Source organism: Cloeon dipterum, chromosome 2 (genome assembly GCF_949628265.1).
Source record: "Cloeon dipterum chromosome 2, ieCloDipt1.1, whole genome shotgun sequence".
Lineage (NCBI taxonomy): Eukaryota > Metazoa > Arthropoda > Insecta > Ephemeroptera > Baetidae > Cloeon > Cloeon dipterum.
The window spans coordinates 1458251-1523179 of record NC_088787.1 but is presented as its reverse complement, the minus strand read 5'-3'; the positions used below and the strand labels follow the sequence as shown (position 1 = coordinate 1523179).

Sequence of the window (64929 nt, the reverse complement as noted above, 5' to 3'; positions counted from 1 at the left end):
TCTGGACATCATTTTCAGGTACAAACCCGTGTTGATTTTAGTTGAGTTGTACACCTGGGTTTTATTGTTTAAACTATTAATGTTTCTTAAAATAACCTTTCCTCGACTTTACCAGTCCTATGTGCTCTGCTAGGCATTGAATCATTTTCTGGAACACGGATTTATGCATTAATTTATATTTGTATTTAATTTTTGGTTTCACTTTGGCTGCGTAACTGGTTCTGCTCAAATCGCCAGTGTTCCAAATTTTCTCTGCATCGCCTAAGTTAACACAAAAAGAATTTGAACAGCAAAGAAAGAAAATAAAGAAATACCTTTTTTAACTTTGTTATTTCTCCTGCAATGGTGATAATGCATCTGCGATTTGAAACCGATTCCCATGGGCGCCTTTTTGCAAAAATAAATTAAACCAATCCCATTATTCTAACGCATAATAAACCTCGCAGATGATCTGTTTCTTTTCCGAGCAGTCTGCCAGCGCCAGACTAGGCTCAACTGGATCCCCAAAGTCGATGTAGACGCACGAGTTGTTCGCAAATCTCGGATCGTGGCCCTTTTTCCAAGTCAGGTCATTCTTCAGGTAGTCATTGAGGTAGCCGGTGCACCATCGCAATTTTCCGCGGCAAGACTCGATATCCCGCCCAGCCGTCCAGGCCTCTGTCCGAAAAGGCAGATTTCCTTTCTCATTCGGGTTACTATTTTCTGATTTTGTTTTTTTAATTTTAATTCCTGAAAAAAAACTTTTAAAAAAGCTCAACTGTAAGGATTGCCCAAGCAGTATTGCTTGGCTGGATTGTAGACTGAAAGGAGGTCCATTCCAAGGGAGCAGCATCGCTTGTAGGCCTCGTCCCAAGTGCCCTGGTATCAGATTTAGTTAAATATGATAGTCATTATTGTGAAATCGTTACATATTCATTATGCAACTCAAGGATGTTGTTGTCGCAACATGAATGCCAATTCCCGAAACGCCAGGGTGCTTTTAACTGAATTTAAGTATACGTTTGAAGGATTTGATTCCCAACTCACCAAGCAAGACTTGAAAGGGTTGCTTCAGGAACAATTCATCCTACAGGAAAAAAAATAAATAATTTTTGAGATTATTTCTAGGATTCATAATTGTACCTCCATGACGCAATCAGGTATCCCTGTGCACTCTGGCAGATCGCAGTTGCTAGCTGTGTCATCCTACCAGATATTTTTTAAATCAGTAAAATTATTGTTTTTTGTTACCCTGATTTCGAAAGTCTGTTCCGTTCCTTGGCAGCCCAACAGCAGTTTGGAGGAGCAAAGGGTGATTTTCCCTGCCAGAATCCAGCTATTCCAGTACTGGCCCTGTGGGTTTCTGTTCGAAACGGCCACACAAGAGCCTCCTTGTCGGACTCCATATATGTCCATATCGTACGATTCCGATGCGTTGTGGAGGCAGTTTTCAAAGAAATACGGACATCCCAATCGAGTCATGGCCGACCAGTACACCAGACCCTGCATGGCTGCAAAAGTGGTTTTTAGACAGTGCAAATATCGATACCTGAAGCTGGATTAAATTTAGAAGCCTAAATCACTCATTGTCAGTCGGCGTACCGATAATCGGTTGAGCCGTTCAAAAAGCGTTACAAAGAACGCTGACGAACAACCGCGGGTGCTATACTCTGACCTCTGGCTCTGAAAGGCGTTAAAACTTTTGATGTTACGATCAGGCCAATCAGAGGGCCACTCGCTTATTCTCTGATACGTGCCGACGTTCTTGTGGTGCTAGTGTCAGGGTCAGGAGATTAGGAGATATATCTTCAAAGTAATGTTTTTTTGTTTTCACTCGTATGTTCTGCTAAATAACCAAAATTGACCCTCTGAATTTGTTTTGCGTTGTCAAAAATTAAACTCTAGTGATCAATCTCATATAAAGGAAAGATTTTAAAAGAGCTTTACGGGAATTTGATCTGTCGAAATGAACCGATAGCGAGTTAGTCAGAGCTAAAGGTTTGAGGCCCAGACTGCAGCATGTCATCCAATTTTCCTGCCAGTTCACCTACGGGAATAGGTTTTTTATTTGTTTGAGAAATTTTAGAAAAATACAAATTTTTCTCCAAGGAAATAAAAGCCAGATTCGGTTTGCTCCCACGTTCCGCGGATTTCGTGTTCTGTTTTTAATAAATTAAGAAAGGTTTCTAAAGAAAATTTAAAAGGAACCTTTTTTGAGGTACGTTTTCCCACTAATTACTTCAAATAAGGACTCCTGCCAGAATTTCACTGTTTGCTTAACCATTAAAATCTCAATAATGTTCATTCACGTCTTTATGGCACTCATTCTCTGACGGACACACTGGTCTCGAGCACGCCGACTAAATTCAAGAAGATTATATGTATATATTATTGTTCATTAAAGATGGCCTTATTACCTCGCACTTAAAATGAGATTTTTTTGAGCAATACATCGGTTCGAATTTCTTCGTCTGAATTCTGTAAATAATGCAGTATGGTGGAATAAATTTGCTCAAATTCAACGTGTAGTTTAGTCGAGTTTCCACATTGTTTGGACACCAGGTGACGCTGGAGCACGAATTTGTTGCTTTGTTCAGTGGATCGCTCTTCGAACACGGCTCCGCACTCGTCCACAAGAACTCTATGTCCTCTGAAGCAAGGTTATAATTTTTAATTTATTTATCAGTTTTGAACCTTTGAAATATTGGCCATCGACGAACATCAAGAACTTAGAAAACGAATCATATATTTTGTCGATTGTCAGCAGTTGCATTTTCCGGTACAAACACGCCTCCACTGCTCTGCCGTACTCGACCTATTTGAAGGAAAATTTCGAGTTCATTCTAAGATTTGGCATACAGAATTTACTTTGTCGTTAGTGTCGAAGGTAATTTTGAATCCTCTTAAATTGTATGATCCGATAGGCCAGCCTCGATCGTGAAGAACTTCAGTTATGATGTCTTTGATACAAATTAATCACTGTTTTTAATTTTGATATAAAATATATACTTTGCTTTCCTACGAGGAAATCTTGAATAAGGTATTCAAATTTTAAAATTGTCAAATTAAAGAAAAATGTTGCTTAACCATCACTTAGTGCCGTGTCTTGTACGTTCTGATTAAAAAAACATACTTGACAAGGAATGCTTTAAAACTATGAATCAACCTTTTTTATTCGATTGTATTTTCTGCAAAATTCATATGGACGCTCGGATTTCGGAATGGTGGTCGTTGGCCTGAATTTTATTCTAGTTGTCGATTTGCTGATCTTTTTTTTCAGGGCTCTGGTTGTTGATTTCTGCTTGCTAGTTTTCGCACCCCAAACCTCTAAAGAAAACAGTATGATTCAAGACGTGAATTTGAATTAATAAACAAACCTGCAACAATTACGAGGATTGCGAGCAGAAAGAGGACTCGAAAAAGGAGCCTGTGCACCAGAACCATGTTGCGTTTCGCTCTGTTCAAAGTGACTTTCAACGCCAGCGGCCAGAGAGACGAGAGGGACTGTTTCCTGTCTGCTTGTGCTTTTGCTGAAACGATGATTGCGACAGCAGTTTTAATGGAAGTGCTGCGCTTTCGCTTCGACGCCGTTTTGCACGTACACCATGCACATCCGGCCTCATAAAATCTAGTCCACCACAGAGCAGACTTTTATATGTTAAAAGAGAGCAAAAATGGAAGGAACACGCAAGCACCGCTTTCGTGTGTTAATAAATTTGCAGAGAGACCACAATGTTTTGACGGTACTTAAACAATTGCATATACTTTGTAATGTTATGAGCGGAGAAAATTTTATTACCTGCCTGGATTTAAATTGTCTCGATTTTCATTTTCTAAAAAATGACACTATGCTGGGCTCGAGGATTGAGAGCAAAGAGAATAATTGAAAAATGAGCCCGTTCGCCAGTGTAGGGATCGGTACTCACGCCAAAAACGATATCAAAAATCTGATATTGATATGATATTCTAAATATCTGCGATGATATTGATATTTTACACCAAAATATCAAGATATATCAGATATTTTTCCGAAATATCAGCTGATATTTTCTGATATTCAAAATATCAACGATGATATTGATATGATATTTAAAATATCATATCAAAATTGATATATCAAAGTTGATATACCGAACCCTACGCCAGTGCCGCATATGTTGCGTTTTGCCTCTGTTCACAATGACGTTCAACACCAGAAGCAGACATAATGTTTCCTGTTAGAGCTTGTCATTTTCCTGACATGTTCCCACGGTAGTGCTTCTGCGAAACGTCGTTACCGATGCACGACGCTTCACATCCGGACTCATAAAATCACGTCCACAGCAAAACAAGCTTTCTGTTAAAAAGAGAGCAAAAATATTGGGAACACACGAGCACAGCTTTTGCAGATTTAACAATTTTCAAAATTTTACAATAATTTAAAAGATTTCCTCTTGCTTTCACTATTGTCTTGCAGGTTGATGGTATGTCAGGGTAATCTCAGGATTTTCAGGTTTATTTCTGAAAGCGAGAGAAATGAGAAGAGGTTGAGAAGCTCTTGTTTTCTAAGAAGGTGTAATTATTTCTTTTTCCACAATGTTTTGCGGCAACCAAAAATGCTAGAGTGTCAGAATTAATGATTCCCACAACTGCGATTTTTTGTTTCTGTTCTGAAAAACTGCTGCAGATGGCGCTGTTCCTCGCCTTCCGTTGGGTAAACTAATGGCGCAACGATAAATTATTTGTGAACAAGGTGATGGGAAGCGGGAAATTTTTAAAAAGAGAGTTACACAGATATGATGGTTGCTATTGAACGCCTGCAAAAGTTTAAAACAGGCAATTTGTTCTACGATCATGCTTGGCGCATTGCCTATGTCACAGCCTCAATTTTTCTTGCTCATTTCACTAGTTTCGAAAGCCCATAGGATTCAAAATTCAAACCCCCCAACAGCGGGCATTAATTATAATTATCCCATATTCAGCTCTCCGTGAAGATGACAGCAAAATAATCCCGTTTTTTAATATTGAAACACTTTGTTTCAAATAAGCACCCTTAAAATGTGTTAAATTGTTTTACTTTCTATCTGTAAGATTTACACTTGTGATTATGATTTATTTGACCTATAAAATTAATCGCAACACAATTTTGTGTAACAATGTGGAAAACATTAATACCCTCCTTAGTCCCTTCAATTTATTTTGTGATTTGGGAGGGCCAAAAACGGAATCCTTCTCGCTTTTAGTTGTGGTTTCCTCAAGAGCCGCTGCCGGCATTTCATTAATTTTCCTTCAAGCCATTCAAAGTCTCTGCTCATTGGTTGGCTGCCTCCTCTGACCGAGAATATATTGCTTGTTCGAATTTAAGAAAACGAATTGAGGTAGCGAGCAAGAAATACGTATCAAAATGAGTGAACTCTAGACTAAGCAAAAGTTTATCTTGGAAATGCGCATATATATTGCATTTTTATTAACCTCGAAATATTCTTACAAATGAAAATTATGAAGTTAAAAAAGACAAGCTGTGATATATTTTATTTTTTAATGCAACACATTTTTATAGAATAGAACTTATGCTCAATAAGAGAGTAAAGTTTATTTAATTACAAGTTTCGTCATTGTTAGGTATTAGCTCAAGCAGATTGTCCTCCGAATTCCGCCTAATAAAGGGTTGCATTCTTTTCATCTTCAGGGTCAGCCAAGCAATGACAGTGCCGCTCAAGACCGCGCAAAACACCAGCAACCAAATCAAAATTGTCACCAAAGACTGACTTTTGCGGTAATTCTCTTCCAGACCAGCACATCCTCTGCTTCTTTCGTTCACTTGAGGCGTAGGCAAGGCTGCAAAAAGAACAGTGTTAAAAAGAAAATCATAAAACTCTGTGGGTGGGTTTGGTGTTTTGAATTATATTCATAAACTTTATAATATAAAATCACGATTAGTCTAAATAACAGAAACATGGGGTGATACAGGAAAAACTGTATCGTATTTCTCATTTAATGGAAAGTTAATTGGATTTTATTTACCTGAGGACGAACTGAATAAATATGACCTTGCACCGACTGCAGCCTTGAGTATTTTAAACCTAGTCCCTTCGACACCTGGTGAAGTACTCAAAGTCATCCACAAACTGCCGTTTGTGTCCAAAGCAATATTTAAATACTCCTTATTATCCAGCACTCCTAACTTTTTGATATTGTTAGAATGACGAAGCTTGAATTATAGGGACGTATTACCTCAAGCAACCGCTGCTCACGGAATGGCTCCGAAATATTCCACATGGAGACGAAATTCTTCTGGTAAAAGGTGGCATACAAGACATTGGCATTGTTGAATAACATTCTGGTGGGTTCTTCAGAGCATTGGCCGATAAATTTAATTGTAGCGTTTCCACCTTCATTCCTCAGCTCAGACACAGACAATGAATACAGTTCTTTGGAATTATGTCTTCCAAGGTACAACTGTCTCGCTTCCCTGTTAGGAGAGAGGGCCAAGGAAAACCATTTTCTCCCTGTTGTTCTTACTGACCAGGATTTGTCCGTTTTTCGGCTGTAAACTACAATGTGCTCAGAATAAGAATCAGTGATGTACGCAAGGAAATCGTCTGGGGTTTTGTCGAGTACTATATCGAGCAGCCATCTTTCTCTATAAGTATGAGAGACGACTGTGTCCGGGAACTGGTGAATCAACTCGGTTTTGTCGTTGTTGAGCAGGTCGAATATCCAAATTTTGCTCGAACAATTGATGCTACCTTGATCAAGCACCCACAACCGACCATCAGGGTCCGTTTCCAATCCTCTGGCCCACTGAATAGAATCGCAGTTGTCTTCTTTCTGACGATAGAAATAAAATTATATTTTTTATAATGTAACATAATCGAAAATGTCTTTTTCATTCAGAGACTTACATGTAAATCCCAGGATGGGAAAGCATCAGGCATAGGAGGATCAGTCGACGTTTGATGCCTGTCCTGATGACTTTTTGGTGAATCACATCTATTCAAACCTAAAAAAATTACCAACCCAGTAAATATCCACAGTTTGTCATTTTACTAAACCGCACAGCAATGTTTTAAAACCATAACCTACCGTGGATTAATCCTATAATTGGTGTATGGATTATAACCACAAAAATCCTTGGTAATTGTCTCGACCTACCCCTGACAAGCAAAAGGGTTTAGGGGTATTACCTTCTTCCCCTTAATAAAAAAGGTTTTATAATTCTTGATTATACTCTCTATTAATTAGTAAACCCCAACTACGGGGTCATCTTTTGTTTTTTGGGAATTTTAGGGAGTGGTTTGGTGTTTAAAACCGAAACTGACCTTTAGTTGACGTTCCACTCGTTGGCAGCCACAAGAGTGTGGCGGAAATTCCGCCGTAGATATCTTGACTTAGAAACAGCCTTTCTCCGAAAAAAGCCATGTAATGAAATAGAACAGATGTTGTACAAATGTGTTTTCCAGAACTGTCCTGTGTGACATAAAATTGATCCCACTCGTAGACGGTTGTGAAGTTGACGGCGTTGGCCAGGCACAGACCATGAAATAAGATGGCAGCAAAGAACGCGGACATTGCGTTCGAGCTGAAAAAGCATAAAAAATCTATTGAAATCAGGCTAATGGAAATGTAACAAAATACACGGGAATGATATTATTAGGTCGGCACACCTCTTTTTCGACGCTCTTGATTGGCCGCCATTATTTTGACGCCATACGACTTCTAACCAGCGCGAAAACCAACACAGATCGCAATCCGGCCCCCGGTGGGAATTACGACTGCGCAGAAGGTTTTGATTTGTGTCACGCATGCGCAGTGATGTGTTTTGGCCTCTTCGTGAGCTGAAAAAGCGATCTGAACACACTGCGCATGGTTAAGATGCGCACAAGTTTACTGCGCAGCTTCAAAATGGGCGAATTAATCAAGCTGACTGATATTTTTGTTGTTATTTCTTTGAAAATAGCTGATTATCCCGGTAAATTGCAAATTTACCGTTCAATCATCAAGCTCATCAAGCTTGCGGAAATGTAAAAAAAAAATCGCGGGAGTTAAATTATTAGGTCGGCACGCTTCTTTTTCGGCGCTTCTGATTGACCACTGGAATGTGTCCTGATTTTCGCCGCCATTATTTCGACTTCTGCCCGGCGGGAAGCAACACGGAACCCGGTGCCGCAGATAAAAACCGAATATTACACATGAGAACGAACTCACCCAGAGCGTGCCTCTCGCGCGGCTCCTCTTCTCGTTGTGTGCTCTGTGCTGTTGCTGTGCCGGGCGATGCGGTTGCCTCCGCCTCGCGAATCGGGTCACGCGTTACATGACGCTCAACAGGATAATATTATTCGGCGCACGCAGATTTTTTCAAGGCTCATTTTCGCGTGGCTCATGAAAGAGCGAGCGAGCGATCGCTTTGCTGTTTTTTATCTCTTCTCCGCCGGCGTGCACTCACAATCACAATCAGTTTCGGCGACTCGACCGATCTTAATACACACTAGAACAGAAAACGCGTAAATAAATCTAAAAGCAAATAGTTTACTTGTTTATTCTTGCTTGTTAATACATAAAAATAATTAAGAAAAGATTATGTTTGCTCGCCAGTTTTTATTATTTTGTTTTTCCTGATTTTTACAAAATTATTAAAATTAAATTTCATTGAAAAATAAAGGCTTCTCGGTGTGGCGGCGTTTTCGCCAACGCTGCTTTCTATAGCAAAAACAAACATTGTCAACCCCTCAGTATATTCTTGCTTCGTTAGAAAATTTTTATTGAGAGAATTTTTAACATGACATATAAGTGAAAAAGCAACAGTTTAATTAGGGAAAATGCAATATTTATTTTTATTTGCCACGAAATATTCTTACAAATAAAATGTTATTCTGTTAAAAACATGGAAAACCAAAGCGGTATTGTATTTAATTAACTATTTATATTAATGCAAAAGATGTTATAGTTTCCATTAGTCATATTAGTATAGACATCCGCAAGGTCAGCCACGCAAAGATAGAACTGTCGTCGTTTGCCTGCTTTTCACGACATCCGAAGGATTTCTAAAAACGAAAGACGTTTATTATTTATCGTATACAACCTATAGTAGTGGAATAATAAAGTGAAATTTGATTTTATTTACCTATAGCGACGCGTTAAATTATTGTGATCTTGTGCCGACTGCAGCCTTAATCAGTTTGTGCTTTTTCTCCGAATAGAATCCACTTCTCACCGTCATCCATAAAGTTCCATTCGTGTCCAGAGCAAAAGCAAATGGCCGATCAGCACCCTGATATTCGATCTAAAACAGTGCAGTGATTTGATAAATTGTAAGCCTGACGAATCTTAAATCATACCTCATAAAATCGCTGCTCACGAAAGGGCTCCGAAATATTCCATTTCGAGATGTAATTCTGGCCGTAAAAAGCTGCATACAAGATATTGGCATTGTCGATTAACATTCTGAAAGGTCCTCTAGCAAATTCGCCGATAAATTTGACAGCAGCGCGTCCGCCTCCATTCTTCAGCTCAGAAACAGACACCGAGTACAGGTCTTTGGAACCTATTGATTCAATCAGGTACAACGACTCTCTGCTAGGAGACAGGGCCAAGTATTGCCATTTTCTCTCTGGGGTTTTAACTGACCAGGATTTGTCCATTTTTCGGCTGTAAACTATGAGGTGCTCGGAAAATGAGTCCGTGATGTACGCTAGGTAATCGTCTGACGTCTTGTCGAGCGCTATATCATGCATCCACGCTCCCGTTGAATAAGAGACAATTATATCCGGGAACTTGTGAACGCGCTCTATGGTGTCGTTGTTCAGCAGGTCGAATATCCAAAGTTTGCTGTTACAATTGCCGCTACCGTTGTCAAGCAGCCACAACCGACCCTCAGTGTCCACTTCCATTCCGTAGGCCCTCTGAATTGTGTCGCACTTGTCTAATTTCTGGCAAGAGAAAAAGAAAGCGTAAAAGTTTTTATTCATTCAGAGACTTACGTGTAAGTCCCAGGAAGGGAAAGGAGCAAGCTTCGGAGGAGCAGTCGATGTGATTGGCAGCGACACCAGGGTGACGGGAATTCCAGATTTTATACGAAGGCTTAGAAAAAGTCTTTCTCGAAAAACGGCCATGAATTCAAGAGCAACATCCTCGGGTTTAAAATTTTGCTTAATCCGTTCAATTGAACTGCTTGCTTCTGATGGCCAGACGTAATCAAGTTTATCCCACTGGTAGACAGTTTTGAAGTTGATGGCGTTGGCCACGCTCAAGCCTAACAAAAAGATGGCGGCGAAGAGCGGAGACATTGTGTCTTCGAGCTGAAAGCATAAAAATCAATAAAACTGTTTATGTATTAATTCGTTTCAGGACCGATATTGATTGGCATATCAATTCTCTTTAATTTGTGTAAGGAATTCAAACAAAAATTATTACAAGGTTTGCATGGGTTAACTAGAGTTTTCACAAATTCCGAGTTAAATTTATGATGATTTCCACCGGGTTAATATGTATATTTAAATTTTCAGATTCTCAGTGCGCCGATAAAGCAAAATATTGCTAGAGAGCAAACTCACCTCGTGCGTGCTTCTCGCGCGGCTCCTCTTCTCGTTGTGAGCTGAGTGAGCAGTGCGGTGGCGGTGTGGATGCCTGTGCCTCGCGAATCAAGTCACGTGACGAGTCGCAAAAATAGACAATTCGTGCGGCGACGCATGTTTCCCCTCAAGGCGTTGGTTGCTCAGTTGCTCATGTCAGTCTGAGCAGAAAAAAGATCATACTGCATGCACGTTACGGTCGAATTTTTAATTTCTGCATCGCATTTCAGCAGAGTTGTTCGCACCGTATACACAAGAGCCGAGCTATTTGCATAACCTGAAAAAATATATGCAGCGCCTTAAATTTCAGCTTGCGCACGTTAAAATTCAAAAATTATATCTTTATAATAATTATAAATATTTTTTTTAATTAATGATGGATGTCTGAATCAGAGAATTTATTAACTTTCAGAAGAATTAAAATTTCATTAATTTTTTATTGTTTTATTAAATGATTTCCTGAACCTTCTGCTCAGCACATTCCGTGGAATATAATTCCGTTGCACAATTGTTCTATCTTAAAAACTCGCGGGTTTTCTTACACGAGGGTTGGGGGTAAACTGAACGCACACTGCAAGACACACAGCTCCGCACTTCTCATCCATATAGAAACAGCTGTCGCTTCGAGAAAGGTGAAATTGGACGAGAATTAACAACGAGGTGGGTATATAGCTTTTTAGTTTTCCACGATATTTTTTGTGGATCTCTAGGATATTCCAAGGAAAAGATCCATCTTATTTTTATTAGAGGAAATAATATGCTTCTTATGAAAATAACTATTTTAGTTCGCTTTCCTTGAAATAGAAAATTTACTTCATTCGTTAACTGCAAATGAAACCGAGATATTCCGGGAAATTCTTTAAATTTCTCTGACGGACATTTTTCAAATGTTAGGAGTTCCCTAGATTTTCTCTACTTCCATAATTATTAATAAACTATTTCGAATATTAGGCCATGGCTGGACATAATGATGAGGAGTTTTTGAGGAAATACCAATGCTCTATTTTGGATCGGGCTCAAAAGCTGAAAATAAATTTAAGCACCCTGGAGTTTCTGTCAACTCAAGTCGAAATCGTTAGAAGATCCCGTAAGTCTAATCAATTTTCTGCGAAATATGATCATTTTCCTTGCTTAACCTCATATATGTAGCAGCGAACTGTTTGCTTGAGCTGAAGACGATCAAGTGTCTAAATCCGTACGGAGACTCGATGATCATGCAAAATGTGGTTTTGCAAACCTGCGAAGCGATGACAAGTGGAATCTTTTGTCCTCGTTTGGACTTGGTCGACCTGACCGGCATCATCTCCTTTTGCCATCCTGACCAAAAGTTCCGCATCTTCCAAGTCGTATGTAAAATTTAAACCACTCTTTAAATATAATCTGATTTAACCCGATAAGGTTATGAAAAAAATGTTCCAAGTCGCTCACGAAACGATCGGCAAGGTGCTGCTTCTAAGGCACTTGGACATTGACCTATTCTTCCACCAGAAGGTCGGTTTCTTCGATTTGCTCACGTTGGACATGCTGCACAATATGCAGCGTTTGCGAGAGTTTCGGATCGAGCTGTTCACATTCAAATTGGACGATGTGCTAAACCTGAGTTATTGCTGCCGCTCTTCTCTCGTGTTCGTCAGCGTCAACCTCGACCTGGACGACCCTGGGTCACTTCCACATGCGTGGGAGTTGCAGGACAAACTGGTCAATTTGCGGATTTTCCTCTTCCGCTCGCCGTCCAAGGCGGGAGTCAAGAAGCTGACCCAGCTTTGCGTCAGGAACCTGCCCAAGTTGCAGCTCGTCCAGGAATTTGCCAGTGAATTTTGCACGGGCCAGGGTTTGCCCCTTCCTGATCCTGAAGAATCGAGAAATAAAAATCCACCTGCTTCCAACCTGCTCCATTTAACAATTGATTTGGACACGGATCTGCGCGACGCTAAAGATATTCATGTCAGGTTTCCCAACGTAACCCATTTGAAGGTGTGAAATTTATTGTAATAAGGGGATTTTAATGTAGGAATTTTTCGCAGATGTTTCAGGACGATTTTTTTCCTGTGGAGGTGGTTTTGCACACAGTAGATTATCTGCTCCATTTTTCCAAGGTTGAGCACCTGGACCTCCGCTTGTCCAGGCCGTCGACCTTCAACCAAATCTTGGAGAAGTTCTTTGGAAGGTACAAATACAGGATCAAGACTCTGAGCGTCGTGAGCCTCTCTCCGACGATCAAGACCTGCAGCATCAGCCACATTTTCCAGCAGTGTCCGCATCTGGAAAAGCTCAATTTTGTGTCTCACCAAATGGACGTTGATCAGCTCCAACCCGAAATTTATCACCTGACAGAACTGGAGCTGCTGGTGACTCAGTAAGATCTCTTTTAGGAAATAAATTAGTATCAATCAACAATTTAATTTTGCAGCATTTCAAAGGACAGGAGCGATTTGCTGTCGTTCATTCTGCGTTCTTCCAGTCTGGAGAGGGTCAAGTTGATTGGCCAAACTGAAAACGTGGAGGACGTGGAAAATGTAACCTGCAGCATTCTGGGTATCGAAGGAATCCTGCGCAACCTGAAGTCGCTGGTCATCGACATGGACTGCGCTTCGATCGGACAGGTCAAGAAAGCCACCTTCCAGTCGTACGTCGAGCTGATCTACTGCGTCGACGAGTGCTTAGAAGATGAGAATCTGGAGAACGTCCAGTTTTTTATGAACAGTCTCGACGAGTACTCGACTCTTGTCAGATGCCAGCTTGGAATTAGTGACGAACCGAAAATTCGCTCTGAATTGTTTTTCTCTGGAGTGACTAGAAAAAAGCTCAAGTGGTTCGTCGACACAGACCTCATCTCCATCCTCAACCGGTTTTATATTAACTAATATTTTTACACAAATTATATATATTAAACTTTTATATTTGGAATAGTTTTGCTCCGCATTTTTGGTTTTTCTTTTTTATTCCTTGCGAAACCGTCTTTGCCTCTGAGTGCACCAATCGATTCTTTATTTTATTCTAATTAACAAATTATTGCAATGCAATATATACTCAGTACACAATTGTTTGCGCTGATGTTGTTATGCCCAATAGGAATAAATCATTTAATTTATTTTTGTAATTCTATTTATTATTCATGAGTCCAATACTCTTATTGTTAGAATGAGCAACTCGCCGATTTTGCACTTGCCCTCGCAGCAGCACAATTTTTTTGAAAAATCAAATCGCCTCTCGCCTTTGATTCACATTTGCAGTCTTAAACATCTTGATAAGAATTTAAAAAAATGCCCGTCCACAGGATTAATTAATGGCTATATAGTTTTAGGACGTTTTTTGTGTGAAATAAAATCAGTCAAGTAGCCGCAATTAAGTGTCAATGAGTGCGCGTGCCGCCGGCGCCGGAGAGAAAAAACAGCAGCGATCGCTGCTACTCTTTCATGAGCCACGCGAAAAAGAGCCTTGAAATAATGCTCTGCGCGCCGAATAATTATGCATAGTTAAAGAAACGGGCTCTTGTTGTGTGCGGGCAGCGGCGGGCCAAGAATAAACTCGCAAAACGAGAGTTGCTATTTTTATTTTTATACTCAGTACTCTCGAGAGCAAAAGACACGCCCCGCCTTTTTCGCTCTTTTCTCGCTCCATCAAACCAGTATTTTAAGAAATAGTTAGATAATTTGCAGAAATTTTGCTAAGGTTTTCTGATAGTCAAATTTCATTTTTATTGGGCAATTAAATTAACGAGATGCCTTTAATTAAATCAACGAAATCATGCAGCACGAGTAAAACTACAAAATAGCCAGGGCCAAGAGGATAGCGAAGAATACGATCGAGTCGATGAGAATTCTGCTTTGGGCGACGTTTTCCACAACATTTTCTTTTCCAGGACCTGCAGCATCTAATTCTGAAATTGGCGTGCAAATCGTGAGTGAAATAAATGCTTGCGTGCGTTTGAAATTAAAAATAGAACTCAAATTTTATTTACTAAACTCGTTTAAGTGCCTTTGATTTTTGCAACTGTCCAGCAGAATGCATAAAAATTAAACTGATAATAAAATTTACATATATCTAACTGGAAATTGACGGATTTAGAAATTAAAAAATATAAAATGCCTGCCCACGGGCTGCGAGCCATTTTCATCCATCAATGGCTTCATATAAGAAGATTTTTTTATTATGTTTATGGTATTGAAAGGTTTTCAAGGATCTGCGTGTTCGGAGAAAAATTAATACCTGGTGAAACCTCGAGCTCAAATAATTTTTCTCCGACTCCAGCCTTCAAAAGCCTGAATCTTGGCTTTCTGTCTTTATCAAACACCGTCATCCAAAGGGTCTCATTTTCGTCCAAGGTAAAAGTAAATGGCCAATCATTTTTCAGTCCAGCTACCTAAAACCAAGCAATTTATTATTTAAAATTTTTATCGTTTTTTAAAAATATTCCCCGTGAACTAGGAAAAGATTTAGATCGTGTTTTTCTGCCACTACTTTTTGGTGTGAGTCGAAATGAATCGGTAATTTGGATTAAACTCGATAAAAGAAAAAAACATTTCATATTTTGTTCGGATAAGTAAAATAGTTAATTTGAAATCACAATTTTATTTATTTTGTTTGAAATGCTATTTTAAAATTGTATCCTCTACCTCGTGAAAACGCTGCTCCTGAAATGGCTGAGAAGTGTTCCAAGAGGATAGGAAGTTTTTCCTCGAAAAGGCTGTTAACATGGTGCCCTGGTTGTCCATCAGCATACTATACGAATCAATTTCAGTCCAGTTTCCGACTAGTTCCGGATTTGCAGTTAGATTTCCATTGCGAAGTGCGTCGACAGAAATTGAATATAATTCCGTGGAGTTGTATTTGCCAATGTAGAGCTGTCTCGGTTCCTGATCCTTTTTAGGGGACAGGGCGATGGAATAAACCATGATATCTGGCGTTTCCACAGTCCAAGATTCATTTCTTTCCAAACTAAACACGACAATGTGTTTTTTGACCCACAAGGCGATGTAGGCAAAGGTTCCGTTCAGTGTTTCGTCGAGCACCAAGTCGTGCGTCCATTTTTGAAAAGAAAACTCATGAACGAGTTCGGTTTGATCGTTGTTGGACAAGTCGATTGTCCACAGTTTGGAATTGCAATTTTTGCTACCCCCATCGAGCACCCACAGCCTTCCGACGGAGTCCACTTGCAGCCCTGTTGCTTCTCCGATTTGGCTGCAGTTTTTCTCTCCCTGAAAAAAGAGGAATCGATTTTGCTCATTTAAAACCAAGTCAAACTGGTCAAACTGAAGATTTTCTGGATTTGGACTCGCTAACCAGCGGCTCTCTGCAACAACCCAGCCAGTCAGAAGTCAATATAGCGTCGAAATAATGGAGGCCAATCAGGAGATATTCTTTATTTTTAGTTAAATCAGTCAGCTTGAAAATTTCCCCCATTTTGAAGCTGCGCAGTAAGCTTGTGCGCATCTTAAGCATGCGCAGTGTGTTCAGATCGCTTCTTCATCTCACTGAAAGGCTGAAACTTATCACTGCGCATGCGTGGACCAGATTAAAACCTTCTGCGCAGTCGTAATTCCCACCGGGGCCCAAATTGCGATCTGTGTTGGTTTTCCCGCCGTTTTGAATTCAAAATGGCGTCGAAATTAAAGGAGACAGTCCAGTGGCCAATCAGAAGCGTCGAAAAAGAGGCGTGCCGACCTAATAATTAAATTCTCGCGTATTTTTTACGTTTCCAATAGCCTGACGTGCCATCTAACGGTCAAATCCCCAATTGCCGGGCTAATCAGCTGTTACTAAAAAAATAACAACAAAAAATATTGAACTTTCCCGCCGTACTCTACCAGTCGCGTGAATGCGGGCCACGTTACTATTCTCATTAAATAGGATTTATTTTACTATTCACTTACATTCATCTCCAACGATGGGAATGGAGTGAGCAATGGGGGTGCGGAGGACGCGCTGCTCGTCGGCAAAGACACCAGAGTCGCCGGAATGTATCTATTGTATCTATACAGGCTGAGGAAGATCCTCGATTCGTAGACAGCCATGTAAATAGGATAAAGTTTCGCTGGCTTGAAAGTTACATCTGCCAAGGCCTGTGCCCTGCTTTTCTCGGACGGCCACTCGTAGTCCAATTCCTCAGGCCACTCGTAGACTTGAGTGAAGTTGGCTGCGGTGGCCAGGGAGGAAAGGGGGAGCAGGAAAATGGCGACGAAGAACGGAGTCATCCTTCCAGCCACTTCCAACTACGTTCACAAAAGGCGGGAAATCCAAATTTTAAGAAAATTCGGCGCCAAAGAGTCGAAGAAGGGAGTTAAAAAATCTGGAGATGTTTCGATTATGGGAAATTAACGAAAAGGAAAATACTTTTAAAGTAGTGGAGTTGTCACGTCCTTTTTTAACTATTGGAACGATATTAAAAAATCTAAAGCTTTCGCATGCTTTTGCTTGTCGATTTTTATCTTACCGTTTTCATTCAGTATTTACCAAATTAATTAAATTTAATTTTTATTGAGAAATAATTGCTTGATATGGTTGAGTAAAATTAATTTTTCCAAATAAAAAATGATTTTAGAACCGTATTTTATGTGAGTTTGACTTAACTTTTTAGAAAAAATATCGCAAGAGAGCGAACTCACCCGCATGCTTCTCGCGCGGCTCCGCTTCTCGTTGTGTTGAGCAGTGCGGGGTGTTTGCCTCCGGCTGGCGAGTCGAATCACGTGACGTGACGCAAAATTGACGCGTTTCGTGCGGCGACTCCTTTTGGCCCCCAATGCTTGCTTTCATTCTCATGTCAGTCTGAGCAGCAAAAAGCTCATGTTGCACGTTTCCATATTTTTCGAGTCAATATATTTTCATAAATTAAATTGCCTGATAAAGATGAAATTTGATGTTCGAGAAGAGGCGTTAATTTATTTTCCTAGTCAGAGTTTAGTTTTTGGCTCCGAGGGGACGCTATGAACTTGACCTTATTTGCCTTCAATCAAATTAAAATTAAGATTTATAAGTATTAATTATGTTAACACATACTGACATGAGAGCTGGCTGTCGCATCCTCTTGCGGGGAAAAATGCGTCACTTCCCGAAACGTGAATAATTACGTCACGTCACGTGACTCGATCCACGAAAAGGCAAACACACCGCGCAGCACACAGCACACAACGAAAAGAAAAGCCGCGCGAGAGACACGCCCGGGGTGAGAGTACGCTCTCTTGAGATATTTTGTCTTGAGACTTTTTTTGCAATCTGAAGGTTTCTAAAGTTTTGCAGAAGGCATTTGTTGAGGTCAGTGAGGAGGGCACTGAAGCTACTGCTGCCACAGGTAAATTTAATTTAACAGCTCATGTTTGTATGTCATGCTTTTGCATTTTTATCTCTTTCCTAATTTAAATGCGCTGATTTTATTTCAGTGCAAACTAGAAATCACATAATTTTGAAAACTTATTTTAAAAATCATTTTCTGCCTCAAAAAAAGTGGTGCTGGGTAACGGTATGAGTGGCTTCTTTGATCCGGTGCCAATCGTGAAATGCGACCATCCATTCGTCTTCTACCTCAGTTTCAAGAGCATCCATGTTTTCGGAGGAAGAGTCACAAACCCAGCAAACAATTAGTAAGTTTTTTGATAAAACTGGTTTCTTTTAACAATCATTCGGAATTTTTGTAGGTATACAATTAAAAATGCGACGAGTTGTTCTTTTATCAATACAAGATTCTTTGCGGACCGATCAGTTATATCTTACATCTAATAAATAATATAATTATCTGACGTCTTAAGATATTTTTTTTCCTAATGTATTTCCTCGCAAAAAATCAATATCACAGAGAAAATTGATTTATTTCAGGAAGGATATGGATATTAAAAATCACGATCGAATTGCTGTACACGTTTTTTAATTATTTTAAAAACTATTTAGTTTTTGAATAAAATTAGTTTTTGCGTGAATATATCAGAGATTTAATAAGAGAGTAAGATATTACAAGTTGAACATTAGTGCCGACTTTCGCAAGTACTTGGCAACAGCTCACGATTTTCCTTCGAATTCTGCTTCAAAGAGGTTTGCATTTTTTTCATCCTCAGGGTCAGCCACGCAATGACAGCGCCGCTCAAGACCAAGCAAATGAGGCAGCACACGAGCATCCAAATCAGAATTGTATTCAGAGACTGACTTTTTAGGTGATCTTCTGAAAAATCTGCAACACCGTCGCAAGTTTCGTTTGATTCTAGAGTCGGTGGGGTAGTTCCAGTTTGGCTTTCCGGCGTTTCCGTGCTTTTCTCTCCAGTCACGAAAGTTTGAGACGTAGTTGAGGCTGCGAAAAGAGCTGAAACGAAAGAGTGTGATTTTTTAGACTCTGGTGGATGTTGTTTGGTGAAATTATATTCAGAAACTGTTTATTTTTGAGAAATTAAATAATTTTGCAATTAATCAGAGAGTATATATAAAAAGAATTTTCAGAACAATAAAAATCACATTTCCTTTTTATTAAATAACATTTAGGATCTCGAAAATACGTGGTATAACAAGCACAAGTTTTTACCGTGTAGAATATGTCGTAGATATGATTTATATACCTGTGGAGGGGATGAATTGATATGATCTGGCGCCGACTGCAGCCTTGAGTAGTTTATAATGCCTATTCTTACTCCCAGTTACGTATCGCTCCGTAATCCACAAATTGCCGTCCGTGTCCAAGGCAAAAGTAAATGGCACTGAAGCACCCTGTCTTTTTACCTAAAACAATGCAGGGATTTGATATTGTTAGCCTGACAATATAGATGGGAATATATTTTATACCGTATAAAAGAATAGATACACTTTAAAATTTGTTTTTACGATGATTTTACAGGGAAATATGAAATATATTACCTCATGAAACCGCTGCTCACGAAAGGACTCCGAAATATTCCACGTGAAGACGTAATTCTTGCCGTAATAAGCAGCATACATGACATCAGCATTGTCGAATAACATTCTGTAAGGGTCTTCAGTCCATGTGCAAATGAATTTCACAGCAGCGCTTCCGCCTTCATTCCTCAGCTCAGACACAGACACCGAATAAAGTTCTTTTCTACTATCTCTTGCAAGGTACAACTCTCCCACTTCCCGGCTACGAGAGAGGGCCAAGCTTTGCCATGTTCCCCTTCGTGTTTTGACTGTCCAGGATTTGTCCATTTTTCGGCTGTAAACGACGATGTGCTCAGATCCAATGTCCAAGATGTACGCAAGGTAATCGTCTGGCGTTTTGTCGAGCACGATATCACGCAGGGCCCTGTCCATATTTGACTGAGAGACGACTGTGTCCGGGAAGTGGTGAACGCGCTCGGTTGTGTCGTTGTTTAGAAGGTCGAAAATCCAAAGTTTGCTCCGGCATACGCTGCTACCGTTATCAAGCACCCACAACCGTCCCTCTGTGTCCACTTCCAATCCGTAAGCCCACTGAATAGTGTCGCAGTTGTCTTCTTTCTGGCAAAAGAAATAAAAACAATTGAGAGAATATTATTGCGTTCAAAGTTTGTCATTCAGAGACTTACATGTAAATGCCAGGATGGGAAAGGAGTAAGCTTTGGAGGTGAGGTTGACGTGCCGCTCGTTGGCAGCCACACCAGTGAGGCGGGAACTCCCACATACGAATCAAGGCTTACAAATATTCTTTCTCCGAAAACTGCCATGAACTGTGGTTCAACATTCTCTGGATTAAACTGTTGTTTTATCTGTCCAATTGAAGTGTCCGCTCCTGATGGCCAGACGAAATCAAATTCATTCCACTCGTAAACGTATGTGAAATTGACGGCGTTGGCTAAGCACAGGCTGAGCAAAAAGGTGGCTGCTAAGAACGGAGACATTGCGCTTGAGCTGAAAGTATAAAAAATATAATTGAAAACTCGCTTTAGTGCTGATATTTATGCATTGCAGTTATCTGAAAAATGTTTATTGTTACAAATATAACAATACTAAACAAAACTAAAAAATTAAATGCTTGTTTTTTCTTGTTTTTCAATCGTCAAAAAATAAAAGTAATGCAAGATAAGGATCTAATTTTAACGAAATCTTGAGCATGCGAATTAATTTTTTACATAACCGCAAATAAAAACCAAATATCGCGAGAGAGCGAACTCACCGCAGGGACGTGCTTCTCGCGCGGCTCCTCTTCTCGTTGTGTGCTGCGCTGAGCGGTGTGTTGGGCCAAATGCGTCGCCGCCCGAAAACGTCGATAATTACGTCACGTCACGTGACTCGATTCGCGAGGCGGAGGCCACCATGCACACATCTGATTGCGAGCACACAAGGAGAAGAGAACTGTGACAGTGTGTGTTAACTCAAAATTCAACGGAAACGTACAGCTTGAAACTTACATGAGAATGAACGAAAGCGAGCTATATGGGGCCGAAAGGAGTCGCTGCTAAAAACGTCAAAATTTCGTCACGTCACGTGATTCGATTGAAGAGGAGGAGGCAAGAACTCCGCTCAGCACACCAACAGCACGCACAACGAGAAGAGGAGCCGCGCGAGAGGCATGCGGGTGAGTTCGCTCTCTTAATATATTTTTTCTTTGGTCAAACTCACATAGAACGGTTCTAATATCATTTTTTATTTGACTCAACCATTAGTCAAAACATCTCCAGATTTTTTAATGGCTCAATCTAACTCCCTTCGAATCTTTGATTTACGTCGCTCTGCACCGAATTTTCTCAAAATTTTCATTTCCCGCCTTTTGTGAACGCAGTTGGCTGGAAGGATGACTCCGTTCTTCATCCCAATTTTCTTACTCGGCCTTTCATCCCTGGTCAACGCCGCAAACTTCACTCAAGTCTTCGAGTGGAATAATGAAAAGAATTACAACACGACGAAGGCCTCCTTGGAAGCCGAAATTTTCAATCCCAGGAGAATTATGCCTTTTTTCATGGCTGCCTACGGACCAAGACTCTTCTTCAGCATGTTTAGAGTTTTAAGCACGCCGGTGACTCTGGTGTCTTTGCATACGAGCAGTGCGTCCTCTGCGTCTCCCAAGTTCACTCCATTCCCATCGTTGAACATTCATGTAAGTTGCAAAAGTAAAATGATATGTTCGATTTAAATCTTAATTCGGCCTGAATTTGAAAAGGAAAACATTTGCTGTGTCACAAATAGGGGATATGCATTTTTTAAATTTATATAAATGTTAGAGCAAATCAATTCCTCTTTTCGCAGGGACAAGGGGACTGCGACAAACTTGGAGAAGCAAGTGGGCTGCAAGTGGACTCCGTTGGAAGGCTGTGGGTGCTCGATCAGGGTAGTTTCCGTTGCAGTTCCAAAATATGGACGATCGACTTGAAAAACAACGATCAAACCAAACTAACTCACCGGTTTTCCTTTCAAAATTTGATTCACGACTTTGTGCTCGACGAAACGCCCAACGGAACCTTTGCCTACATCACGGAAATGGGTGCACAACACATTGTCGTGTTTAGTTTGGAAAGAAATGAATCTTGGATTGTGGACACGCCAGGAAAATCCCTTTTGACCATTGCTCTTTCCCCCAAGGTGGAACCGAGAAAGCTCTACCTCAGCGAATACGAATCCAGTAGACTGTATTCAATTTCCATCGCCGCACTCCGCAACGGATCTCGAACTGCAAATCCGGAACTAATCGGAAACTGGACCGCAGAGCCATATAGAATGCTGATGGACAACCAGGGGACCTTGTATGCCGCCTTTTGGGGGAAGAATTACATATCTTCTTGGAACTCTTCCCAGCCATTTGCGGAGCATCGTTTTTATGAGGTACGTCGACATTTAAAAAAATATTAGTTTCCTTCCAGTTTTCCTTTTTTTATCTTCGGGAATCTTTTGTGATCTGAACGTTCAAAAGATAAATATTCTGAGGATGTTTTGAGAAAGCTGGTGGTTTATTGGAACTGGTTATCTGTAATTTTTAATCGTTGAGTTGGTTTCAGGTCGCTGGACTGAATACTGACTATCCGTTTTCTTTTAACTTGGACCAAAGTGGAGCTTTTTGGATGGCGGTGTTTGATGACAAGAGTAACATCCTCACGGTCTTGCTAGGTAAGTTATGTCTGAAAAAAAGTTTTCCCTATTTAACAAACTATTTCCAGAATAGATGATACAAGAGGTGCAGAGCAAAATGTTGCGGAAAATGGCAGCCAAAGAAGAATACTGATCGACTCGAGCGTATTCTTCGTCATCCTCTTGGCCATGGCTATTTTGTAGTTTTTTACTAGCGGGCTAATAATCATTGTTTGTTCAAATAAAGGGAATGCAGTGTTTTGTAGAGAATTGTTTGGTTTCTTGACTATATGCATACTTTAGAAATAATAGTAGAAAGGTCAGTAAAGCGTCAAGGAAAACCCCTTTAGCGTCTACAAATTGAAGAGCTCTCTGGCTAACCTTTAACTAATTCAGTTCGACGTTGGTTACGGCGACTTGACTGATCTTTCTACACACCAGAAAACCTGGTAAAACTGCAGTTGCGATGCGCCGCAGTCCTTTATCCTGTGCAGAGGAATTTTCTGATAATCGTTTCGGAAATAAATTCAAGATTTCAACGAAAGCGTGCAGTATAAGCGCTGTTTCACTGCTGAGACTGACATGAGAACGAACAGCAAAAAGCGAGCCTAGTGGGGATAAAAGGAGTCGCCGCGGCACGAATCGTCTATATTTTTCTGCCTCACGTTACGTGACTCGATTCGCAAGGCCGAGGCAAACACACTGGACACCGCAAACAGCACGGTATACACAAAGAGAAAAGAGAAGCCGCGCGAGAGGCACGCCCGTGGTGAGTTCACTCTCTTGCGATGTTTTGTCTTTTTTGTCTTTATCGGCGCACTGAGACTCTTAAAAGTATCCATGCAGTCAAAGGAACCGTTCTAAAAGCAACCGTAGCAAAGAGAAATAATTGTAAAGAGAAGAGCTCACTGATTTCCAGCCCATATATTTGGTAAAAACAGAAATAATCTTTAAAGTGACTCTGGCGTAAAAGTAATTAGTTACTGTGCACGTTTTTCAATTATTTTAAAAACCATTTAGTGTTGGAATAAAATTATTTTTTGCGTGAATATATCAGAACTTTAATAAGAAGTTAAAATATATTACAAGTTGAACATTAAGGCCGAGTTTCGCCACTGCTAGGCAAAAGCTCCTGATGTTCCTTCGAAATCTTCTTCAAAGAGGTTTGCATTTTTCTCATCCTAAGGGTCAGCCACGCAATGACAGCGCCGCTCAAGACCAAGCAAATGAGGCAGCACACGAGCAACCAAATCAGAATTCTATTCAGAGACTGACTTTTTAGGTGATCTTCTGAAAAATCTGCAACACCCTCGCAAGTTTCGTTTGATTCTAGAGTCGGTGGGGTAGCTCCAGTTTGGCTTTCCGGCGTTTGCGTGCTTTTCTCTATAGTCTCGAAAGTTTGAGACGTAGTTGAGGCTGCGAAAAGAGCTGAAACGAAAGAGTGTGATTTTTTAGACTCTGGTGGATGTTGTTTGGTGAAAATATCGAAAATATATTCAGAAACTGTTTATTTTTGAGAAATTAAATAATTATGCAATTAATCAGAGAGTATAAAAAGAACTTTCAGAATAATAAAAATCACATTTCCTTTTTATTAAATAACATTTAGAATCTCGAAAATACGTGGTATAACAAGCACAAGTTTTTGCCGTATAGAATAAGTCGTAGATATGATTTATTTACCTGTGGAGGGGATGAATTGATATGATCTGGCGCCGACTGCAGCCTTGAGTAGTTTATAATGCCTATTCTTAATCCCAGTTACGTATCGCTCCGTAATCCACAAATTGCCGTCCGTGTCCAAGGCAAAAGTAAATGGCACTGAAGCACCCTGTCTTTTTACCTAAAACATTGCAGGGAATTGATATTGTTAGCCTGACAAATGCTTAAATATAGATGGAAATATATTTTATACCATATACAAGAAGATATACTTTAAAATTTGTGTTTACGATTTTTACAGGAAAATAAATTACCTCATGAAACCGCTGCTCTCGAAAGGGCTCCGAAATATTCCACGTGAAGACGTAATTCTTGCCGTAATAGGCAGCATACATGACATCAGCATTGTCGAACAACATTATGTAAAGGAATTCAGTCAATTCGCTGATTAATTTGACAGCAGCGCTTCCGCCTTCATTCCTCAGCTCAGACACAGACACTGAATAAAGTTCTTTTCCACCATCTCTTGCAAGGTACAACTTTCTCTCTTCCCTGTTCGGAGAGAGGGCCAAGCATTGCCATTTTCGCCCTGGTGTTTTGACTGTCCAGGATTTGTCCATTTTTCGGCTGTAAACGACGATGTGCTGCGATCCAATGGCCGTGATGTACGCAAGGTAATCGTCTGGCGTTTTGTCGAGCACGATATCACTCATGTAACTATCTTCTTCTGAATCAGAGACGACTGTGTCCGGAAACTGGTGAATGCGCTCGGTTGTGTCGTTGTTGAGAAGGTCGAATATCCAAAGTTTTTTTGAACATTTGCCGCGACCGTTGTCGAGCACCCACAACCGACCATCAGTGTCCACTTCTAAACCGTAGGCCCACTGAATAGTGTCGCACTTGTCTTTTTTCTGGCAAATGAATTAAAAACAGTTGAGAGAATATTATTGCGTTCAATGTAAATTCAAAGTTTGTCATTCAGAGACTTACATGTAAATGCCAGGATGGGAAAGGAGAAAGCTTTGGACGTACAGTCGACATGCCACTCGTTGGCAGCCACACCAGTGAGGCGGGAATTCCCGAAAACGAATCAAGGCTTAGAAACAGCCTTTCACCAAAAACAGCAATGAAATGTGGTTCAACATAATCTGGATTAAAATTCTGTTTCATCTGTTCATTTGAAGTGTCCGCTGCTGGTGGCCAGATGAAATCAAACTGAGACCACTCGTAAACGTACGTTAAGTTGACGGCGTTGGCCAGGCACAGGCCAAGCAAAAAGATGGCGGCGAAGAACGGAGACATTTTGCGTTTGAGCTGAAAGCATAAAAACTTAATTTAAAACTCGTTTTAGTACTGATAAAAATGCGTTGCAGTTATAAACAATTATAATTTTGTTAAAGAAAATTATGTATTCTAGCAGAGTCTGCGTGAATTAAAATCAAACAATTAACCTTCGCAACAGGCGTTTTTTTAACAAAACAAAAAATTTAAATGATTGTTTATTTTTATTTTTCAATGAAATGCAAGAAAAGGCAACAAATTTAACGAAATGTTGAGCATGCGAATTAATTTTTTACATAACCGCAGATAAAAAGCAAATATAGCAAGAGAGCGAACTCACCGCAGGGACGTGCTTCTCGCGCGGCTCCGCTTCTCGGTGTGTGCTCAGACGTGCGGTGTGTGTTTGCCTCCGTCTCGCGAATCGAGTCACGTGACGAGAATTTATGCGGTTGCTCATTTGGCTCCTTAAGGCTCGCTTAAAAAGAATTAGATACTAGAAGGTGATATTCCTGTTTGTGCACTGTGTTCGTTTTTTTAACAATGAGTCGCACTCTCAGATATCTCAGAAATCGCCCTGAAATTTCGGGTGGTGCGAGTTCACTCTCTGTAATATTTTGTCTTTATCGGCGCAATGAGACTCTTTAAAGTATACAGTCAAAGGAACCGTTCTAAATGCAACTGTAGCAAAGAAAAATAATTTTAAAGATATTTAGCTCACTGATTTGCAGCCCATATATTTGGTAAAAACAAAAATAATCTTTAAAGTGACTCTGGCGTAAAAGTAATTAGTTACTGTGCACGTTTTTCAATTATTTTAAAAACCATTTATTGTTGGAATAAAATTATTTTTTGCGTGAATATATCAGAGCTTTAATAAGGACGTAAAATATATTACAAGTTGAACATTAAGGCCGAGTTTCGCAACTGCTAGGCAAAAGCTCCTGATTTTCCTTCGAAATGTGCCTCAAAGAGGTTTGCATTCTTCTCATCCTCAGGGTCAGCCACGCAATGACCGCGCCGCTCAAGACCAAGCAAATGAGGCAACAAACGAGCAACCAAATCAGAACGGTGATCAAAGACTGACTCTTGTGGTAGTTTTCTTCAAGATCCGCTAAACCACCGCAAGTTCCGTTTGATTCCAGAGCCGGTTGGGTCGTAGTTCCAGAACTGCTTGTTGGCATTTGCGTACTTGTCTCTTCTTTCAAGTTAACTTGAGGCGTAAGCGAGGCTGCAAAAAGAACAGGAACGAAAAATGGATTAGATTCTTTAAAAAATTAAATTCTTTTACGATCGCGATCAAGGTATGTCTGAATAAGAGAATTAATCCAATTCAGAAGAATAAAAATCATTTAAATAACGCGAATATGATTTTTTTTTAAATTATGTGGTAATAATATGCACTGAATATTATCGTATTTCTCTCGTGTGGAAAGTTAATTAATTGAATTTTATTTACCTGCGGGTGTGTTGAATAAATACGATCTTACGCCGACTGCAGCCCTGAGTAGTTTGTGCCTATTTGCACTCCCAGTTTCATTTCTCTCAGTCATCCATATATTGTTGTTCGTGTCAAAAGCAAAAGTAAATGGCCAAGGAGTGAACAGACTTCCGACCTAAAAGAGTGCAGTAATTTATTGATATTGTCAGAATATTAGGAGAGTAGAATATTTAAAGTAGTTTTTTGTATCAAATAAAAAACGGGATGTTAACATCTATTTCAAACTTTTAGGTTTTAACTAACTGGGTTTGCACAAATTTTTGCAATGTTCGGAAAAAGCAACCGCGTTAAAAACATTCATGCTATAACACGTGCTGCTGGCAGAACTGAAATAATAATTTTACAGGAATTTTTTACCTCATGAAATCGCTGCTTTCGAAAGGACTCCGAAATATTCCATTTGGAGATGTAATTCTGGTATTTAAATGCGGCATACAAGACATTGGCACTGTCGATTAACATCCTGTAGGGGAATTCAGTCCATGTTCCAATGAATTTCACAGTAGGGCTGCCGCTTCCAATCTTCAGCTCAGACACAGACACTGAGTACATTTCACTGGAATCAGCACTTCCAAGGTACAACTGTCTCGCTTCTCTGTTAGCAGAGAGGGCCAAGGAATTCCATCGTTTGCCTGGTGTTTTAACTTCCCAGGATTTGTCGGTATTTCGGCTGAAAACAACAATTTGCTCAGCATAGTAGTCCGTGATGTACGCAAAGTAATCATCTGGCGTTTTGTCCAGCACGATATCACGCAGCTCCCTTCTGTAATATGAATGAGAGACGACTGCATCCGGGAAATGGTGAATGTGCTCTATGGCGTCTTTGTTGAGCAGGTGGAATATCCAAATTTTGCTCGGACATGCGCTGCTACCTTTATCAAGCACCCACAACCGACCTTCGGTGTCTGCTTCCATACCTTTGGCAGCCTGAATAGTGTCGCAGTCATCTTCTTTCTGGCAAGAGAAGTAAAAACAATTAATATTTAAGCATAATTTCCGATTACTAGTAGAAGTTCAACACCGGTTTTCGTTTAGAAACTTACATGAAAATCCCATGTTGGGAAAGGTTTAAGCTTTGGAGGTGCATTCGACGTGTCGCTCGTTGGCAACCACACCAGTGTGGCGGGAATTCCGTATTCCCGATCAAGGCTTAGAAACAGCCTTTCTCCAAAAACAGCCATGTTTTGAAATTGAACTTTCCTTGGATAAAAATTTTGTTTCATCTTTCCAATAATTGAACTGTCCACTCGTAGAGGCCACGAGAAATCTAATGTTTCCCACTCGTAGACGGTTGTGAAGTTGATGGCGTTTGTCAAGCACAGGCCAAGCAAAAAGATGGCTGCAAATAAAGCAGACATTGTGTTCGAGCTGAAAACAAAAAATCAAATTTAAAATTAGAATAATTCAATCGAGAAAAGCTTCTGGCCGAGACATGGTAATTTGCTAGTGCATCATTGATCTGAGATCTGTGCTAAAAATAAATTAATGTGTCAGTATGCAGAAATTCCTCATCTATTTTTATGTACTAAAAATTCTCTGGCCAGTTTATATTCATGTTAACTCTCGGTTTATTTCCTTTAAGTGTAACGTTAAATTTCACTGAAAATAGATCCTTGACATTTGACATGATTGAATTGAATTTAAATAAATAATTTCTTTTTGCTATGGTTGCAAATAAAAAATTCTTGTAGAACCGTTCCTTTCAATAAAAGCTATGTGAATTTTACTGTAATTTTAAGAGTCTAAATGCGCTGGTAAAAACTATAAGTATCGCAAGAGAGCGAACTCACCCCGGGCGTGCCTCTCGCGCGGCTCCTCTTCTCTTTGTGTGCTGTGCATGTGGTGTGTGGTGGCCTCCTCCTCGCGAACCGAGTCACGTGACGTGAGGCAAAAGAGACGTTTTTAGCAGTGACTCTTTTCGGCCACATGTGGCTCGCTTTCGCTATTCGTTCTCATGGCAGTCTCAGCAGTAAAAATAAAGATGAAATTTGACGATCAGAAAACCATCAAATTAACTTCTATTCCATATATAACTACCGTAGCAATTGCTACAAATTATCTGACCATTAATTTATATGCTAATCTATTGCAAAAAAGAAGCACCACCTCTATCTCTCTCTCAATTAAAGGTGAATAATAAGGATTGAAATTCTGCATTCGCTATTTAAAAGAAGCAAATTAGAAACACGTGATTAGATCAGTATAGGGAAAGCATAACATTAGAACATTTTTAAAACAGCAATAACATTAAAAATGATTTGAAATCTTTGCCAAAATAAAAAAAAATATTTTTTATTTTTTTTGCAGATTTCAGGTTGATTTTACAGAAGGGAACCTTGTGATCATATTAAATATCAAACTTGTTAATTTTCGCCAGGTAAGAGTCAAAATTATTTCTGACTTAAGAGCTTGAATTCATTGCTGGATTAGACAAATTGTATATAGAATGATTTTTAATATTGTTATAAACATAAAAATGGATTAGAAAAGAAAATGCAACAGTTCAGGTCGGGGAAATGCATTATATATTTTGATTTACGACAAAACTTTCTTTCAAATAAAGTATTATTCTCTGTCAAAATAGCCGATATCTTCCGCTTTGTTATATTTTTAAGTACCCATTTAATTATTAAAATGCAACAAACATTATTTTATACTAATTAACCTCTGTTTTTGAGGGATTTTAATGCTAAATGAGAAAAAAATATAAGTTGAACACTAATTATTCCGAGTTTCGCCACTGATAGGCATTAGTTCACGATTGTCCTTCGGAATCTGCCTGAAAGAGGTTTGCATTCTTCTCATCCTCAGGGTCAGCCACGCAATGACAGCGCCGCACACGACCAAGCAGCACACCAGCAACCAAATCACAATTGTCTGCGAGCATTCCACGACATCCGACGTCTTTCCACTCGTAGTCAAAGCTGCGATAAGAACAGCAATAAGAATCAGTGAGCGAGATTTGTCTTCTGAATTATGAACTTTGTGAGATTAATTTTCTTAGTGTATGCCTAAAAAAATAACTAAATTCAATTCAGAAGCATGCACGAAATAATACACCGTCATTCCCTCGCCATGTAAAGTGCAATTAGAATTTATTTACCTGTGGAAGGGCTGAATAAATACGATCTGGCGCCGACTGCAGCCTTGAGTAGTTGATGCCTAGTCTTATTTCCAACCCTAGTTTCATTTCTATTCGTAATCCATAAATTGCCACTCGTGTCCAAGGCAAAAGTAAACGACCATGTAGCTTCCCGCTCTCCGACCTTAAATGGTGCAGTAAAATTTGATAAATTGTTAGCCAGACAAAGCTTATAAATACGTTAATTTAGTTATCTATTTTGCATCGTATTAAAGAAGATGTTAACTTCTACTTATTTATGTTGGGAAGAATTGATATATTACCTCAAGAAGCCGCTGCTCACGAAAGGGCTCCGAAATATTCCACTTGGAGACGTAATTCTGGTTGTAAAAGGCAGCATACAAGACATTGGCGCTGTCCATTAACATTCTGTAATAGAATTCAGTCCATTCGCCGATGTAATACACGCCAGCGCTTCCACCTTCATTCTTCATCTCAGACAAAGAAACCGAAAACAGTTGACTGGAAAAACGACTTCCAAGGTACAACTGTCTTGCTTCCCTCTTAGGAGACAGGGCCAAGGAAACCCACTTCCCTGGTGTTTTAACTGACCAGGATTTGTCCATTTTTCGGCTGTAAACGACGATGTGCTCATATTTTGAGTCCGCGATGTACGCAAGGTAATCATCTGGCGTTTTTTCCAGCACGACATCTTGCAGCTCTCTTTTATCAAATGAAGGAGAGACGACTGTGTCCGGGAACTGGTGAACAATCTCGGTTTTGTCGCTGTTGATCAGGTCGAATATCCAAATTTTGCTCGAACATTTGCTGCTACCTTGATCAAGCACCCACAACCGACCGTCAGGGTCCATTTCCATTCCTTTGGCAAACTGAATAGTGTCGCAGTCGTCTTTTTTCTGGTAAGAATAAAAACAGTTGTTAAAATCGAAGCAGAATTTCCAATTACTAACATTTTGAATTCGTCTAACAGACGAGTTTATTTCAAATTTTCCCAATTTATTATTACAGTTTTTCATTTAAAAGACTCACATGTAAATCCCAGGATGGGAAAGGAGAAAGCTTTGGAGATGCAGTTGTCGAACCGCACGTTGGCAGCCACACCAAAGTGGCGGGAATTCCGTATTCCCGATCAAGGCTTAGAAACAGTCTTTCTCCAAAAACAGCCATGTATCGGAAATAAACATTCTTCGGATCAAAAATTTGTTTAATCTGTCCATTCGAGATGAAATCGAATTTGTCCCACTCGTAGACGGTTGTCAAGTTGACGGCGTTGGCCAGGCACAGGCCAAGCAAGAAGATGGCAGCAAATAATGCAGACATTTTGTTCCAGCTGAAAGCATGAAAATTAGAACTGAGAACCGAAATAAATCGTTTTATTATACCGATAATTATTTATAAACAAATGTAGCTAAAATAATCAATTTATTCCAGCAAAGTCTCAGTGAAATAAAAATCAAATTGCTTAAAGTTAATTATTTGCAACTCGTGAATTTGTTTTTTTTTAAGTTTGGGAAATTTAAAACTGAATAATACATTGATCGACGGCGAGTCAATTAATAACTTCTTTCCACATTGTTTTTTGGTTATGCTTGCTTGCCATTTTTTGACTGGTTATTTGGGTTTTTATCTAAAACTATTACAATTAAATTTCATTAATCATTGCAAAATAGAGAAATCGACATGGTAAATATTAATAAATCCATTGATTTGCTTTTAAATAATTACAAGTAATAATTTTAGAATCGTTCCTTGAGAAGCTTTGTGTGTATTATTCTCTACTTTTAAAAGTCTCAGTGCGCCGGCACAGACAAACAAAATATCGGAAGAGAGAGAGAGAGAGAGAGGGAACTCACCACGTGCGTGCCTCTCGCGCGGCTCCGCTCCTCGGTGTGTGCTCAGACGTGCGGCGTGTTGGCCTCCGCGTCGCGAATCGAGTCACGTGACGTGACGTAATAATTATTGGCGTTTCGGGCGCACCGCCAATTTGGCGCCGGAAGGGTTGCCTGTTCGCTTTCGCTTTTCGCTCGCATGTCAGTCTGACAATGAGCAGTAAAAATAAAGCTCACATGCTGCACGCTTCCGTTGAATCAAATATTATTTATCTACATTTTGAATGATGAAATATTCTATTATCAGATAAATATCAAATTGATTTTTAAGTAGAGAAGAAAACTACAAATTTTATGACATTATTTGCAATTATCAAGATGATGATATTTATTTTTTTTAAATGCCAAACTACTTCTGCTCCTTGAGAAAGTTAATAATTATCAATGGAGCAACGAAATTTCAGTCTAAAATGCTCTTAAAACAAGCACCCCTTTTGGTGTCGCAGCGATTTCAAAAACGATTCTTTTATTAGGAAATTTAAAAAAAAACATTCCTGTCCTCAGGTTGAAGGACTGGGTCGCATGTGTATTTTTACGACCTTTTCTGGTGTGTTATTAGACCAGTCAAGCAGCCGTGCTAAAGATTGTGAGTGCGCGCCGGCGGAGAGGAGAGAAAAGAGGCAAGCAGCAGCAGCGATTGCTCGCACGCTCGCTCTTTTAGGAGCCACACGAAAAAAGGGCCTTGAAAAGCTCTCTGCGTGCGCCGAATAATTTTATTATTCTGTTAAAAGAGACGCGCACTTGTTGTGTTCGCGGAGCCGGCCAAAAAAATAATTAACTCGCCAAACGAGTTGTTTGTCAGTACTCTCGAGAACAAAAAAAGTTGAACCGCTCTTTTTCTCTTGTCTCGCTCCATCCGACCAACTATTTGCGCAGCCACAACTTAAATTTAATTAAATTCTCGTCTTAAATAAAAGCGATTGATTTGGTTTTGGGTAATCAAAGCTAAGATCACACAAGATATGAGTGTTTTTTTTAAAAAAAAATATTGATAAAGAAGGAAAAAATGAGGGTGAAATACACTCTTTACTTTGGCCCTAACTTAAAACAATCGAGGAATTTGTAGATTTGAAAAAATTAAAAAAATATGAAAGTTTGAAATAGGAAAATTTATTAACTGTTATACAAAGACTGAATCGGAGAAAGGTGAGCCAGAAATCTTTTGAATTTGTAGACGCTGAAGGGCGTTATTCCCTTAAAGTTCAACCTAAGGCAAGACCTTTTACAAATTTTATTTTTTTCTTTCGTGAAACCAAAATTCCCAGCAAATAAAAACCATTTAACTCATCGTTTGAAGTGTTAATTAATAAATTTAACCTGCTATGTTCAGAGAGCAAGTTACCTATATGGCAAGGCCTCAAAGATATACGATTGTGCTCCGACAGCAGCCTTCAAAAGTCTGTATCTTGGCTTTCTTTTGTCATCATTTTGTCATCATTTAACATTTCTACAGAATCTGCATAATAAAAAACCACAATACTCTAAAAATTATTAAAGTCCCCTTTATTTGAACTGACAATAATTATAAGCCTTCTAGTAAAACTACAAAATAGCCACGGCTAAGAGAAAAACGAAGAATACGCTCGAGTCGATCAGTTTTCTTCCTTTGACGCCATATTCCGCAGCATTTGCAGCATCTATTCTGAAATTGGCGTATTAATCATGAGTTAAATAATACAAAGAGTCGCAAATAAAAAATTGGCTGCAGCAAATCCATTATATGAATAAATTGTTTTTGCAAAACCTGCTACAATAAAGTGCTCTTTGGCTGGCTTAAACTAAGAAAAATATGAATCTTAATATTTTATTGTTTCGTTTAAAAGTTGTCCATGTTCAGAGGAAACTCACCTGGCGAGGCCATCAGGGATTGTTCACTGACTGCCGCCTTCAAAAGCCTGTATCTTGGCTTCTTTTTGTTATCAAACACCGTCATCCAAAGAGTTCCACTTTGGTCCAAGGCAAAAGTAAACGGCAAACCAGAATTCAGTCCAGCGACCTAAAACCAAAAGCAATGCGCAAACTCAATCATAAACGACAGGGGCCATCAATTCCAATTGAACAAAATGCGGACTAAAATGAGTTACACCCTGAGCTCACACTCCTACTGGATCACAAATACTTGGAATATTTATCATTTGAACGTTTAGTTTGCGAAATATTCCCGTAGATGAAATATACAAGGATCCATATATGTATTTGTTAAAATATCCCGAGGAAAATTAGAACGAAATTATTTCTCAAATGATATTTTAAACCTTGGACTTACCTCATGAAAACGCTGCTCGGCAAATGGCTGGGAAGTGTTCCACGAGGATATGTAATTCTGCCTCAAAAGGGCGGTAAACATGGTTCCCTGGTTGTTCAGCAGCATTCTATACGGGTCTGCAGTCCATTTTCCGATTAGTCTTGGATTTTCGGTTCCAGCTCCGTTGCGAAGTGCGGCAACGGAAATTGAATACAGTTCTTTCGAGTACCATTTGCTAAGGTACAGCTGTCTCGGTTCCTGATCCTTTTTAGGGGACAAGGCAATGGAAAAAACCTCTATTTCTGGCGTTTTCACAATCCAAGATTGGTTTCTTTCCAAACTAAACACGACGACGTTTTGTTCAATACCCTGCGAGATGTAGGCAAAGGTTCCGTCGGGCGTTTCGTCGAGCACCAAGTCTTGCATCAATCTTCGAACAGGAAAGCGGTGAATGATTTTCGTGTGATCGTTGTTGTTCAGGTCGATGGTCCATATTTTTGCATAGCAATCGTCGCCACCGCTGTCCAGAACCCACAGCCTTCCAACCGAGTCCACTTCCAGCCCTTTTGTTCTTTCCAATTTGTCGCAGTCTCCTTCTTTTCCCTGCAAAAAGAGGAATTGTTTGGTTCTTTTAAAACAAAGTCAAACTGAAAATTTTAGGTATCGATATTTAGAATTCGTGTCCTGAATAACGACTGAAGCTTAATATAAGGATTTTCTTTGTATTCAATTACATTCAACCTAATCCGCGTTTTCTTGACAAGAAAACCGTCCCCATCTTCTTCCAAAGGTGCCAAAACGACCAGACAGTCTTCAACGCATGAGTGATAATCATTCAGGGACGTCCCCCCAGGGTATGTAAGCCCTGGAACGTCCTGCCACCGATTTTGAAGGACTGTGACTCATCAAAAGTCCCCTCCCTGTGCGGGTACTTCCTGTAGTGCTTTTTTAAAATGTCAAGCCAGCGTTTAAATTTTTTGCTAACGGCACGTGACAATGACAAACCGCTTTTTTATTTTGAGCGTTTATACAGATACTGCTTGTCATTTTTTCCGTTTTTATTTTATCGTTTACCCCAATTTTTGAACGTTGATCTGTTTTCAATTTCCCCTTTTTAATTTGCCAACGCGTGTCACATAGCAGCGACATCTCTGGCCGGCGCCCCAAGAGATCCAGAAAAAATATCACAGGAAAAAATGGAATCATAGAAAATTCTCAGCATTTGCTACTTACATGCATGTCCCACGAAGGGAATGGAGTGAGCTTCGGGGGTGCGGAGGACGCACCACTCGTCGGCAAAGACCCCAAAGTCACCGGAATGCCACCATAGGTATCATCAAGGCTGAGGAAGATCCTTGATCCGTGGACAGCCATGAAACGAGGATCAATGTTCTCTGGTTTGAAAGTTCCATCTTTCAAGGCCGTTGTCCTGCTCGCCTCCGACGGCCAATTGAAATCCAGTTCATTCCACTCAAAGACTGGACTGAAGTTGGCTGCGGTGGCCCCGGATGAAAGGCCCAGCAGGAAAATGGCGGTCAAGAAAGGAGTCATGCTTCCAACTGTTCACAAAAGGCACAAAAATTTAAATCTTTATTTTCAGAAATGACTTTAGAAATTTATTTATTAATTTATATATTTTTAAGTTCTTCTTAATTTTTCTATTATTTCCGTTCAAAAAAATTATTAAAAAGTAAATGCTTGACATAGTTGAGTTAAAAATAATAATGAATTCTCAAGTCTCATTGTTCTATGGTTGCAAGTTGCGAAATAAAAAAAATGCTTTTATAACCGTTTTTTAAGAAGCAATGTGAATTTTTCTGTACTTTTAAGAGTCTCTGTGCGCCGATAAATACAAAATATCGTAAGAGAGCGAACTCACCACAGGCGTGCCTCTCGCGCGGCTCCTCTTCTCGTTTCTGCTGTTGCTGGGCGGTTTGGTGTGGCGGCCGCCGCCTCGCGAATCGAGTCACGTGACGTGCCAAAAAATGAATAATTCGTGCGGCGGCTCATTCGGCCCCGCGAGAAGTTGTCAGCCTCAGCAGTAAAAAGCACATGTTATTTTGCACGTGTACGTTCAATAATCAAATCTTAAATTAATTTTCCCGATAGAGATGAAAATCCACTGTCCGAAAACCATCAAAATGCTTTTTGTTAAATCTAATTAGCGTAGCAATTAATTCTAAAAAAAGGATTGATTGAGCTGATTAAAATCTCTGCATGAAATGTATTAATTTTTAATTGTAAAAATGTTGCCTATGTATTAAACAAATTACTTCTGTTTCATCTGAGTGTTAAAATAGTAATTAATCATGAATAAGCAACAAAAATAGCAGTCCGCTCGCCGAATTGAAAAACCAGACCGCCGTAACCGAGTGTGCGCTGCCGGAGAGGAGATAAAAATGGCCAAACAGCAGCGATCGCTCGCTCCTTTAGGAGCCACACGAAAAAGAGCCTTGAAAAGCTCTGCGTGCGCCGAATGAATATTCAAATAAAGAGACGTGCTCTTTTTGTGTGCGATGAGGCGGGCCGTGAATTAACTCGCTAAAAGAGTACTCTCGAGAGCAAAAGACAAGCACCACCTTCCTCTTGCCTCTCGCTCCATCCAACCATCTTCTTTTGAGCCGAATAAAAATTAATTTAATTCTTATTAAATGAAAAAAACGATTATTAATGTTTCGGGCCATTCGCGGTCACATCAGAAAAGGAGAGATGATTCAATGTAAAAAAAGAAAGCATCGTCACGAGTGAATTTTACATTTTGAGCGTCTGCTTTCTGGCACAAATTTTAAATTTGAGTTAAAAAATTAATAATAGTAAAATTTGTGTCAATTATAATTATTATGCATGTCTCCCGTCAGTCCCTTGATAATATTTCATGTTGAAAATGGCCGAGAACGACATCCTCCTCTCTTTCAGTTTATTTCCGCGCGAGCCGCGGCATTTCATTGATTCTCCTCTAAGCCATTCAAAGTCGCGTGCCTGCTCATTGGTCCGCCTCCGCCGCCTCCTCCGCCTGTTGCCAGGTAACCGAGGAGTTAAAATGGCGTCGGCTTCTTTTCCTTTTTCAGAGAGTTCTGTTTACGATACGAGTCGGCCTTTAATCACGCAGTTGCTGGCTCGGAGAGGATGCTGTGAACTTGACCTTTGCCTTTTTCGCGCCCGACTGATAAACAGACGACGTTCCAGCAATGACTGCATTTACTTTCAGAATCATCCTCGATGGCGGAAGCTTTGCCAAGTTGTTTCATTTAAATCACAAAAAAATAGTCTGACTTTATATCGAAAGGATTGAAATTCTACAGCTTTTATTTTGTAGAAGCCGAAGGGCGTTTCCTTGACGCTCAACTATGGAGTATGCATCATCAAGACATTTAAATTCTATAAAAATCTCTAAAATCCCCTTTATTTGAACTAACAATGATCATTAACCTTCTAGTAGAACTACAAAATGGCGAAAGCCAAGAGGAAAACGAAGAATACGCTCGAGTCGATCAGAATCCTTCTCTCCGCAACATATTCCTCTTTGCCGCTTGCACCATCTATTCTGAAATGGGCGTGCAAAGTGTGAGATAAATTATACTTGAATGCGCCCAAAGGGTTGAAAATAAAAAAATAGATAATAAATCGATACCCTTTTGCTTGCTTTATATAAGAAGAAATAGAGATTTGAGATTTTTCAAATCTGTTTGGCATTGGAAAGTTTTCAAGGGAGTTGTGTTCAGCGAAAACTTACCTGGCGAGGCCTGGGAGGATTTTGCTCCAACCGCAGCCTTCAAAAGCCTGCATCTTGGCTTACTTTTGTCATCAAACACCGTCATCCAAAGGGTTCCACTTTGGTCAAAGGTAAAGGTAAACGGCCAAACATATTCCAGTCCAGCAACCTACAACCAAGCAGTGAAAACATGGTGAAGTTTGTTGTTGCATGGTTAAATGTTGTTCATCTTGATAAAAAATGAAATCCTATTTTAAATTTGTGACCTACCTCGTGAAAACGCTGCTCCTGAAATGGCTGAGAAGTCTTCCAAGAGGATAGGAAGTTTTTCCTCGAAAAGGCTGTGAACATGGTGCCCTGGTTGTCCATCACCATACTATACGAGTCAATTGCAGTCCAGTTTCCGACTAGTTCCGGATTTGCAGTTAGATTTCCATTGCGAAGTGTGTCGACAGAAATTGAGTATAATTCCGTGGAGTTGTATTTGCCTATGTAGAGCTGTCTCGGTTCCTGATCCGTTTTAGGGGACAGGGCGATGGAATAAACCATGATATCTGGCGTTTCCACAGTCCAAGATTCATTTTTTTCCAAACTAAACACGACAATGTGTTTTTTGACCCACAATGCGATGTAGGCGAAGGTTCCATTCGGTGTTTCGTCAAGCACCAAGTCGTGCGTCCATTTTTGAAAAGAAAACTCGTGAACAAGTTTGGTTTGATCGTTGTTCTTCAAGTCGATCGTCCATAATTTGGAATTGCATTTCTTGCTACCCCCATCGAGCACCCACAGCCTTCCGACGGAGTCCACTTGCAGCCCTGTTGCTTCTCCGATTTGGTTGCAGTTTTTCTCTCCCTGAAAAAAGAGGAATTGATTTTGCTCATTTAAAACCAAGTCAAACTGAAGATTTTCTAGATTTGAACTCGCTAACCAGTGGCTCTCTGCAACAACCCAGCCAGTCAGAAGTCATTATAGCGTCGAAATAATGGAGGCCAATCAGGAGATATACTTTATTTTTAGTTAAATCAGTCAGCTTGAAAAATTTCCCCATTTTGAAGCTGCGCAGTAAGCTTGTGCGCATCTTAAGCATGCGCAGTGTGTTCAGATCGCTTCTTCGTTTCACTGAAAGGCTGAAACTTATCACTGCGCATGCGTGAACCAGATTAAAACCTTCTGCGCAGTCGTAATTCCCACCGGGGGCCAAAATGCGATCTGTGTTGGTTTTCCGCCGTTCAGAATTCAAAACGGCGTCGAAATTAAAGGAGACAGTCCAGCGGCCAATCAGAAGCGTCGAAAAAGAGGCGTGCCGACCTAATAATTAAATTCTCGCGTATTTTTTACGTTTCCAATAGCCTGACGTGCCATCTAAGGGTCAAATCACCGCAATTACCGGGCTAATCAGCTGTTAGTAAATAAATAACAACAAAAAATATTCAACTTTCCACTGTACTCTACCAGCACCGTTACTATTCTCATTAAATAGGGTTTATTTTGCTAGTACTTACATTCATCTCCAACGATGGGAATGGAGTGAGCAATGGGGGTGCGGAGGACGCGCTGCTCGTCGGCAAAGACACCAGAGTCGCCGGAATGTATCTATTGTATCTATACAGGCTGAAGAAGATCCTCGATTCGTAGACAGCCATGTAAATAGGATAAAGTTTCGCTGGCTTGAAAGTTACATCTGCCAAGGCCCGTGCCCTGCTTTCCTCTGACGGCCACTCATAGTTCAATTCCTCAGGCCACTCATAGACTTGATTGAAGTTGGCTGCAGTGGCCAGGGATGACAGGCCGAGCAAGAAAATGGCGACGAAAAACGGAGTCATGCTTCCAGCTATTTCCAACAAATCTAAGGGTATATATTCTTCCTTATTCTTGCTCATCAATTTATGTTTTACTGTTGACTTATCAAATTATTTTAAATTTAATTAAATATTTAAGTGTCTAAGAAAAATAAATGCAACTAATTCTCTTTTCTCTGGTTACATGTAAATAAATTATTTTAGAACCGTCCTTGAGAATTGTTGTGAGATTTACTGTACTTTAAAGAGTCTCAATTCGCCGATACCGAAAAAATATTGCAATAGAGCGAACTTACCCTGGGCGTGCCTCTCGTGCGGCTCCTTCTTCTCGTTGTGAGCTGTTGCTGTGCTGAGCGGTGAGTGGTGACCTCGGCCTCGCGAATCGTGTCACGTGACGTGCCGAAAAATAGACGCTTTGAGCAGTGAGAGATCCCTTTTGGCCTCACGAGGCTCGCTTTCGCTGTTTGTTCTCAGTAAGTCTCGGCAGAAAAAAATAAAGCAAATACTACGCACGTGTCTCTTGTATTTAGAGTTGTCACATTGTCATAACGAAAACTTAAATCTTAATTTGATTGCCTGATTTAAATACGAAATTTTATATTTAGTTAAATAGGCGTCTATTTCTTTTTCTGGTCAGAGGTCAGTTTTCGATAAGAGTCGACTGGAGCGCTCGTGGATCACGTGGTCGCTGCGGCTCCAGGGGACGCTATGAACTTGACCTTTGCCTTTTTCGTTATTGAGAGAACGTTTTTTTAACATGAACCACGTCTCTTTTTGTGTGCGAAGAGGCGGCCCAAGAATTAACTCGCAAAACGAGTACTCTCGAAAGCAAAAGACAAGCACTTCCTTCGTCTCTCTCATTTCGCTCCTTTAAACTAGTTACTTTTGAGCCAACTAAAAATTTATTTTACTCGAAATAAATAAAAGCAAGATGAATTTGTCTCACACCATTTGCGGGATGATGAGAAACATGATTCTTAATCATCTGGTGTTTGTCATCTATATTTCCTTTTCCAACAAAATCCAAATTAAAATACTATCTACTGGCTTTAACGGAGAAGGTAAAAAATGAGTGTTTAGATGCACTCTCCATTTTGTTCTAACTTAAAACATTCAAAGAATTTGCAGATTAGAAAAATAAAAAACCAGGAAACTTAAAAGCATAATGAATATTTATTAACTGTTACAAAGAATCTTCATCGAACTGAATCGGAGAGATGCTTCCAACTGACATGACCCTTCTACTATTATTTCTAGAAACTAAAATTCTCTAAAAATCACTAAATTCCCCTTTATTTGTTCTGACAATGATTAAAAGCCTGCTAGTTAAACTAAAAAAATAGCCATGGCCTAGAGGAAAACGAAGAATACGCTCCGAGTCGATCAGTGCTCTTCTTTGGGCGGCGATTTCCGCAACGTTTTCCTCTCCACCGCTTGCACCATCTATTCTGAAACTGGCGTGCAAATCGTGAGTTAAACATTGCTTGCATGCTAGAGTCGAAAATAAAAAAGGAATTTGAGTCATGATAATTTAGTTTCAGTTTCATATATTGTAAAAATTACTTTTAGTAAAAACACAGCAAGAAAAATAGTCGTATATTCATATGAATCTCAGATAAATAATAAAACTATATAATCATTGAAATAGGCAGTTGGAAATTAATGACATATTTATCTCGTAAATGCTCTGAACATTTTGCTTTAAGGGCAGTTAAATTTGCAACTTCATCTATACTCTACTACTGTCCAAAAATATGTGGATTTGTTAATAATAAATATTGGGATACGCTATTTTTTGCTTTAAACGCATCAGTCAGTTAAAAAACATACCTTGTGAGGCCTCGAAGGTGTACGATTTTGCACCGACTGTAGCCTTCAGAAGCCTGTATCTTGGCTTCTTTTTGTCATCAAACACCGTCATCCAAAAAGTTCCACTTTGGTCCAAGGCGAAAGTAAACGGCAAGCCAGTATACACTCCAGCGACCTAAAAACAAGCAATGCAAAAACTCACTGATTAAATTTAACTAAATAGGAGATTTTTTTGTGAAATTCCTAATTATAGGGAATATTTCCAGTCTCTAAAACAATCAACATACTCCTACCGGTGCCAAGTGCATTAAATTTTCATCTCGACAACTACAATTGCGAGAATAAACAACAATAAAAAGGTAACGTACCTGATGAAAACGCTGTTCCTGAAATGGTTGCGAAGTGTTGCAAGAGAATATGTGGTTTTCTTGAAAAAAGGCGGCGTACATGGTTCCGTGGTTGTCCATCAGCATTCGGAACGAACTAATTGCAGTCCAGTTTCCGATTGGGTTCAAATTTGCAGTTCGAGTTCCGTTGCGGAGTGCGGCAACAGAAACTGAAAACTGTTGGTTGGAGTTCCATTCGCTGAGGTAGAGCTGTCTCGCTTCCTGATCCTTAGGGGACAGGGCAATAGCATAGGCCCTTATTCCTGGCGTGTCCACCATCCAAGATTCATTTCTTTCCAAACTAAACACGACAATGTTTTGTTCAATACTCCGCGTGATGTAGGCAAAGGTTCCATCGGGCGTCTCATCGAGCACCAAGTCGTGCAACCATCTTCGGAAAGGAAAGCGGTGAATGATTTTGATTTGATCCTTGTTGGCCAAGTCGATGATCAATAATTTGGCACTGCAATTGGAACTTATGCTGCCCTGATCGAGCACCCACAACCTACCAACGGAGTCCACTTCCAGTCCTTTTGCTTCTTCAATTTTGTCGCAGTCTCCCGGTCCCTGCAAAGAGAGAGATTTAATTTTTTCTTTAAAACCAGGTCAAACGGAAGATTATGGATTTTATCTGTCCTCATAAGATGGGTTTTATTTTACTACTTACATGCATGTTCCGCGAAGGGAATGGAGTGAGTTTCGGGGACGCGCTGCTCGTCGGCAAAGACACCAGAGTCACCGGAATGCCTTCGTCTTTATGCAGGCTGAGGAAGAGCCTTGTTCCGTAGACAGCCATGTAACGCGGATAAACGTTCTCAGGTTTGAAAGTTCCATCTCGCAAGGCCTGTGCCCTGCTCGCCTCCGACGGCCACTCGTAGTCCAATTCAGTTAACGCGAAGACTTGATTGAAGTTGGCAGCGGTTGCCAGGGATGAAAGGCCGAGCAAGAAAATTGCGACGAAAAACGGAATCATGCTTCCAGCCTTTTTTAATTTTTAGAAATGCTAGGAAAACATAAAATGCAATCGTCATTTTGAGAACATAACGGAACGGAGTGACAAAGGAGGCTTTTTACCACATCAAGGAGTTTAAATTTAATTGAAAAATAACGAAGGCTATATAAATACGTTTGATTTAATTAATACAATAATTTTTCTTTGCTTTAGTTGCGAGTAAAAATAAAATGCTCTTAGAACCGTTCCTTGGAAAGCTATGTAAATTTTACTCTACTTTTAAGACTTTTAGTTCGCCGATAAATACAAATTAATGTAAGCGAGAGCGAACTCACCACAGGCGTGCCTCTCACGCGGCTCCTCTTCTCGTTGTGCGCTGTTGCTGTGCTGAGCAGTGTGATGGCCTTTGCCTCGCGAATCGAGTCACGTGACGGGCCAAAAAAGATGACGTATTTTGGCCCCGCAAGGGTCTGCTTTTCGCTCTCATGTAAAACTCAACATTAAATTCCGTTGAATTTTAGTTGACATTATTAAAGCCATATTAATTTATTTTCCAATTAAAGGTGAAATTCGACTATCAGAAAACCAACAAAATGCTTGAAATTGTACCTAATTAGCAACCGAACCTCTAGAAATTATCTAAAAATAAATTTTGATGCTCAATCAGCAATAAGTTATTTTTTTAAATTTTAAAATGCTGAAGAGTGGCCTGTGTTAAAAATCTCTATCTGCATCCGATTGCACGCTGGTGAAGAGGAGAGAACAGCTGTGATCGCTCGCTCTTTGATGAGCCACTCAAAAAAGGACCTTGAAAAGATCTGCTGCGCCGAATCAGTATTATAAATTAAAGAGATGGACACTTGTTGTGAGTTGGGAGGCGGGCCATGAATTTAGCAGCTAATTTGACGTCTTATATCAGTACTCTCGAGAGCAAAATACAAGCACCGCGATCCTCTCTCTTATTGTCTCTCGCTCCGTGTAACAACTGAAAATAAAAGCGACTGAGTTGGTTTCGGGCAATTCGTGGTCTAAAATCAGAAACAGAAAGATAATTTCTGATAAGCGTGAGCTAGTTCATCATCTTAGACTATTTTCAGACAATTCCCTACTTTATTTTCACTCTAAAATAGTTAATTTTGCTAAAAAAAAATCAATTTAAAATATTATTCACAGCCTTTTGATGGGCAAGGTAAAAATGATTGGCGAAATGCACTCTTTCCTTTGGTTTGGAAGAATTTGTAGGTTTGAAAAATAAAAGCCAGGAAACCTAAAAGCATGATGAAAATTTTTTAACTGTTACAAAGAATCTTTATCGAACAGAATCGGAGAGATGCTTCCAACTGACATGACCTTTTTACTGTTAGTTCAAGAGTAATGCAGGGTCAAGAGACTGCCCATTTATCTACAAATAACAAAATTCCCTTTATTTGAACTGAAAAAAATTCAAGCTTGCTAGTGAGACTACAAAATGGCTATGGCCAAGAGGAAAACGAAGACTACGCTCGAGCTGATCAGTATTCTTCGCACTTTGGGAGGCGTTTTCCGCAACATTTTCCTCTCCACCGCTTGCTCCATCTATTCTGAAATTGGCATGTTAGTTAGTTAAATTAATTAATGCTTGCTTGCATTTATCTTCACGTCATCTTTAGAAATTTTTAAACAAAAAGAGATAGTCATTTAGTTATTATAAAAATATAGTGTAGAGTTTAATAAGTAGCAGCACACAGTAAACGTATCTCAGATAAATGGTAACTATTTTAATAATTGAAAATGATTTTTCTATCAATTTACGTTGGCATTAAAATGTTTTCAAGCGGAGAAAACTTACACGGTGTGGCCTTGAAGGATGTTGCTTCGCCCACAGCCTTCAATAGCCTGTATCTTGGCTTTCTTTTGTCGTCAAACATCATCAACCAAAAGTTTCCACTTTGGTCCAAGGCGAAAGTAAATGGCCAATCAGTTTTCAGTCCAGCGACCTAAAACCAAACAATTTACCGACTCTAATTAATAAGAATTGCTGACGGCCAGTACGAATAAAAAAGTGGCAAAATCCTGTCCAATCAAACTAAAAGGAGAGGCGCCCACCCTCGACGATAGCTACCTCCCAACATTCGATGAATATTTTTTGCGAAATATTGCGGTGGACAAAAAAATTAATGAGTATCCTAATACTCGTCTCTAAAACCCGATATTTGAACGATATTCCGTTCTCAAATGTTTTGTTAAACTGTTGACGTACCTCATGAAAACGCTGCTCAGCAAACGGCTGGGAAGAGTTCCAAGAAGATAAGTAATTCTTCCCCCAAAAGGTGGCATATACGGTCCCGTGGTTGTCCATTAGCATTCTATATGGCTCTGCGGTCCAGTTTCCGATTAGTTCCGGATTTGCAGTTCGAATTCCTTCCCGAAGTGCGGCCACGGAATGTGAATAGAGTTCACTGGAGTGGTAGTTGCTGACGTAGAACTTTCTCGATTTCTCCTTAGGGGACAAGGCAATGGATAAAAGCTGTTTTCCTGGCGTGTCCAGATTCCAAGATTCATTTCTCTCCAAACTAAACACGACAATGTGTTGGGCAGCCAACTGCGAGATGTAGGCGAAGGTTCCGTTGGGCGTTTCGTCGAGCACAAAGTCGTGAATCAAATTTTGAAAGGGAAACCGGTGAATTAGTTTGGTGTGATCGTAGATGGCCAAGTTGATCGTCCATAATTTGGAAGCGCAGTCGTAGCTTCCCTCATCGAGCACCCACAACCTTCCAGTGGAGTCAATTTGCAGTCCTGACGCTTCTTCAATTTTTTCGCAGTTTCCAAAATCCTGCAACAAGAGGAAATGATTGTGGCACTTTTAATACTTTGGTTTAAATGAAGAATTTGCATTTCAAGAAAATTAAATGAACCAGTTATAGGGCTTTAAAACCGTGCCATGCGATTACCGAATTCCCCAAGAAAAGTAATAGGTTTTTAGTAAATCCCTTGTATCGATCATAATCCTTATTGTGAGCTCAGCAAATGCTTCTCTATTCCAATTCAGGGCAAAATAAAATATACATCGAGCTGTATGTACTTACGTGCTTCTCCAAGGAGGGGAAAGGAGTGAGCTTCGGAGACTCAGAGTTTGCGCTGCTCGTCGGCAAAGACACCAGAGTCACCGGTGTGCTATCGTCTCTTAACAGGCTGAGGAAGAGCCTTGATCCGTAGACAGCCATGTAAAAAGGTTTGATTTTCGTTGGTTTGACAATCCCAGCGGGCATGGTCTGTGCCCTGCTTTCCTCCGACGGCCACTCGTAGTCCAATTCATTCCACTCGAAGACTTGATTCAAGTTGGCAGCGGTGGCCAGGGATGAAAGGCCGAGGAGGAAAATGGCGATGGAAAACGGAGTCATACTTCTAACTGTTCACAAAAGGCAGGAAAACAAAAAATACAACCGTTATTTTGGAAAAACTCTAAAGGCTCGAAACAAATCTGAATCTTTTATATTACTTGCATTCTCTGTACTGTTGAATTTCGGTATTTTACCCAATTAATCAAATTAAATTTAATTGAAATAAATGCTCGACATGGCTGAAATATATATATAAATAAAATTTAACTCTCTTTGCAATGGATAGAAGTAAAATATTATTTTTTTAAACCTCTTAGTGAATTTAACAGTAATTTTTAGAGTCTCAGTGCGATGATAAAGAAAAAATATCGCAAGAGAGCGAACTCACCACGGGCGTGCTTCTCGCGCGGCTCCTATTCTCGTTGTACTGTGCTTTGGACTCTGAATTATAAATCGAGATACGTGATGTACAGCATTCGTGCAGTGACGCAGTGTTTGACCCCGCCAGAGGCTGGCTGCCCTCTTGTCAGCCTCAGCAGTAAAAAAGCTCATGCTTCATGCACGTGTACGTTCAATAAATAATTTCCCCATTCTTAAAGATGAAACTCGGTTAACCGAAATTCATCAGAATGTTTTTTGTTACATCCAATTAGTGTAAAAATTATTTCTAAAAAAAGGAGCTGATTAAAATCTTTTTGTTTATTTTTTAATTGAAAAATACTAGCCTGTATTTAAAAAAATAATTGTGTTCCATGAGTGTTAATAATTATTGATTTAACAAAAAAAAAAAAAAACAGCAGTGATCGCTCGCTCTTTCATGAGCCACACAAAAAAGAGCCTTGAATAAATATTCTGTTAAGAACCGAGCACTTGTTGAGTGCGGGGAGGCGGGCCATGAATTGGCTCGCTAAACAAGCAGCTAGTTTTTATCAGTACTCTCGATAGCAAAAGACAAGCACCACGTCAGCTTTAAAAATTCGCCCATTTTGGAGCTGCGCAGTAAACTTGTGCTCGTCTTGAGCATGCGCAGTATAATCAAAACGCTAGTCTATATCACTGAGAGGCTGTGACTCATCCCTGCGCATGCGTTACCTAAATGAAAACCTTCTGCGCAGTCGTAATTTCCATCGGGGGCCGGATTGTGATCTGTGTTGGTTTTTCCCGCCGGTCAGAAAGTCAAAAATAATGGAGGCCAATCAGGAGAAAATCCAGCGGCCAGTCAGAAGCGTCGAAAAAGAGGCGTGCCGACCTATAATAATTTTATTCCCGCGTATTTTGTTACATTTCCATTCACGTTGAAGTGACATCTAACGGTCGATTCACCAATTACCGGGCTAATCAGCTTTTAGCAAAGAAAAAACAAAAATATTCATTGTGCTGAAGCTAATTTCATGATAAATTTCATTTTACGTTCGAAACTTTCCAGCCGTACTCTACCAGACGCCATATCTGACCATCACGTGAATCAGGACCCTGGTGATTTGTAATTTGTGTTTCGAATTTTCCAAATTTAAATCCCTACTCAACCCAAATCACTTACTCTTGACTATGTATTTATTTCGAATTTTCTATTAACCGTAAATCAGGGTTTAGAGATAATAAGTAAAAAACGATTGAGAGAATATGCAAAAATTGTTGATTAGTTGGATGTAGATACAAATTTCCAAAAGTGGTCGGATTCTTCCAAATGGTTGAGCAGCAAACCAATATCCAATAAAAATTGTGACAAGCAGCCTCTAGCCTTACATTTGAACAAATATTGCATGTCCATTCTTATTAAGTCTCTTGGTTCAAACATATTTTCGGAGAAGGGGCCGTCTTTGCTTATGGACGGTGTTCTTGGAATTGTTGAAAGCCAGCATCTCAATTTATGAACAGGCAGTTCGTCGGTTAGGAAGATCTTCTCGCAACCATGAGGGCATTCAGTATACCAAACGTCCCCACGTTTGTGGTGGTGCTCCAGAGCGTGCTGCTCCATTGTCTCGTGGAGGGACACGAGCTTCTGGCATCTATTGCACCTCAATCTTTTGCAAAAATATCCTAACACTCCGTCAGGCGGGGTGATATTGTCTAGCTCTGAAATAACAGCTGATTTCACCGTGAATTCTTTTCACAATAAATGTATCTACCGTAAATAAGCTCAAAGTATTGAATAAATTTCCTTAATTGCGCAGAATCTTTCCAATCGTAGCATCCTATCTTTATAGCTATGTTCTGTTTGGTGAGTCTGTAGAAAAGTAGTTGCAGGTTTATTTTTAATTATAGTTGGGAAAATACGTACTTGGTAAACTCAGCGCAGGCTTGGCAGATCAAAATGTTGCCTTCGTCTTGTTTGTTCCTTGGTGGACGTTCCTTAAGTGTTTCTCCACGTCCAATCTCGGGATTTCTTTCCGGCAATTCTCGCATTTCACCATGTCGTTCAGGTATCCAACAACTTTTCCTCTTTCTGAAATTTTAAAATCACTTAAAGACCGTCTTTGACGAAGTTTCTGAGCACACCAATCGATTCCCGATGGTCGACTTAGGAATAATTGATATTTTTCCGTTAAATAAAACGTCCAGCGCGACGTGTGATTTTTCCCGCCAAACCAATATGAATGCGAGATCGAAGTGCGCATGCGTCTCACAGCTGGCTGGATCTGATAAAGCAGTCATTCGTACAGGCGGTCTCTCTGCAAGTGCTCAAACCAGCTCTAACGCATGCGCACTTCTCGCTAATACTTCGAAATTGTTTTGGCGGGAAAAAAGTTCGCGCGACGTGCTGCACTTTTTGGCTGGGAAAAATATCCACTTTACCTAATTCGACCCTCAGGAATCGATTGGTGTGCTCAGAAACTACGTCAAAATAGAGAATCGTACACAAACCTGTGAAAGACAAGATGTTTTGGAAATTTCTAGCGCTTGAATTGTAACTGATGTTGAGCAAAATCTTCTCCCCTGTCACCCTGGTAAAATAATTCAAGGTTAAAGAGATAAAATTAATTTTCTGATAAATTTACTTTGTTCTCCAGAGGCACAACTGACAGACGTTGGCTGTTTTGTCTTCGAGGGTGAGTTTCTTGAATGGAAGAACCCCAAATGTCAATTTGCACCAAGAGCAACGCGATACGTCAAATCCGTAATTTTCACTCATTTGCGGTGCTTGGAGCCGTGGCCCAAATCCAGGAGGTGGATTTTGGATTGCAACAGGTTCGGCAGCAGGCTGGTTAATCTGTCCAAAGGTGCGCGAGGGAACAGGACGTTGGACTCGCTCTCTAGGAGGTAATCCCGCCAAAGGCGGAGAAGCAGCTTAAAAATAAATATTATTACGTTCTTGGAAATGTGGGGATAAAAAAAATTTCGACCTACCCCCTGGCCAAAAAGGCTTTGGAGCAGCAGGAACTTGGGGAACACGGAACATTCCGGGCGCTGTGAATCCCGGTGGAACTAGAAAATCCGGATTGTATGAGTATGAAATAATTTACCACAATTGAACAAAAAAATACCAGGAATAAATGTCTGCTGGAAACCCGAATTATTACTGGGCAGGCGGGCTGAGAAAAAAACTCATTAATATTTCTTTAAAAATGAATAAAATTCTTATTTTACCTTGAGCTTGTTCAGCAGGTTGGCGTGGAGGTGGAGGGCCTTGCCGTGCATTCCTTCCACAAAATCAATTTCCAAATCAAATTTTAAAAATACAATTTTATCTTTGCTTACACCAATAACATGCAATTCGGGCACACCAACGTGTTTCTCACAGGATTTGGAATTACTCCATCGTAACAGGTGCAAAACCCTGTCATTTTTGGAAGTTTCCGAGCAAAATAATAATAAAAAAAATTGGATGCCTCGAACACAACCCAAGCGACCGACTCAGTCTGTCAACTGTGAATCCCTTATACTTATAGTACTAACAATAGTGGAAATTTAAAAACACTTTATTTTCAATAACATTGTTCGCTTAACAATAAATGATTCCTAATTTCAATTAAAATTGCCAAACACTCTAATAATGTTATTTTCTGTACAAAGTAATTTATTGATGAACAAAATATATTTACACTCTCGAAAGTCCTCAATGTCCTTTGAGTCAAAATATTTTCAATTATTTGCCAGTTGTAAAAGTGTAGTGAAACTATTGTTTACTCGGATCGGCCCAGGTTTTAGGCGGTTGTGGTCAACGATCGGTCGATCGGCTGAATTTTAACAAAAATTTAACTATTTTCGCGCGTGCACTTGACGACGCGCTGTGCTAAAAGAGCAAAAATGGATAAAAAAAACCTTAATTTTAAATTTTTTGTGGGCGGGAAAGATCTTAAAATCGGTTTCCAGACCGGCGATGCATTTATAATTTTCATATTTCCATGATATTAAGTGCAAAAATCACGGTTTCCAAAGTTCAAAGTCTATCATTTCCTAGGAATTGTGATGGGATTGGCTCGTAATTGGTCTTAAAACGATCCGATTTTAATTCTGCGTTGTCCAGGAGTCATTTTTTTGTTTCCCTGCACCCAAGATAAGGATGCGGAAACATTTGAAAAATTTTGTGTAAAAGTAAATCTGCGTTATATAGCGTTAAAATATTTTGAAATTTGAATTTTTCTGAAATTTAGCTGAAAAAATTCATAGTAACTCGAAAAATGGTCCGAATTTGAAAACCTACTCACGGGCATAGATGTGTCCCTGCGAGGGGCATTGACTGGTGTCAAAATAAGCGCCATCCGTCCCACAGAGCCCCGCCTGGACCGCGAAAACAAAAGTTTTAAACGTCACAATTCGTGTTTTTTGGATCCAAAAAAATTAATAACTCGGCTATGCTATGGGTCGTAGTTTGGAAAATAAAACTTTATCAGACTCGCCGTGTAATTCTACGTATTTTAGGATGCTTTACTGCCCCGCTGCAACAGCCGATTCATCTGCTCTGCACTGAAAGAATTTATTTTCTCTGTCACATTAAATAATTCGCAGAAGAAAATTCGCCTGCAAAACCGGAATGTAGGCATTTCGCCGGACTTGTTAGTCTCGCGCTTTGCATAAATACAAAAATTGCAAATTGCTTAACTGCTTTGTACTTTAAAAAAATTAATCCACTCTCCCCGTTAATTTTATGCAAACCAAAAGTGTTTGAACCAGCTGATAGATGGCGCCAGCGTATATTTATGACTTTTAAGCCTCTTTCGCTGGGGGTGAATGTAGTGAGAGGGGAGGGGGCTGCGTGGTGAGTTGAGGCCATTTATACTCACCCTCGCTCTCAATAACGTCAGTCTCACGATAAAGACAAGCATCAGCAAACACTTATCCGCTGCATTTGTCCTGAGTGACTTCCTCATTCTCGTAAGACGGTAGGGCTATTTTCCTTAGCTTTTAACAGTAGAAAAACAGCTTAAAATTTTTATAAAACTGCCAGCGACGGTCAAAATCATATGTTAGTCATTTTTAGATAGGAAACTGTAATAAATAATCAATTAAATTTGTTTTTAATCAAAATAATGCCACTTTAGACTCTAGGTAGTTCATTATCTGCTGGTGATTAAATATTTTTATAGATTATTTGAAAAATGTTTAGTGCTGGCCAGTTTATTCAATTTTTTTCTGAGCAGTAACACATTCATTTAATAAAAAATTTCTGACTTAAATGCATACAAAAATGCACCGACCCAAAGCAACAAAAGGCCGACAAAAAGCACTCCCCGCGCCGCACAAAAGCATATTTTAATGTTATTTTCGGTCGCTGCCACTCAAAAGTATTTTAAGGCCACCCGCAGAGATTAGGGTAAATCGAATACGATAATTTTACGTTAATGTATTGTCCAAATTGATATGAGTTTTGATAAATTTGTTAGATTTTGCTATAAAAGATGTGTTAGTAAGATTTTTCAAGTGTAGTATTTTAGAGAATTATGGATTCGTTGCAAGTGAAAGTGCTGAACTCGCTTGTTGAAATCTTGAGGAGGAGGACCAAGGTGAAGCGCTTGAAAGAGATTGTGACGCAGTTTGTCGCGGAAAACATCGGTGACTACATTGAAGGAGAGTTGACTCTAGAAAACATGTGTAAGTTCCAATATTTAAATAAATTTAAATTTATTGCTGTGTTGCCATAAGTTGGCTTGTAATTTGAACTGAAAATAACTGGCAAAGAATTATTTCTAGCAATCGGGCTCCGTGACTTGGTGCTGCGTCGGCTAGAGAAAAGGAGGGGCAAAGATGATCTCGACGAGGAGCAAGAAAAGATTGAGAGAATGATTAAAGCCTACTCTCTTTTGATAAGCCCTACGACTAAAAAAGTGGATTTGAAAGGATTCATCTCTTTCTGCTCTGAGGACAATCTCGTCCAAAACACAACCAAGGTAAATTAACTTTTTATAGTTGTTTCTTAAGCTGCGCAGTAAACTTGTGTGCATCTTGAGCATGCGCAGTACATTCAGATCGCTTCTTTATCTCACAGGGAAGCTGAAACGCATCACTGCGCATGCGTGATGCAAATCAAAACCTTCTGCGCAGGCCTAATTCCCAGGTTCATTTAATTTTTGTTAGCAGGTTCTGGAGACAATTTCGGCCAAAGCTACTGGTTTAGAGCACTTGGATTTTATTAATGATTCTATTCATACCGAAATTGCCACACATCAGGAGAATGCCATAGAATTTTTGTCGAGAATGGAAAATATTAAGATTCTTCAAATATCATGTGTCGACTACAAATGCGTTAAAATTCTGTGCAGATCTCTAACAAAATTGGAATATTTGAAAGTAGTCCTACTTCACTTCAACGAAAATGAAGAAGAAGAAGACGTTGAAGCCTTCAAAATGAGCTTTTCTCGCTTGAAAGTGTTCGTGTTCGTGGCCTCACCTTTCTCATTTGGGGAGAAGTTGTTGAAACTGTGCTTCCGACACTTACCAAACTTAGAAGTCGTCCCTGAATTCGCTGATACTGCACTATTTCATGGTCTCAAAGAAATGGTGATTCCAGTAGAGACGTCTGCACTGCGTCATTTGCATTCAGCTCCAACAACAATTGACCTGCCAGCAGCATTTCCCAACGTGACCCATTTAAACGTAAGGATTTAATCGATTATTTAACACGACAGTTTAAGCAAATCAACCGTCACGTTGCAGACAGATTGTTCCGAGGTTAAACCAGAAGGCACGCGCGACTCGATTCTGAGATTCACTCGCATCGAGAGTCTGGCGCTGAATATTCAGCCGGTCGTCAATCCTCCCCTCAACGCATTTTTAGAAGCTTATGGAGCCAACCTTCACACGCTGATAATCGAGTCATCCGAGTGTTCCGAGTCCATCCACTTCTCACTGAAAAAGATCATCGAAACTTGCCCGAAGCTGCAGAAGCTGGAGATGCGCGAATTGCACAATTCGGACGAGGAGCCCGTTGGATTTTTCGAGCACTTGCGAGAACTTTACTTGAGAATGGGGTAAGATTTCACAACACATTGCTCGCTGGTTTAATCAGGGAATTTGTTTATACGTTTTCCACATAATTTAATATAAAAATAGTTTTAAATATGATTGATTAACGAAATCAAAATTGTTTTATCTGTTTTAATTCTGCTCTTTAATTTTCGATTTTAAAATTAACACCAGCATTGTTATAGCATTTCTTTGGGGAGATATTTGAGTAATTCGAGGATTTAACTGGCTGCCCAATATCACAAAATGAAAAATCTCTGTTGGTACAGACACGATACGGACCACAAACTGCATTTCAAGAACCTCCTGGCGGCGCCAAATCTGCAGGAACTTTCCCTCGAAGATTACGAGAGCGAGCTTGGCGTTGATGACCTTCGGATGCTTACGGCGTTGGTCGCCGAAAGGAAGATTTTGTGCAACCTAACCAGTCTTGATTTGCATTTCATGTTCATCGTCTACGATGACGTTAAAATCTTCTTCGATAAGCTGCGTGCTCTGAGGGACTTTGTTGCAGTTGCAGCCGTTTCTGTGCCACCTTTAATTTCTTTCAAATTCTGGCTCTCCTTTGAATATTTCGGAGAAGAATTTGAATTTTACTCTAAGGACGAAGAAGATTTAATTGGAATCGGAGAAAAATTTGAGGAGTGGATCGGAGATAACACCATCGTCCACTTTATTCGCGCAATCAATGCCAGAAATCGGGTGTAGTTTATAGTTCAACCCTTAATCAAATAAAATTATACATTCAGTAGTATAGTTTTGATCTTATTTCAAAACTTTTCCCAGAACCTTTGTAATAATTAGAATTTTCAGTTGAAATTTTGTATTGCTCTCTATAAACATGGAATTTCAAAAATTCATAATATATGATTTCTAAAATGCCTTTCCAGATCCAGACCGTCTTTGATGACGTTTCTGAGCCCACCAATCGATTCCTGAGGGTCAAATTAGGTAAAGGGAATGTTTTTTCCGGCCAAAAAGTGCAGTGTGACGCGTGAACTTTTTTCCCGCCAAAACAATATGAATGCGAGAAGTGCGCATGCGTCAGAGCTGGTTTGGGCACTTGCAGACGAGACCGCCTGTACGAATGAATTCTTTGTCACGACGCATGCGCACTTCTCACATACACGCAGCGGAAAATATTTGAATGAAGAGCTAGGACTGTTTCGTTTGAAAAGTGTTAGATGAATTATGCAACCGGCGTGACTTTGTTTCTGTGCAGGTTGCAAACATGTGCTCTTTGAGTTCCTTCATTTCGCCGACGGCCATCTTACAGTAGAGCGTATTCCAAGACAGGAAATTGAAACAGGAAACAAGAATTCCTGCTTTTTCCTGGAATTCCGGCAGGACAGGAAAATATTTTTCAGGAACAGGACAAGACAAGAATTTTGTTTCAAAACAATTCCATTCTTGGTCTATTTTAAATCAAATATACCTCATTTACAGACAGCATTACTTTTCATTTTGATACTGCCTTACAATGTTTACTTTCTTTCATGTAACTATAAATATTTTTCCAAAAAAACCTAAAAATTATCCACGACGTTTACAATTTTGCTCTAAAGCTTTAATTAAAATGCACAACTCTTTAATTACAGTCAGCGGTGTTTGAAAAACAAGCGTTTTAGGGAAACTATCAACTGTATCAAAAATAAAATTTTTTAGGGGTTTTCTGCAATTCTTTTTCATTTTAAGCACTTTTTGTGATAATTTTTGTTGGATACTAAATTCTGTGCGGGGTGCATATTATTTTTTCCGTTTTGTTCATAAAGGGGAATTAGATGAATTAGAAATTATATACTCGATCAAAATTTAAACACTTAGAAAATCTGTCAAATGTAAGTTTCAAATAATTAAAAGCAAACAAAAAACAGGTATACATATTAATATGGAAGAATTAGAAGACCATTTTGTAAATTGGAATTAAATTTGAGAAAATAAAAACAGGAAAAAACAGGAACAGGACAGGACCGGAAATCCAATTTTTGAACAGGAACAGGACAGGACAGGAAATTTTTTTCCCGGAACAGGTCAGGACAGGAACAGAAAAACCTTTCTTGAATACGCTCTATCTTACAGGCTAACTCCATTATATTTATTGATTTATTTATATTGTCAATTTCATGCTTTGACGCCAACACGTGCTGCATGATCAGCCTCTCAAAACTGTAATCTGGGACTTTCTGCATCGATTTTACTCGCTGTTCCACCTCCCTGCCCAATGGAATTAACTTAAGACGCTTTAACCAATTATTTTTTTAAATATGGTATATTATTTGGAGCATAAAAAATTAAATTAAAACACGAAACTGACAATTTAAGGGTGAATTGTTATAGTATATTTATTTTTCTTCACGCAAATAGAACAGAATAATTAAAATGAACAAAAATCAAGCAGCGGCTACATTTGATAGACATAAATTGACTAAATTTTCGCAATTAGGTCATCACAAAACCATAGAATTTGTGATGTACTATATGAAATATATCAGGTGTATTTCTCAGAACCTTGGTCGAGGGGGCGGGGCCGTGACGACGCCGTATAAATCATTTTCGATTTCCTCGTGCACAATTTCCGGTGAGACGGGATTCGGGAGAGTGGACATTTCCATTTCCTCGGCACCTGCGTTGCGCTGCTCGTTGGAATTTTGCAATTTTCTCATCCTCAGGGTGAGCCACAGGCTGATAATGCAGCTCAAGACCAGGAAGAAGGCGAGCGAGCCGATTATCAAAGCAGAGTTTGTTGACTGTTCTGTTTCCATTTTTCCGCTATTAATACTTGTGTATTTGGTTGTAACAGTGGTGGAAGGAAAATTGGTGACTTCTATAGAAATTAATATTAAAATAACTTCCGGAAAAAGTAATTATTTCAGAGAAAATTACCTGCTGTCGGAGAATCACTGATGTATGGCTTCGCACCGACTGCAGCCCTTAAGAGCCTGCACTTTAGCTTGTTCCTTTTATCATTAAATACAGTTATCCAAAAGTTTCCCGACGTGTCCAAAGCAAAAGTAAACGGCCATCTAGTATCCAGCTCTCCAACCTAAAAAGTATGTTTAAGGGACTTTTGTCAATTTAGTTAAGTTCACAGGATAAAATTGAAGAGTTGAAACTGTACAATTTATAATAGTTAAAAGTTTACCAATAATAACAATCAATCTCTTATAAAATCAGAATTTTTTTGGTTTTTAAATTGGTTTCCTACCTCATAAAAACGCTGCTCCGTAGATAATGTCTGGGAAGTGTTAAACGATGATATGTAGTTATTCCAACTAAAGGCGGCATACATGATCCCGCGGTTGTCCATCAGCATTCTATATGAACTAAGTGCAGTCCATTTTCCGATTAGTTTCGGATTTACTGTTCGAGTTCCGTTGCGGAGAGTGGCAACGGATATTGAATACAGTTCATTGGAGTTGTATTTGCCAAGGTAGAGCTCTCTCGGTTCTACCTTAGGAGACAGGGCGATGGACAAAACTGCGATTCCTGGCGTGTACACTGTCCAAGACTGATTTTTTTCCAAGCTAAACACGACAATGTGTTGTTCACCCCACCGCGAGATGTAGGCCAAGGTTCCGTTGGGCGTTTCGTCGATGGTCAAGTCGTGCATCCAGCCGTTAAATGAAAACCGGTGAATAAGTTTGGTTTGATCGTTGTTGATCAAATCAATGATCCATATTTTGGCTTTGCATTCGGAGCTACCGCTGTCCAGCACCCACAGCCTTCCAACGGAATCGACTTGCAATCCTTTTGCCTTTTCAATTTTGTTGCAGTCTCCCTTTCCCTGAAAAAAAAAAATTTTTTTGTTTTTGGACAAAAAATCTTCATCGAAATTTCAATTAAAGCATTAAACTTTTTAAAAACTACAATAATAATTTTTTTAAATTAATTAATTTTCCGTTTATTCATAACTAAACGCAGTAAATATCTAACCAAAAATTGGCTTTATTCGCTGACAATGAGTGCTGATTGTTACTCATTTCTTTACACTTACATGCGCGTCCCACGAAGGGACTGGAGTGAGCTGCGGGGACGCCGAGGACGCGATGCTCATCGTCGGCAAAGACACCAGGCTAACCGGAAGATCCTTATCGTGTTTTCCTATGCTAAGGAAAATTCTTGTTCCGTACACTGCCATGTAACGAGGTTCGATATACGCTGGATTGAAAGTTCCAGCTCTCAACGCCTGTGATTTTTTCGCCTCAGATGGCCACTCGTAGTCAAATTCATTCCACTGGAAGACTTGAGTGAAGTTGGCGCCGATGGCAAAGGAAAGGCGGAGAAGAACGATGGCAATGAAGAAAAGATTCATGGCTCGAACGTTTCCCACCTGAAAGAAAGTTTGATTAAAATGCTTTTATTTGAAAGAAAGCTGTGGAAGTAACAGATAAAAAATCACAATTCAGAGAAATAAAGCTTCACCCTAAACGAGTTTAGCCATTTGTTAAAATAAAGACGTATTTTAAATCTTCAAAAGTTGAAAAAAAATTCTTCCAAGAAATACAGACCTGCTTGCTGAGTGAAAACGGAGGCGAACCAGAGAGTTGTGCGTGGCTTTTACAAGCAACGAGCTCGCCTTTAATAGCGGCCAACCCGGAACTTTTTCACTTAGCCTAATTAAATTTTATAAAAGCACTACGCAGATGGCGATAAGCAAAAAAGCAGTCGGAAATAAGCTACTGCGCACCAATCAAGGAAAACGGAGAACAAGAAATTGTAAATCTAAAAATATTGGCATTTTAAAATTTTGAAAGTGTACTTGCAATCCATTTATTGTATTTTCAGAAAACAACACTTACTAATATAAAATTACGCTGAAGCAAGTTACCAGTTTTTGAGTTTAGTGTGTTATTTTTAAAAACAGGATGTATGCACATGTGTTTTGCGTCAGAGGTCGATTAAAATTTTCTAAAACAGAAGCCGGCCCAACCGCATAACATGCGACAAAAACAGGCCTCAACCTTGGTCGCAACTTCAAACCAGGAAAGACTTTCACCAGAAATCAAAAGCTTCTAAGATCAAAATCGTTTTCTTGGATTATTATTTACTCCTTCTCAGGTTTTCCCGTAAGCCTGAAGCACCCTGAAACGGCCGTAGGAGAGCTTTTTCTTAGGCAAAACACGCCGCACAAATGACTTTTATTGAAACGCCGTTGGAAAAACGTGGAAACCGGCACGTTGAGCTTTTCGAGTCGCTTTTAATTAACCGCCTTTTTGCACCTCTCACATCAGGAAGTTAGTATTAGATTAAAGATAGCTGCTGTTGCAATGAATCTCCGGGGAATGGATTTTAAAACGTGATCCAACTGGCTGGCTGAACAAAATATGAGAATTAATCAAGTTTTTGGATGACCATTGCGAAATCGGATAAATTTAAACTCATTTCAAGTGTCTGCTCTCTTTGTTTTCCCCCACCGTGACTCACATCAGTGGCGTTTTCAAACAGGATGCGTGTTTGCGTCAGAGTTTGATAATAGTTGTAGCCGGTCTAACCACACGGACACACGTACAAGGGAAAAATTTCAGCCACAACTCAAGCAGCAGATAGATTTCTTCTAAATAAAATGCCATAGAGAACAGGTGCAGTCCGCTGGATGGACGTTACCCAAAATATGGCAGAATTTCTGCTTTGTAACACTCGTCTCTCATTATTTTATTTCCTCAGCGCCACTTTGTGCTTTTGTTTAATTTTAATTTTATTTCCCTCCACTCACGTAGCTCTGCCATTCAAAGTCGCCTGTCGATGACGTCACACTAAGCGTTACCAGCGCCGCATCTGAGGCAACTGCTGAACCAACAAAGCCATTCTTCCTCTTCTCTTGGCTTGCAAGCTCCGCCTCTTATTTCATTCGTTCCCCCTCCAGCGGTATGCCATTCAAAGTCGCGTGCTTGTTCTTCTGGCAGATTTTCTCCCCGCCCTCACTGACGTCACGCCAAGTGCCACCAGCGCCGTGTCTCTTGTTGTCAGACGGCTTTTGAACTAACACAGCCAGGCTGTGGCAACGCCGACGACAACGCTGCCTCTTGTTGGCAGGTGAAATTATTTTCACGAAGAGCTTGGATTGTTCCGTTTGAATGACTTTGAAATGTTAAACGAATATATGCAACTTGCGTGTCTTTTATATTGCGCAGGTTGCATACGCATATTTTTGACTTGGTTCATTATGCTGAAGACTCTCTCACAGAATAAATCCAGAGACAACGACGACCTGAGCTAGCAAGATTGCCAAATAATCGTGCTTTGACGCCATCTGGAGCTGCAGAGATCACTATGTGCATCGATAATACACTCGCTTTCCCAACGCTTACAGCAATGGAAATATTAAATAACCATTTTTTATAAATTTTTTATTTTGTGCATTGGTTGGACATCTAAAATTGAATTACAGCTGAGATCAAATACTTTTAAAAGTTTATTTTTACATAAAGGTCATCGCAAACACTAAAGCGCAGAGTTTAAATGAAAGTTTGAATAAATGTGTTGTTTCTCACAGTCATGAACGAGGGGGCGGGGCCGTGACGACGCCGTATAAATCGTTTTCTATTTCCTCGTCCACCAATTCCGGTGAGACGGGACTCGGGAGAGTGGGAATTTCCATTTCCTCGGCGCCTGCGTTGCGCTTCTCGTTGGAATTTCGCGTTTTTCTAATCCTCAGGGTGATCCAGAGGCTGATAATGCAGCTCAAGACCAAGAAGAGGGCGACCGAGCCGATCAAAGCATAGTTTGTAGACTCGTCCGCTTGCCTTTTCCCTGGGAAATTGCCGCCTTTAATGCATGATGTGCAGTTGGTTGGTGTAGTGGAGACACCTGGAAAATAATATTTAACCACATTGAAACAATATTATTTAAAGATCTTCATGGTTGAAAGGAACTTCCAACATTAAATTTTTTGGGAGAATTATACCTTTCGTAGTAGAATCTTTGATGTAGTATGGCTTCGTACCGACTACAGCCCTTAGTAGTTTACACTTTGGCTTATCCCCTTTATAATTAAATGCAGTCATCCAAAAGTTACCTGACGAGTCCAAGGCAAAAGTAAACGGCCAAACAATATTTGGTTTTCCAACCTAAAAAGAGTAGTGAACTTTTGTTATTTTAGAAAATGCCTAAGGATAAAATTAAGTAAATGAAACAATAAACAAAACTCCAAAATTCAAATTGTTGACCAATAAAAAAAAAGAAACTTTTATTTAGTTTTTGAAACCTATACCTTTTGAAAACGCTGCTCTTTAAATGGGTGGGAAGTGTTCCATGAAAGTATACAATTATTCTTCAAAGAGGCGGCGTACAAGGTCCCGTGGTTGTCCATCAGCATTCTGTATGAATTAATTGCAGTCCAGTTTCCAATTAGTTTCGGGTTTGCAGTTCGAGTTCGATTGCGGAGTGTGGCGACGGGAATTGAATATAGTTCTTTGGAGTTCCATTTACCAAGGTAGAGCTTTCTCGGTTCCTGGTCCTTTATAGGAGACAGGGCAATGGAAAAAACCTTGATTCCTGGCGTGTCCAACGTCCAAGACTGATTTCTTTCCAAATTAAACACGACAATGTGTTGTTCACCCCAGAGCGAGATGTATGCAAAGGTTCCGTTTGGGGTTTCATCAAGCACCAAGTCGTGCTTCAATTTTTGAAATGGGAACTGTATAATTAGTTTGGTTTGATCATTGTTAGCCAAGTCAATGGTCCATAGTTTTGAACTGCAACTGTCGCTGCCGTTGTCGAGCACCCACAGCCTTCCAACAGAATCGACATCCAGCCCCTTTGCAGCCTGGATCTTGTTGCAATCTTTCCATTTCTTTAAAAGAGAATAAAATTAAATCCTTGAACGATTCATATTCAAGGTCATTTATTAATTCTTAAACACCCAACAGTTGTTTACATCCCAATCGATTCATGAGGGTTGAATATAGGAAATAGGTTGCTCGGTCGAAAAATATACGTTTTTTGACGTGCACAAAACAAAACATATGTTGCTTTGGCGCACGCAACGCATGAATCATTTGGTCGCAACTGCGCAAGTGTCGCCCCTCTGACGTCACAGCCATGCCTCGTGCTTTGGCAGCAGAGAGAGCTGTGACATCAGAGGGGTGACGTCAGTGTCAGTATAGCAACTTAAAATGACTAAAAAGTGACACATTTACTGGAATGATATATTTTACTATCCGCTTACATTCATGGCCCACGAAGGAAATGGAGTGAGCTTCGGGGACGAAGAGGACGCGCTGCTGGTCCGCAAGGACACCAGAGTCACCGGTATGTCATCAAATTTCTCAAGGCTGAGGAAGATCCTTGTTCCGAACACAGCCATGTATCGAGGTTGAATATGCTCTTGATTAAAAGATTCCTCTCGCTGGACCTGTGTCTTGATAGCCTTGGACGGCCACTCGTATGCCCATTCATTCCACTCAAAGACTTGAGTGAAGTTAACGGCGGTGGTCAGGGAAAGGCGGAGCAAAAAGGTGACAAAGAAGCAAGAATTCATGACAATAACGTTCCCGTGTGTACTAAAAAAAGTAAGAAAGGATTTGATGAAACGCTATTATTTATATAAAAAAATAATCAATGAGAAACACAATATTATCTTATAGACGATTTGAGCCATTCGTTAAGTATGACGAATTAAAATTAAATCCTAAAGTTGCAAAAACTGCTTCCGAGAAATACGAACCTGCTCGCTGGGTAAGAACGGAGGCGAATAAACTGCAGCTAACCAAGTTGCTGGGAGATGAGTGGCCTGTAAAAATAATTAACACAGCTTTAAAAGCAGCTCACCCGGAACTCTTTCACTTAGCCCAATTAATTTTAATAAAATAACTACGCAGATGGCGATAACCCGAAAATAAGTCAGAATAAGCTTATTCCTACGCACCAAATAAGGAAATCCGAGCAACAGTAATTGGATAAATCATTCATGAGTATCGGCAGTCAAAAATTAACACTTTCAAATATATCAAAACTTCATCATGGGTTTTTTCAATCAGTATTATCTTTAGCTTGTTATTTCAGTGGACGGAACAGCAAAATAATTACATGACACCAAATTTGCGATGCGAATTTTACGAAAAATACATTTCTCCTCATATAATATTGCGCTAAAGCAAAAGTTGACAAGTTTCAGAATTAATAACAAACAATTTGTTTGTTCACACAGGATTTGCGTCAGAGGGCGATAAGAAGTGGCTAAAATAGAAACAGGCCTGAACCTCGGTCGCAACTCAAACCAGGAAGAATTTTCACCACAAATCGAGCAATTGCAGCAGCTTGACCGATCAAAGCTTTTATAGTTTTCTCAAATAATATTTTAATTTTTATTCTGACCTCTGCCCAGTTCTTTCCATTGGGCATTAAGCACACCGAGTTACCTTGAGGAGCTGTTGGTTCAATCGTGTACAAATTTTCGTCTCCACACGCAGAGGACTTTTATTGAAACGCTGCACATTTGTCCCTAAATACGTTGGAATGACGCTAAAACCATCGAGTTGAGAGAATTGAGCTTCAAAAGTTGCCTAATTAACCATTTTTTTGGTCTCCTCCGACTTCAGGCATTATTAGATCCAAGGCATAAAATTAATTCTACAAATTAAGTGTGAAATGCAATTTTAAATATTATGGCTGCTCTGTATTGCGTTCCAATTTCAAGCAGGGTATTTGTTTGCGTCAATCGGGTGATAAGAGTGCAGGCCTAACCGCAGAAAAACAGGCTTTGCGCACGTAGACACGTACAAGGAAAAAATGCAGCCACAATTCAAGCAACACGGCTCACTGGTTTGAATAAATTTTATAACTAAAATGCCATTTACAATTACAGCAGGTTTTACCTAAATTTTCGATTCATACACTTGGCCACTGCCAAATAATATTTTTAAGTGATGGAACTGCGGAAAAATAAGGGGAAAGAGTGTTCTTAAAATGCAAAACGTGCAATTATATTTTAATAATTCAGATTTTCAGTAATTTTGACACGGCGCCGCCAGCGAAAACTCATTTTACAAGGGGAGCAGTGTGGATCTGCGCAGAGCAAATGCGCGTCAGTCCGTTTGTACGGATCGGACTCTACTCAAAACGGCAGCTCGCTCTTTATTTTATTTCCCAGCGCCACCTTTTGTGAACTTGATTCAATTTAATTCATTTCCCCTCCTCACACTCAGCTATGCCATTCAAAGTCACGTGTTCGCTTGATTGGCAAGCCTTCCCCCTCCTTCTATGACGTCACACAAAACGCTTGCAGCGCCGTGTTGAGGCAACTGCTGAACCAACAAAGCCAATATAAGCCTTTTTTCTTGGCTTTGCATTGCAAGCTCCGCCTCCTCTACTTCATTCGCTCCCCCTCCAGCGGTATGCTACTCAAAGTCGCGTGCATGTTAATCTTGCTGTTTTTCCCCGCCCAGAGTGACGTCACGCCAAGTGCCAGCAGCGCCGTGTCTGAGGCTGCTTCTGAACTATCACGATCTAGCTTTGGCGCCAACACTGCCTCTAGTGGCCAATGTGCATAGCTTTGTCAGCAAGACGACAACTAACTACTCACAACCAGGAATAGCTGACATTAAAAATACGACAAAACTGAAGCGACAGAAAACTAGTTCACTTTTTTATCATATTTGCTACTTTCTTTATACACATGCGAAATTCTTTAATTTATATTTTTTTAATCATTGAACAAGTTTTAAAATGATTTCTTACTATGCAACCGGTCTGATTTAAATGCAGCGCAGGTTGCGTGCTTAGAAAATTAAATTTGAAATTTGGAGCGTTGAGATTAATAGACCTTTAGATAATTTTGATTATACATTATTTTATTCATGATTAAATGATTATTAATTTCTTAACGTTATTTATATTTTACTTCTGCAATAATTATACTCAGCAATCATCAGAAAGCGGAAGCATCGGGTTTCTCACATCCTTGGACGAGGGGCCGGGGCCGTGACGACGCCGTATAAATCGTTTTCGATTTCCTCGTGCACCATTTCCGGCGAGACGGGATTCGGGAGAGTTGGCATTTCCATTTCCACGGCGCCTGCGTTGCGTTGCTCGTTGGAATTTTGCAATTTTCTAATCCTTAGGGCGAGCCACAGGGTGAAAATGCAGCTCAAGACCAGGAAGAAGTCGAGCGAGCCGATCAAAGCATAATTTGTAGATTCTTCTGTTTTCCCCTCTTCACATGTACAGTTGGATGTAACAGTGGCAACATCTGGAACTGAACATGTAACCACATATAAACAATATTTTACGTATCTTGTTGATTAAAAGATCTTCTGCAAATAGTTATTTTGTCGGAGAAAAATACCTTTTGTCGTAGAATCACTGATATATGGCTTCGGACTGACCGCAGTCTTTAGTAGCCTGCACCTTGGCTTGTTCCCTGTATCATGA

General features: G+C 39.8%; 14 protein-coding genes and 1 long non-coding RNA gene across 20 annotated transcripts in view; 1 reads left to right on the top strand and 14 right to left on the bottom strand.

Moving 5' to 3' along the window:
- Positions 1–758: 758 nt before the first annotated feature.
- On the bottom strand, positions 759–970 carry LOC135935442 (uncharacterized). Its single transcript, XR_010574217.1, has 2 exons — positions 909–970; positions 759–858 (listed from the first exon to the last, which is right to left on the bottom strand). It is a non-coding gene; the product is annotated as an uncharacterized LOC135935442 (long non-coding RNA).
- A 4447-nt stretch (positions 971–5417) lies between these two features.
- Positions 5418–8260, bottom strand: LOC135936774 (uncharacterized). The gene is made up of 6 exons (XM_065479725.1): positions 8167–8260; positions 7281–7540; positions 6864–6961; positions 6193–6789; positions 5983–6142; positions 5418–5796 (listed from the first exon to the last, which is right to left on the bottom strand). The coding sequence occupies exons 2-6, from the start codon at positions 7528–7530 to the stop codon at positions 5555–5557; spliced, it is 1347 nt and encodes a 448-aa protein (XP_065335797.1). The 5' UTR covers positions 7531–7540; positions 8167–8260; the 3' UTR covers positions 5418–5554.
- A 606-nt stretch (positions 8261–8866) lies between these two features.
- LOC135936042 (protein yellow-like) lies at positions 8867–10545 on the bottom strand. The gene is made up of 5 exons (XM_065478724.1): positions 10512–10545; positions 9939–10256; positions 9297–9887; positions 9083–9241; positions 8867–9002 (listed from the first exon to the last, which is right to left on the bottom strand). The coding sequence occupies exons 2-4, from the start codon at positions 10242–10244 to the stop codon at positions 9101–9103; spliced, it is 1038 nt and encodes a 345-aa protein (XP_065334796.1). The 5' UTR covers positions 10245–10256; positions 10512–10545; the 3' UTR covers positions 8867–9002; positions 9083–9100.
- Positions 10546–14229: 3684 nt separating this feature from the next.
- LOC135937116 (protein yellow-like) lies at positions 14230–16736 on the bottom strand. The gene is made up of 4 exons (XM_065480202.1): positions 16403–16736; positions 15146–15727; positions 14739–14892; positions 14230–14409 (listed from the first exon to the last, which is right to left on the bottom strand). Exons 1-4 carry the CDS (start codon positions 16721–16723, stop codon positions 14294–14296), a joined length of 1173 nt encoding a protein of 390 aa, XP_065336274.1. The 5' UTR covers positions 16724–16736; the 3' UTR covers positions 14230–14293.
- A 1714-nt stretch (positions 16737–18450) lies between these two features.
- LOC135935973 (protein yellow-like) lies at positions 18451–20874 on the bottom strand. The gene is made up of 5 exons (XM_065478625.1): positions 20614–20874; positions 20027–20348; positions 19362–19958; positions 19067–19226; positions 18451–18816 (listed from the first exon to the last, which is right to left on the bottom strand). Exons 2-5 carry the CDS (start codon positions 20336–20338, stop codon positions 18485–18487), a joined length of 1401 nt encoding a protein of 466 aa, XP_065334697.1. The 5' UTR covers positions 20339–20348; positions 20614–20874; the 3' UTR covers positions 18451–18484.
- LOC135935974 (protein yellow-like) lies at positions 20789–22956 on the top strand. 2 transcript variants are annotated; one of them, XM_065478626.1, is made up of 5 exons: positions 20789–21015; positions 21220–21534; positions 21684–22256; positions 22430–22538; positions 22594–22956. In XM_065478626.1, the coding sequence occupies exons 1-5, from the start codon at positions 21010–21012 to the stop codon at positions 22701–22703; spliced, it is 1113 nt and encodes a 370-aa protein (XP_065334698.1). In that variant the 5' UTR covers positions 20789–21009; the 3' UTR covers positions 22704–22956. The 2 variants fall into 2 exon arrangements, with proteins under 2 accessions (XP_065334698.1, XP_065334699.1); XM_065478627.1 differs by having other exon boundaries at positions 22589–22719.
- Positions 22957–23579: 623 nt separating this feature from the next.
- On the bottom strand, positions 23580–25463 carry LOC135936224 (protein yellow-like). Its single transcript, XM_065478967.1, has 4 exons — positions 25152–25463; positions 24476–25072; positions 24183–24342; positions 23580–23927 (listed from the first exon to the last, which is right to left on the bottom strand). The coding sequence occupies exons 1-4, from the start codon at positions 25461–25463 to the stop codon at positions 23596–23598; spliced, it is 1401 nt and encodes a 466-aa protein (XP_065335039.1). The 3' UTR covers positions 23580–23595.
- Positions 25464–26293: 830 nt separating this feature from the next.
- On the bottom strand, positions 26294–28300 carry LOC135937220 (protein yellow-like). The gene is made up of 4 exons (XM_065480332.1): positions 27984–28300; positions 27298–27894; positions 26899–27055; positions 26294–26670 (listed from the first exon to the last, which is right to left on the bottom strand). The coding sequence occupies exons 1-4, from the start codon at positions 28296–28298 to the stop codon at positions 26348–26350; spliced, it is 1392 nt and encodes a 463-aa protein (XP_065336404.1). The 5' UTR covers positions 28299–28300; the 3' UTR covers positions 26294–26347.
- A 1177-nt stretch (positions 28301–29477) lies between these two features.
- Positions 29478–31989, bottom strand: LOC135935826 (protein yellow-like). Its single transcript, XM_065478388.1, has 5 exons — positions 31897–31989; positions 31073–31373; positions 30346–30939; positions 30044–30206; positions 29478–29864 (listed from the first exon to the last, which is right to left on the bottom strand). Exons 2-5 carry the CDS (start codon positions 31361–31363, stop codon positions 29659–29661), a joined length of 1254 nt encoding a protein of 417 aa, XP_065334460.1. The 5' UTR covers positions 31364–31373; positions 31897–31989; the 3' UTR covers positions 29478–29658.
- Positions 31990–33409: 1420 nt separating this feature from the next.
- Positions 33410–36175, bottom strand: LOC135936176 (protein yellow-like). Of its 3 annotated transcripts, none has more exons than XM_065478899.1 (5): positions 36057–36175; positions 35407–35736; positions 34199–34773; positions 33781–33928; positions 33410–33569 (listed from the first exon to the last, which is right to left on the bottom strand). In XM_065478899.1, exons 2-5 carry the CDS (start codon positions 35726–35728, stop codon positions 33475–33477), a joined length of 1140 nt encoding a protein of 379 aa, XP_065334971.1. In that variant the 5' UTR covers positions 35729–35736; positions 36057–36175; the 3' UTR covers positions 33410–33474. The 3 variants fall into 3 exon arrangements, with proteins under 3 accessions (XP_065334971.1, XP_065334973.1, XP_065334970.1); XM_065478901.1 differs by having other exon boundaries at positions 33410–33574; positions 34199–34780; positions 35411–35736; XM_065478898.1 differs by having other exon boundaries at positions 34199–34780; positions 35411–35736.
- Positions 36176–37447: 1272 nt separating this feature from the next.
- LOC135936745 (protein yellow-like) lies at positions 37448–39725 on the bottom strand. Of its 2 annotated transcripts, none has more exons than XM_065479682.1 (4): positions 39392–39725; positions 38160–38741; positions 37911–38058; positions 37448–37721 (listed from the first exon to the last, which is right to left on the bottom strand). In XM_065479682.1, the coding sequence occupies exons 1-4, from the start codon at positions 39710–39712 to the stop codon at positions 37717–37719; spliced, it is 1056 nt and encodes a 351-aa protein (XP_065335754.1). In that variant the 5' UTR covers positions 39713–39725; the 3' UTR covers positions 37448–37716. The 2 variants fall into 2 exon arrangements, with proteins under 2 accessions (XP_065335754.1, XP_065335753.1); XM_065479681.1 differs by having other exon boundaries at positions 37448–37716.
- A 1109-nt stretch (positions 39726–40834) lies between these two features.
- On the bottom strand, positions 40835–42965 carry LOC135936370 (protein yellow-like). 2 transcript variants are annotated; one of them, XM_065479161.1, is made up of 4 exons: positions 42551–42965; positions 41866–42450; positions 41519–41672; positions 40835–41136 (listed from the first exon to the last, which is right to left on the bottom strand). In XM_065479161.1, the coding sequence occupies exons 1-4, from the start codon at positions 42854–42856 to the stop codon at positions 41132–41134; spliced, it is 1050 nt and encodes a 349-aa protein (XP_065335233.1). In that variant the 5' UTR covers positions 42857–42965; the 3' UTR covers positions 40835–41131. The 2 variants fall into 2 exon arrangements, with proteins under 2 accessions (XP_065335233.1, XP_065335232.1); XM_065479160.1 differs by having other exon boundaries at positions 40835–41142; positions 42551–42961.
- Positions 42966–44101: 1136 nt separating this feature from the next.
- LOC135936018 (protein yellow-like) lies at positions 44102–46576 on the bottom strand. The gene is made up of 5 exons (XM_065478688.1): positions 46544–46576; positions 45901–46223; positions 45075–45647; positions 44664–44811; positions 44102–44415 (listed from the first exon to the last, which is right to left on the bottom strand). Coding segments are annotated over exons 2-5 (1038 nt in total). The 5' UTR covers positions 46216–46223; positions 46544–46576; the 3' UTR covers positions 44102–44413.
- Positions 46577–60052: 13476 nt separating this feature from the next.
- On the bottom strand, positions 60053–61864 carry LOC135935915 (protein yellow-like). The gene is made up of 3 exons (XM_065478545.1): positions 61727–61864; positions 60988–61351; positions 60053–60366 (listed from the first exon to the last, which is right to left on the bottom strand). Exons 1-3 carry the CDS (start codon positions 61862–61864, stop codon positions 60053–60055), a joined length of 816 nt encoding a protein of 271 aa, XP_065334617.1.
- A 2587-nt stretch (positions 61865–64451) lies between these two features.
- Positions 64452–64929, bottom strand: part of LOC135935914 (protein yellow-like) — a 1971-nt gene continuing 1493 nt past the window's right edge. The window contains exon 3 of the mRNA XM_065478544.1: positions 64452–64753. Within this exon, the coding sequence (XP_065334616.1) occupies positions 64452–64753 (302 nt within the window). The remainder of the gene's footprint in view (positions 64754–64929) is intronic.

Bases quoted from the DNA above. Each gene is read 5' to 3' on its own strand.
- LOC135936176 (XM_065478898.1), bottom strand. From the start codon at position 35,728: ATGACTCCTTTCTTGACCGCCATTTTCCTGCTGGGCCTTTCATCCGGG. The intron at 33,929-34,198 runs GTAAGTCCAAGG...TTTTGGTTTTAG, and splicing joins CCGAGCAGCGTTTTCATGAG to GTCGCTGGACTGAATTCTGG. The intron at 33,570-33,780 runs GTGAGTTTCCTC...ATTTCAGAATAG, and splicing joins ATCCCTGATGGCCTCGCCAG to ATGCTGCAAATGCTGCGGAA.
- LOC135935974 (XM_065478626.1), top strand. The intron at 21,535-21,683 runs GTAAGTTGCAAA...CTCTTTTCGCAG, and splicing joins TCCCATCGTTGAACATTCAT to GGACAAGGGGACTGCGACAA. The intron at 22,257-22,429 runs GTACGTCGACAT...AGTTGGTTTCAG, and splicing joins CGGAGCATCGTTTTTATGAG to GTCGCTGGACTGAATACTGA.
- LOC135937116 (XM_065480202.1), bottom strand. From the start codon at position 16,723: ATGACTCCGTTCTTCGTCGCCATTTTCCTGCTCCCCCTTTCCTCCCTG. The intron at 15,728-16,402 runs GTAAGTGAATAG...CTCTTTTTTCAG, and splicing joins TCCCATCGTTGGAGATGAAT to GGAGAGAAAAACTGCAGCCA. The intron at 14,410-14,738 runs GTATTAATTTTT...CGCCAATTTCAG, and splicing joins TGAGCTCGAGGTTTCACCAG to AATTAGATGCTGCAGGTCCT.
- LOC135936745 (XM_065479681.1), bottom strand. From the start codon at position 39,712: ATGACTCCGTTTTTCGTCGCCATTTTCTTGCTCGGCCTGTCATCCCTG. The intron at 38,059-38,159 runs GTAGGTCACAAA...GCTTGGTTGTAG, and splicing joins AGGAGCAGCGTTTTCACGAG to GTTGCTGGACTGGAATATGT. The intron at 37,717-37,910 runs GTAAGTTTTCGC...ATTTCAGAATAG, and splicing joins ATCCTCCCAGGCCTCGCCAG to ATGGTGCAAGCGGCAAAGAG.
- LOC135936370 (XM_065479160.1), bottom strand. From the start codon at position 42,856: ATGATTCCGTTTTTCGTCGCAATTTTCTTGCTCGGCCTTTCATCCCTG. The intron at 42,451-42,550 runs GTAAGTAGTAAA...CTCTCTTTGCAG, and splicing joins TCCCTTCGCGGAACATGCAT to GGACCGGGAGACTGCGACAA. The intron at 41,673-41,865 runs GTACGTTACCTT...GCTTGTTTTTAG, and splicing joins AGGAACAGCGTTTTCATCAG to GTCGCTGGAGTGTATACTGG.
- LOC135936018 (XM_065478688.1), bottom strand. From the start codon at position 46,215: ATGACTCCGTTTTCCATCGCCATTTTCCTCCTCGGCCTTTCATCCCTG. The intron at 45,648-45,900 runs GTAAGTACATAC...CTCTTGTTGCAG, and splicing joins TCCCCTCCTTGGAGAAGCAC to GATTTTGGAAACTGCGAAAA. The intron at 44,812-45,074 runs GTACGTCAACAG...GTTTGGTTTTAG, and splicing joins CTGAGCAGCGTTTTCATGAG to GTCGCTGGACTGAAAACTGA.
- LOC135936042 (XM_065478724.1), bottom strand. From the start codon at position 10,244: ATGTCTCCGCTCTTCGCCGCCATCTTTTTGTTAGGCTTGAGCGTGGCC. The intron at 9,888-9,938 runs GTAAGTCTCTGA...TTCTCTTGCCAG, and splicing joins TCCCTTCCTGGGACTTACAC to AAATTAGACAAGTGCGACAC. The intron at 9,242-9,296 runs GTATGATTTAAG...GCACTGTTTTAG, and splicing joins GTGAGCAGCGATTTTATGAG to ATCGAATATCAGGGTGCTGA.
- LOC135936774 (XM_065479725.1), bottom strand. From the start codon at position 7,530: ATGTCCGCGTTCTTTGCTGCCATCTTATTTCATGGTCTGTGCCTGGCC. The intron at 6,962-7,280 runs GTCAGTTTCGGT...TAATTTTTTTAG, and splicing joins GAGTGGAACGTCAACTAAAG to GTTTGAATAGATGTGATTCA. The intron at 6,143-6,192 runs GTAATACGTCCC...AATATCAAAAAG, and splicing joins GTGAGCAGCGGTTGCTTGAG to TTAGGAGTGCTGGATAATAA.
- LOC135937220 (XM_065480332.1), bottom strand. From the start codon at position 28,298: ATGTCTGCTTTATTTGCAGCCATCTTTTTGCTTGGCCTGTGCTTGACA. The intron at 27,895-27,983 runs GTAAGTTTCTAA...TTCTCTTGCCAG, and splicing joins TCCCAACATGGGATTTTCAT to AAAGAAGATGACTGCGACAC. The intron at 27,056-27,297 runs GTAAAAAATTCC...GCACTCTTTTAG, and splicing joins GAAAGCAGCGATTTCATGAG to GTCGGAAGTCTGTTCACTCC.
- LOC135935915 (XM_065478545.1), bottom strand. From the start codon at position 61,864: ATGGCTGTGTTCGGAACAAGGATCTTCCTCAGCCTTGAGAAATTTGAT. The intron at 61,352-61,726 runs GTAAGCGGATAG...TCTCTTTTAAAG, and splicing joins TTCCTTCGTGGGCCATGAAT to AAATGGAAAGATTGCAACAA. The intron at 60,367-60,987 runs GTAAATGGAACT...ATTATTTTCCAG, and splicing joins ACCGAGAAAGCTCTACCTTG to GTGTCTCCACTACACCAACC.
- LOC135935826 (XM_065478388.1), bottom strand. From the start codon at position 31,363: ATGTCTGCATTATTTGCTGCCATCTTCTTGCTTGGCCTGTGCCTGGCC. The intron at 30,940-31,072 runs GTGAGTCTTTTA...TATTCTTACCAG, and splicing joins TCCCATCCTGGGATTTACAT to AAAAAAGACGACTGCGACAC. The intron at 29,865-30,043 runs GTAAATAAATTC...TTCTTATCGCAG, and splicing joins TTTATTCAGCCCTTCCACAG to CTTTGACTACGAGTGGAAAG.
- LOC135936224 (XM_065478967.1), bottom strand. From the start codon at position 25,463: ATGTCTCCGTTCTTCGCCGCCATCTTTTTGCTTGGCCTGTGCCTGGCC. The intron at 25,073-25,151 runs GTAAGTCTCTGA...TTCATTTGCCAG, and splicing joins TCCCATCCTGGCATTTACAT to AAAAAAGACAAGTGCGACAC. The intron at 23,928-24,182 runs GTAAATAAATCA...CTTTCGTTTCAG, and splicing joins TCAATTCATCCCCTCCACAG to CTCTTTTCGCAGCCTCAACT.
- LOC135935973 (XM_065478625.1), bottom strand. From the start codon at position 20,338: ATGTCTCCGTTCTTAGCAGCCACCTTTTTGCTCAGCCTGTGCTTAGCC. The intron at 19,959-20,026 runs GTAAGTCTCTGA...TTCTTTTGCCAG, and splicing joins TCCCATCCTGGCATTTACAT to AAAGAAGACAACTGCGACAC. The intron at 19,227-19,361 runs GTAATATATTTC...GCATTGTTTTAG, and splicing joins GTGAGCAGCGGTTTCATGAG to GTAAAAAGACAGGGTGCTTC.